General features: G+C 39.1%; 4 protein-coding genes across 14 annotated transcripts; 3 read left to right on the top strand and 1 right to left on the bottom strand.

Moving 5' to 3' along the window:
* The first annotated feature begins 259 nt into the window (after positions 1 to 259).
* anxa6 (annexin A6) lies at positions 260 to 17,437 on the top strand. 3 transcript variants are annotated; one of them, XM_061724989.1, is made up of 25 exons: positions 260 to 392; positions 1,346 to 1,400; positions 5,727 to 5,811; positions 5,993 to 6,087; positions 6,186 to 6,299; positions 6,395 to 6,485; positions 6,580 to 6,659; positions 6,757 to 6,813; positions 7,394 to 7,487; positions 8,617 to 8,712; positions 8,809 to 8,867; positions 8,981 to 9,103; positions 9,199 to 9,257; positions 9,589 to 9,667; positions 10,348 to 10,429; positions 10,518 to 10,612; positions 10,769 to 10,882; positions 13,182 to 13,272; positions 13,377 to 13,456; positions 13,697 to 13,750; positions 13,869 to 13,962; positions 14,087 to 14,182; positions 14,316 to 14,374; positions 14,554 to 14,676; positions 16,979 to 17,437. In XM_061724989.1, exons 2-25 carry the CDS (start codon positions 1,398 to 1,400, stop codon positions 17,036 to 17,038), a joined length of 1,983 nt encoding a protein of 660 aa, XP_061580973.1. In that variant the 5' UTR covers positions 260 to 392; positions 1,346 to 1,397; the 3' UTR covers positions 17,039 to 17,437. The 3 variants fall into 3 exon arrangements, with proteins under 3 accessions (XP_061580973.1, XP_061580971.1, XP_061580972.1); XM_061724987.1 differs by having other exon boundaries at positions 14,554 to 14,691; XM_061724988.1 differs by lacking the exon at positions 260 to 392 and adding an exon at positions 427 to 542 and having other exon boundaries at positions 14,554 to 14,691.
* Positions 17,438 to 18,614: 1,177 nt separating this feature from the next.
* Positions 18,615 to 36,679, top strand: tnip1 (TNFAIP3 interacting protein 1). 8 transcript variants are annotated; one of them, XM_061724977.1, is made up of 18 exons: positions 18,615 to 18,710; positions 26,121 to 26,303; positions 26,713 to 26,877; positions 26,966 to 27,048; positions 27,227 to 27,286; positions 27,996 to 28,205; positions 29,240 to 29,334; positions 29,775 to 29,934; positions 30,155 to 30,247; positions 30,373 to 30,438; positions 31,746 to 31,877; positions 31,986 to 32,114; positions 32,198 to 32,332; positions 32,750 to 32,875; positions 33,054 to 33,137; positions 33,602 to 33,841; positions 34,635 to 34,719; positions 35,048 to 36,679. In XM_061724977.1, the coding sequence occupies exons 2-18, from the start codon at positions 26,156 to 26,158 to the stop codon at positions 35,128 to 35,130; spliced, it is 2,094 nt and encodes a 697-aa protein (XP_061580961.1). In that variant the 5' UTR covers positions 18,615 to 18,710; positions 26,121 to 26,155; the 3' UTR covers positions 35,131 to 36,679. The 8 variants fall into 8 exon arrangements, with proteins under 8 accessions (XP_061580961.1, XP_061580963.1, XP_061580966.1 ...); XM_061724979.1 differs by lacking the exon at positions 18,615 to 18,710 and adding an exon at positions 24,716 to 24,820 and having other exon boundaries at positions 26,713 to 26,856; XM_061724982.1 differs by lacking the exon at positions 18,615 to 18,710 and adding an exon at positions 24,716 to 24,820 and having other exon boundaries at positions 33,692 to 33,841.
* Positions 36,680 to 36,818: 139 nt separating this feature from the next.
* gpx3 (glutathione peroxidase 3) lies at positions 36,819 to 41,089 on the bottom strand. Its single transcript, XM_061724983.1, has 5 exons — positions 40,956 to 41,089; positions 38,366 to 38,516; positions 38,141 to 38,258; positions 37,524 to 37,623; positions 36,819 to 37,319 (listed from the first exon to the last, which is right to left on the bottom strand). The coding sequence occupies exons 1-5, from the start codon at positions 41,025 to 41,027 to the stop codon at positions 37,104 to 37,106; spliced, it is 657 nt and encodes a 218-aa protein (XP_061580967.1). The 5' UTR covers positions 41,028 to 41,089; the 3' UTR covers positions 36,819 to 37,103.
* Positions 41,090 to 45,586: 4,497 nt separating this feature from the next.
* On the top strand, positions 45,587 to 57,121 carry dctn4 (dynactin 4). 2 transcript variants are annotated; one of them, XM_061724972.1, is made up of 14 exons: positions 45,587 to 45,736; positions 46,583 to 46,653; positions 46,744 to 46,922; positions 47,099 to 47,142; positions 48,249 to 48,356; positions 50,703 to 50,723; positions 51,177 to 51,250; positions 52,623 to 52,735; positions 52,817 to 52,926; positions 53,031 to 53,104; positions 53,931 to 53,985; positions 54,171 to 54,278; positions 55,293 to 55,390; positions 55,476 to 57,121. In XM_061724972.1, exons 1-14 carry the CDS (start codon positions 45,602 to 45,604, stop codon positions 55,693 to 55,695), a joined length of 1,410 nt encoding a protein of 469 aa, XP_061580956.1. In that variant the 5' UTR covers positions 45,587 to 45,601; the 3' UTR covers positions 55,696 to 57,121. The 2 variants fall into 2 exon arrangements, with proteins under 2 accessions (XP_061580956.1, XP_061580957.1); XM_061724973.1 differs by lacking the exon at positions 50,703 to 50,723.
* The last annotated feature ends 1,362 nt before the right edge of the window (positions 57,122 to 58,483 follow it).

Below are 58,483 nucleotides of genomic sequence, written 5' to 3'. Positions count from 1 at the left end.
TGGTGCATCACTACTAAATACTACTGCATTGTTCCAAAATTATTAATTCTGTCTCAAATTATTCTAGGGGGGGACAGCTTTACTAATGGGGGGGACTTGTGCCCCCCGGGATTTTCGCCCCTGCACACACACACGCACACGCACACACACACACACACACACACGCACACACACACACACACACACACACACACACACACACACACACACACACACACACACACACACACACACACACACACACACACACACTCGGGGCTGCAGTTGCTGCGTCAGAGGACACGTCAGGAGCGCTCTGAAGCGACCGGGAGGAGACAGACTCACCGCTTTTTCAGCTTTAGGAGGCAGCGGCACCGCTATCCAGGAGCGACGCCACTTCCTGCACAAACAAGGTGAGCCGCTTACAGCTGTTTGAGGGGATTTCTGCCCGCTTATCGCCAGTTTAACACCAGTCCCTCTGAGAACCGCCGCTGCGCCACGAATCCACGGGAGAAGTTGGCTGATAACGTCATTAGTCAACGCGTCTGACTCGCTGCAGAGAGGTGGGCAGTGATGAGAAAAAACAACTTGTCATTTTAATATGAAACAAGAAAAAAAAAGGCTTAGCCTTAAGTTTGACTTCAAACACAGTTTTATGTTCTTTTAAGGTTCAGAGAAAAGTTTCATCCAGAAAAAAAGGTTATAAAAACAAGATTTGGAGCCTGAGTGCATTGTGCAATGTGGGGTACAGGGAAGGGTGTGGCTCTCTTTATATATAGAGAGACCCCCAGACCTTGATTGTGTCATTAAGTTAAAATGCGCATGCTATTTTAGGAAAGCCTGACAGCTGTCTTAAGCAAACAGTGCAGCACTGAAAACCAGGAGGACTTTTTTTCCTTTTAACACTTGCAGAGAAATTTCATGAAGCTTTACATATGTCAATAATTTTATAAAAATATATAAACTAATTTCTAATTAATTGCTTTCTTTTTTTAAACTAAAAATTCAAAATTTTAACTAGTAAAAGGGTTTGCATGTGGGTCCCTTAAAGCTTAACTTATACAAATGCCAGTCTTATAGGTTAGTGTTTGACTGTATGGAAAATGTGACCAGCAGCCTGAATGAATGTAAATTCCAAACAGCAGTGAGTCATTACTGTTGAATGAGAGAGTGGGTCTTTTAAAAAATGGTCTCCCTGTTCCCTTTTTTTTTTTTTTTGGTCCTGGGCTGCGGTGCTTTCTCCTAGGGTTGCAGGAGGTATCAAACTGTTTTTACTGGCCTGCACGTTTGAGGTCAGTAGCCCCAGCAGGGCCGGGATGTTCTGCAGTGCTCATACTAACTCAGCATTTCTGTTTCTCTCTTTTAGCCTGAATTTATTGATTTCTGGGCGGTGTTGATAAAGAAGACCAGGTATAAATATGGTAAGTGGACAAAACCCTCTCTTCACCTTGCGCTATGTGGGTATCATCTGAGCCAAAGCAAACAGAACAAAAGGTCTAGTGTTGTTTGCCATTGAATGCACAAGCGGGGTCATCTGTTCCCACCCAGCTGTATGCGAGCCCTCCACATCATCAAAGCCAGCAGTGTAGGGTGTCACTGCTACCTGCACATCCAATAGACCTGTCTGACAGCATCTTTTAACTCAATTATCTGTAGAGTCATTGTACGCATGTGATAGACACCCAACTTTATAATATGAGCTTAAAGTATATCCCCTCTCTTTTGATCCTTATTTGCAACAAATCTCATACTAATGATGAAATGTTTCTCAAAGCTGTAGACATGGCAACAGAAACAACAAAATTCACTCTGGGAGGAAGGAAGGATTAGAAATTTAGTTAACTTCAAATCTACATTAGAGTTCAACATAATCATGGGGAATGTGATTAGTTTCGTTATAAGCTGGTCGCCTGGGCCTTGTATTTGTGGCCTTGTTGCTATGTGGGTGAAGCTCTCCAGCTGTCCTGCAGATTGATGGTCGTTGTGACGAAGACGACCAGAGCGAGCATGTGCAGAGGAGAGTACTTTCTGGCAGACAGCCTTAATGCAGTGGGAATCTCTACAGCTGCAGTTACAGCTGCAACATTGTTCAGTTTCCCCCCATGAAGGAGCTTATATTGACAAAACACACTGAGGCAATATTTCAAGATCCAGGACTATCTTGAATGCAAGGAGTGGGAACAGTTCTTAGCATGCATATAGTTTGCGCTCTGATGTTCTTCATTGTGTTTGAGCAGTGACAGGTGGTCTATGTGCAACCCGACTCTTGCCATGCCTACATGTCCACTCTCCCACCACGATGCATGTGAATGAAACGTACACGGCCAGCAGGCATCAGGCTTTCATGTGCAAGTGGTCAGCTGCTGCAACGGCAGACTTGACTGCCCCTGCTGTCCCAGTGTCCCATCACTACCCCGGTTTACTGCTAATGCCGTGGAGCAAGGAAATGTCACGCTACAGCTCAGAAATGTATTCCTAAATCACTGAGTCTGTTACGTTTGGCTCCATTTATTATTTTGTCTATCTACGATGTGTGAGATGAGGAAAAAAAAAGGCAGCCTTCAAGTTAGGTTAACGTGATATTTTGAAGGACCAAACATGATGCCTAATCATTCAGGGGCCTTTTTCTTTTTGTCTGTGTGTGTGTGTGTGTGTGTGTGTGCGTGTGTGTGTGTGTGTGTGTGTGTGTGTGTGTGTGTGTGTGTGTGTGTGTGTGTGTGTGTGTGTGTGTGTGTGTGTGTGTGTGTATCAGGAGTGAACCAGCAGCCTTGCAGGAAGAAGTTGTGTCTTTTAACTGTTGCCACAGATGCCATGTTAACCTTGTCAGTGCTGGTAATTTAATATTATTTTATCACAATAGTTACATAACACTGAATCTAAAGTACGTGGACATGCCATGTGAAATATCCTGAAATAGTGTTTTGCTGTGAATTCAAAGTCATGTTTCGCGTTGTTACAAAAGCAATCGCAAGTTGATAAATTGAGTTTAGAATGAAATAAATGCAGTTTCTCATTTTGGTTCGGTTCACCATGAATAGATTTACTGTTCCTAAATTCTTCACGAGTTGCAGAGAGTTAGGCCTTGACTTTTGTAACATGGAACTGGTAACTAGATGTTTGGCGTGCTGTTTTCTCATGCTGATTCAGAGGCTGATTCAGTATTTCTTTCATTGAATCTGTAAGACAAAGTCCTCCAAATCAAATCAAATTCCTCATTTGTTTGGTGACAAACCTGGTGAATAAAGTTGATTCTGATTTCAAAACCATTTACTGTGAACTTTGAATACTATATACTTGTGATTGATTAAGCCGAGGTCTCTGCCATTTCAGTGATACTGATATACAGTGTAATTTGGCTACTATAATGGTAAATAATGCAATTTCAAGTTGATAATTGTGTGTATCATTAATATTTCACGTTTCATTTCCAAAATAAGTACAATTTAAATCAGTAACATTTACTATTCATTAGACTTTTCTGAGGTGGAGGGGGGTGTTGGAGGCTGGTTATTTTGTTAGATGACTTTGGGACTAGTTAATAGTCATGTCAATCCTCAAATAGTGTAGAAATAGCGATATTACAATTGTCACACATATTTGATCTCAGCTAATTGATGAAAACATTTATAGTGAGTTCACACATTAGACATCTACTGTCTCTGTTTTATTGTGCCTGCAGTTGAATACAACCTCATATGTAAACGAAGCAGCTGAACCCAGGGTTGCGCTTATGTTCTACAACTCACGTAAGATCACAAAATAACTAGTTTTGTTTTTGGTCTCTGTCTTGAGCTGAACTAGTCTTGGTTTTGTCTTGGTCTTGTCTTGGTCTTGACACTCTCTGGTCTTGGTAGTGTCTTGATCTCGGTTTAGGCGGTCTTGACTACAAGTCTAGTTGTTAGTATGTCTGTGTCACATTGATAGAAACTGTGGTACAGCACAATTTTACACAGTTCATGGGCACAACTAGAAACTGGTCATGTGACCATTGCTAGTGGTTTTGCCATTAGTGGTGCATCATAGGATATAGTATGCAAGTTATTTTTTCAAGGTGCATGGTAGCGTGCACTGCAGAGTGGTCAGATGACCAGCTTAGCATAGTCGTTTTTACTGCGGCGTAGTGTTTACTACTGCTGCCTGACCAGTATACAGTTCATTAGTTTATGTCGGTATGCGGTTTCGGAAACAGCCGCTGGTTCGTTGCACAGTGGAAGTGGCACACCATCCGAGCATTTTTCACGTACTGCAGGTTCCGCAATTGTCAACATCTGCATATTATTCACTACATTTTGGAGAAACCAGGACACACAAGAATGGCTATTGTTTTACTCATCTGAATATTTTGTATTTACTTGTTAATTAGCCGTGAAACTCAAAAAAGCCTGATTATGCTAAGAAGCAATGAGGGGTATGGGCAGGTTTTCTGTTGGCAAATGAAAGCTGATCCTCTTTGGAGCATGAGTGAGCTCTTAGACAGTTGTTAGATATGGTGCATTCTTGAAGCAGCATTGCTAGCATGCCTAAAAGCAAAAATATTCCAGCACAATTAAGTTGCGTTGTACGACGGAGTATTAGGGCCAAACTAAGACAAAAAAAATTTGGAAATTACGAGAATAAAGTCATAATATAATGAGAATAAAGTCGTAAAATTACGAGAATAAAGTCGTAATGTTGTGAGAATAAAGTCGTAATAGAATAAAGTCGTAATATTATGAGAATAAAGTCGTAATATTACGAGAATAAAGTCGTAAAATTACGAGAATAAAGTCGTAACATTACGAGAATAAAGTCGTAATGTTGCGAGAATAAAGTCGTAATATTATGAGAATAAAGTCGTAATATTATGAGAATAAAGTCGTAATATTACGAGAATAAAGTCGTAAAATTCCGAGAATAAAGTTGTGACATTACGAGAATAAAGTCGTAATGAATAAAGTGGTAATTTATGAGAATAAAGTCATAATATTATGAAAATAAAGTGGTAATTTATGAGAACTCTAACAGGAAGAGCAGTCTTCTCCCTGTGTTAAAATGAAGAATATTGAGCATCTTGTGAAGTTATATTTATATATTTATAATATATTACAACTTTATTCTCGTAATATTACGACTTTATTCTCGTAATATTATGACTTTATTCTCATAATTTTACGACTTTATTCTCATTACATTATGACTTTATTCTCGTAATTCCCTTTTTTTGTTTTTTTGTTTGGCCCTAATACTCCGTCGTAGCGTTGGGAGTAATCAGGAATTTGAAAACTTTTTCTGCATATTCCATCCATCCATCCATTGTCTATACCCGCTTTATCCCTTGCGGGGTCACGGGGGTCTGCTGGAGCCTATCCCAGCTCATTTCAGGTGAGTGGCGGGGGTTACACCCTGGACAGGTCACCAGTCCATCACAGGGCCACAAGTCCATTTCCATACATTTTCTGCATATTATTTTTCCTTTTTTATTTCTCCTCAACTTCTCCTCTGCAAGGATTGCCGCTGCCATAACTTCTAGACGAAAATTGTCTCACTTAGTTGCATGTTTACCTCTGCTAAATATTACCATAGAAGGTTATATAATGACAACAGAGACTAATGGGAATGTGAACGTGTGCACATCAGCTGTATGCACACACAATGTCCACACACAGTTACAGACTCAAAGAGGAGTGTGGAATTTAACCCTGCACAGTTCATTTCTTGATCACCCCATTCAAAATGTGTGAAACGTACTCTATTTACTGTGTTTGCAGGTGTTCAGAGGCACAGTATCCGATGCTCCGGACTTTGATCCCACCGCTGATGCTGAGGCGCTTTACAATGCTATGAAAGGCTTAGGTAAGTGCTGAAATCCTCTAGGGTTCTTCGCCGTTGAAGCTTAAAGCCCCGTTTTTGTTTTCTTTCTCTCTTCTATTCAGCTGAGCTGTCCTCAAAGCAGTCATGACTGCTGCAGTCTGAAATGATTGTTTGGTCTGTTTCTAAAATGTGGGTAATAGCTGAAACACTTGGTGTTCCTCAGGTAGTGACAAAGAGACTATATTGGACCTGATCTGCTCTCGATCCAATGCACAAAGACAGGAAATGATTACAGCATACAAAAGCAGTTTTGGGAAGGTAAAGAGTTATTTTTAAATATCAGAAACCTATTAAAAGTGCTTTTTTATTACCACTAAACTATTTTGGAAATGTGTAACACAATGCTGTTTCATCAGGACCTGATTGAAGATCTGAAATATGAGCTCACAGGAAAATTTGAGCGTCTCATCGTCAGTCTGATGAGAACGCCAGCCTACCATGATGCAAAGGAAATCCATGATGCAGTCAAAGTAAGACATTTTCCTCCCAGTCAGAGTCCCCCCCTCCAGTCATACTGATCTAAGCTGTAGCTGCTTCACATTTAACTTCACGCATCTGTTTGAAGGGTGCTGGAACAAATGAGAGATGCCTGATTGAGGTCCTGGCATCTAGAAACAACAAACAGATGCACGACATGGTGGCAGCTTACAAGGATGGTAAAAAGTGTTCACCGAGATGTCTTATTATTAAGTCGGAAGATTATTTGTTAGCTCATGGATACATTATACAGTGATGTGTGTGTGATTTCAGCCTATGGCGGAGACATTGAGGAGGATGTAATCGCAGACACCTCCGGTCACTTTAAGAAGATGCTGATTGTTCTACTTCAGGTCAGTTCACTGTGGAGATGACGTGTGCGTTTAATCACCCACATGGTGCCCGCTTTGGCCACGTGCACGTAAACACTGACTGGTTTGATTGTTCCAGGGGACCAGAGATGAGTCAGGAGTGGTGGATGCAGACCTGGTGGAGCAGGATGCACAAGTGAGATTTGAAATGTTTTATTTCATTGGATGGGGCTTTTTGGGATTTTTTATTCAGCCTCTTTGAACGTTTATGAGTACAGTCACAATTTAGTGTTTGTTAAATTGGCAATGCAGTCTCTGATTCTTTGCTCCGACCTCAAAGCAACTTAGTCCCAACAGCAGACCTGCTTCCATGGTAACCCATCCGGGTTTATGACACGTTTTTTAGGGAAGTACTTGTGTATGAAAAGCTACATCAAGTAGCTACATCAAACACAACTATGCTCACTTTGTACATGAAATGTAAGAACATTTTTTTTTCCATTTCAGTTGATGGGTGAAGATGTTATCTTTATCCATAGGTCAGACCACATGATGTGCTACAATGTATGATCACAAGCATTTTTACAAGTAGATAATAATCATCTCATTATTAATGAATGAAATCAGTTATTTCCCCTAGCTGCTTTTACGAGAAAAGTATTACTCTCATCATACTAATAACATGACATAACATAGTATAACAATCAACAGAGGACATTTTCCCACATTAAGGACTTTTGCTGTGGTGTAACCTGTATTTTCTGACCTGTGCGTAGGACCTGTACGCAGCGGGAGAGGAGCAGTGGGGAACCGATGAGGCCAAATTCATCATGATCCTGGGAAACCGCAGTGTGACCCACCTCCGCATGGGTGAGCTCAGTTCCCAGCGAGCGACGCATCACAGGGAGGCATCCGAGACATTCCTACCGTGACTTCAGGTCACGGCTGTTAAGGGCGCCTTAAAAGCAGTTGTCAGTGTGGCAGTGAGGAAGCTCTTCACAGTAGCCCTCCTCTGCTAATGTGTGCTCTTTACTGAGCTTTAGAGGGGGACAGAGAGCTTAACTGCTGTTGAAGCTGCCCTGAAACTACTCATTGTACCCTCAGCATCCCCATTAGGGCTGGGGATCGATTCAAATGTCAAGAATCGATTCGATTCCGATTCTTAAGATTCAGAATCGATTATCAAGATTTGATTCGATCCGATTCGATTCCGATATTGATTTGGGTTAGTGTTATTAAAACAGTTTTTCGAGCTGTTGCATGAATTATATGACTGTAGTTATGCAAAATATTACTACTAGTATTATATTGAGATTCAACAGCAAGTATTGGCAGCTGATGATGCTGTAAGGACCAATCAGCTCCCAGAATGCTGATAGAACTGCTTTCAGAAACATCGTGGGTCAGAATTATCAAACAGATCCAGGGCAGCAAACAGAGACGGATGAAATCGGTTTTATTTTTTCCCACATTCCGTTTTTATTTGTTCTATTTTCTGTGTATTTTGGTTTTTAATTTTTGAGAATTTGGTTTTTAGCATTTTTTGCAAATGTAACCCCAAGACAGTATATAAAGTAATGAAATATAGACAATTTATGCAATTATAACTGAACACTTTAATGTTTTCATACCTTTAAACATATTTAAAGGCAAACACATGGCACCAGTTATTCTCATGTCCAACAAAACATTCCTTTTTTGGGGATAAACAAAAAAATAACCAAAAGTTGTAATGTAATGATGAAAAAAAATACATAAATAAATAAAAGAAAATAACCCCCCCCCCAAAAAAAAATAAATACAAAAAAAATCGATCTTTAGACATATGAATCAATTTTTAGGAATTAATATGAGAATCGATTTAGAATTGGGAAATCATTTTTTTCAACACAGGCCTAATCCCCATGCACCATACAAACCAAAAATTTACTAGAATTATGGCTCATAAGGATTCGTAACATTACACAATATTGTCTGGTATTTTCTTCTTTTTTTCTAGTTTTTGATGCATATGAGAAGGTTGCAGAAGTGTCCATTGAGGACAGCATTAAGAGTGAACTGTCGGGAGACTTTGAGAGGCTGATGCTGGCTGTTGGTAAGAAATACACCAGAAGACTTACCATTGACTGCCACTTAGGAACTAAGAGGTTGATTGATTAACTCAGCGCGTCCTTCTGCTGTGTTGTCACAGTCCAGTGCATAAGGAGCGTTCCCATGTTCTTTGCTAAGCGCCTCTACAAGTCAATGAAGGTAAACACAAGTAGTCATTTGATCTGTTTTCATGTTTTCTGTACACAAACATGCCTCACCGGGAAAACCAATGTGACTAATTCATCCAAATGATTGCAATCCCAACTATCCAGGGACTTGGAACAGCTGATAACACTTTGATCCGGATCATGATTTGTCGCTCTGAAATTGACATGTTGGACATCCGAGAGTGTTTCCGTCTCGGATACGAAAAGTCCCTTCACCACATGATACAGGTTAGAAAAGAAAACCCCAACTTGTTTTATTTATTTATTCGCAGATTAAGCATGTGTTACAATGTCCCTTTGTTTGTTTTATGTGTGTAATTCAGGATGATACATCAGGAGATTACAAGAGGACTCTGCTTAAGCTGTGTGGGGGCGATGACGAGTAAGTTAAAAATATGCCTGCAGTTAACAGCAGCAACCAGTTGGGGGGGGTAAAGCACCACTTTTCAGCAGTTCATGTTCTGAGTTTGTAGTATGTTGAGCTTCTATAGTTTTATTTTAAATACCTGTAATGGTTTTGTTTTCTTGGTAGCGGTGAACAGGCGAAGGAAAACTTGTCAGTGAAGATTAAATGTTAATGTCGCCTCAAAGTAAAGCAACCCAGTGCAATAAAGAGTTTATTTCATATCATATTTCTCTTTTTAGAAGTGCAGCCATGCTTGAAGTTTTGGCTTTGCTGAGTGTGCTGTGTTGTGTCCAACTGATCATTACAGCTTAGCTGGAGAGTTCTTCCCTGAAGCTGCTCAGATAGCCTACAAGATGTGGGAATTAAGTGCCATGACCAAAGTGCAGGTTTGGGTCTCATCCGCTCCCAAATTAGATGTGTCATTGCATGCTTGACTTGGCAGTGTCTGGCAACTCACTTACCTGCTGGCCCCACGGTGATCTTCTTCGGGCAGAGCCACCAGACTGCGCTGGTAACATTGCCATGTCTGCACACTGAAGGCTTTGTCTAACTTTGGATCTGATCAGAATGCTGCTCCCTGAAATACAAGCAGTTTTTGTTGCACTGCGCCCTCCAGACCTCCATTTGGAGAGCCCTGTAACACGGAGTTTGAATGCCAGAAAGGTCTCAGCATTGTTGTCAACAAAAGGCTGTGTCACTAACGCTTCATAAAACTGAGCTGTTTCTCAGCCTACCAACCTTTTCATCGTTGGTGTTGTCACCAATTCTAACTTCGTGAGGGCAGCCGCCCCCTCAAATGTCAAGAGATTATTATCATAAAGCTTGTTTCAGTTGTTATCAGCGAAATACTATTTGAACAACAAATCATTATGTGAAAATTTCCGTGTTGCATGCTGTGCAGACCTTTTTGCTATGAGCTTCTAAATCTAGTGTTTTCATGGAATGATTATTAACTGTATGAACAACCGCCTCGCTTCACTTGTTTACATCATGTTGATGCCATGTTTGGGTATCAACTGTCATTGTTCCAATTTTTTATGTTTTTTTGTATTTTGCGCGGCCTCAGTTGAGACCTACAGTGCGGCCCGCATCTGATTTTGACCCTGCAGCTGATGCACAAGCCCTGAGGAAAGCAATGAAGGGATTTGGTACGCACTTTTTAAAACCCGTTTATACAGCTTATGTCAGTGTACAACAACATTTTTATATATGTTATTTGCTTTTTCCTGTCCACAGGAACAGATGAAGATGCAATCATTGACATCATCGCACAGAGGAGCAACGATCAGAGGCAAGAGATCCGGCAGACTTTCAAATCTCTGCTGGGACGGGTGAGAGAAGCAAATGGCTGCAGATAGATAGAATAGGGATACATTTAAGTATATACATCTTTGCTGTTTGTCACAACTACCACTGTATTTAGTTTAGCTCAAAAGTACATTCGATAGCAGCTATCTAACCCGTCATTGTGTTTGATTGGCTCCTAGGATCTGATGAAGGACCTGAAGTCTGAACTGTCAAAGAACTTGGAGAGGCTGATCATTGCACTCATGTTGACGCCAGCCGAATTTAATGCCAAAATGATGAAAAAGGCAATGGAGGTAACAATTACAAACAATTATGGTTTGAGTTTCCTGTATATGAAACTTTGATGCCTTTCGGTGCACAAAATACATTTAAAGTATTCCTACATTACAGACAGGATTCTTTAATCTATCCCTCAGTTAATACCTACTGTTCCTACTGAACCAATTATTCTAATTTACAGGTTTATTATTTTATTTGTTACAATATGTGTGCAGGCTTTCTTTTTTAGGGGACATTATGCTGTATTTTCTGAGGTTTTGTAGTTGTTCCATCGTGTCTTGAATGCGCCGTCACTTTAAATTCTTAGCTCAGTGGGTCCCCCTATAGGCCTGGAGGTGAAGGCTCTTTTATAACGCTGTCAGACAATTATCTTCGATAATCCGCTTTCTTGGTCGCTCTTGTTTTTTTGTCATTACCCTTTTGGTTTCTTAAGGTTGATACATCATCTTAGTCTGAGAACTGTTGTGTGATTGGTCAGAGTTGTGTAGAGGGTGTGGTCAATACAGAGGAGCAGAAACGTGATTCGCGATTGCCGAGATGCGCAGAAGTACGTACAGCAACGCGAATACTAACAAATCTTCCTCCTCCTCCACTTCAAACATGTTGTTCTCCTCTTTTATCAACTCAGAATGTGTCATTTCTGTCATTGTTGCTGCTGCTGCTGCTTTGTTGTTTCTGCCAATTTACATGTTGCTGATCTGCTTATCATGGAGTTATACTAGAGTTTTTTGGTGAAATTGCTTTCAAATATTAGATGTTGCGGGTTGTCTTAGGCATCTTTTTCAGAGCTGTGGTCTGTTCCAGGCATGAACATGTCTGCCGCTTCTCATTGTTGCTGTGCCAAATCTTTAAACCTAAGCTGACCGCACCAGAAGTGTATTTAACTTTAGCAGCGGGAAGCGTACACAAATCAACGAAGCGCCTGGCGAAGTGTAGCAGCACTTAAATCGCACACACTGCTCTGTATCTACTGTACACACACAACACTTGCCACACATCCTTACTTTTAAATAACAAGTAGCATGAAGTAGTGTTTGTCTCTGAGTTAGTGATACGTGACGTCTCAAAGTGAACAAGAAATGATTGTAGCTCAATCCTGCCAGCCCGTCACTTATCTGTTGCCCTGACGCATCTTGACTCGTACAGTAATGTTTGTAACTCTGCGGATTCATACACTTTTAGTGATAAATAGATATATATTTTCACCATTCATGTGACTCGCTTATTTTTCTAGCATCTGGCAATCCTGTGGGTGAGGTGCACCTGCTGGTGCTGCAGTGGGAGGGATTGTCCAGAAGGAACTTTGCTCTTGTTCTTGCTACCTCGAGAACAAGAACAAATGGCTCTGTTCTTGAGGAGTATATAACAACCTTATCTCCGTGAACTAGCTTCATCTCATACCCATTGTTGGCCATCGTTGTTGATGTGTGACACGGTACCTTAAAATTATTCACAGATCTTGCAAAAGACTCATGCGAGTCCAAAGTTACTCTCACTGGTTTTGGGAGACTGCAAAAGTTTGAAGACATTTCTCTGTAAAATATTCCTTTAAGGGGCTGTTGATATATAGATATTGATATTCTAAGATGGAAAACAAACTCCTTGGTGTCACTTTAAGGCCCCCCTTAAAGGAAGGTCTTGTCTGCTGATCATTTTATTGATTGCAAGACAGCTTATCTTTCTTTGCATACAAATCCTCTGTTTATTTTTGATCTTTCTATGTAAAAGGAGGCGCTTCACAGTTCAGGAGCAGTTTTTTTGCATTCATTAAAAGCGGTAAAGTGGGAAAACCTCAGTCAGCATGTTATGGCTTCTTTTAAAGTTTTTTTTTTCCCGATCATGGGTTGAGATTAAAATATGAAACCGTGGCATTAAAATGTCATGATGCTCAGAAAGTATTCGGTAATCAAATCACTTTATTTAAAAACATTTTTTTAAATATTTTTATTGAGTGTATTCACTTATTCGGGGTGTTTTTCATCCTGAATACTGTACAAAGATAAAACTTTAGAGGGGCAAAAACTGTAAAACAACTGTTTTTTTTTTGTCATTTTATAAAATTTGATTAATTTCATAATTTGCATGCAGTAAAAGCAGGGATGAAGACATAAACTCAATAGATGACACAAAAAGTTAACTGAACTGGGATCAGGTCTGTTCAGGTGGTGTCATTAGCATCCAAACAGCAAAGCGTGGCTGCTGTCAGTATTTATTAGCAGGAGTAGGTACATCACTTCTCTACTTGAAGTGTAGTGTTGGTCTTTCTGCAGGGAATTCATAATTTTACACAGTGAATTCTCTCTATTTTAACAGGGAGCGGGCACAGATGAACACGCCCTGATCGAGATCCTGGTCACCAGGAGCAACGAGGAAATACATGCCATGAACGCTGCCTATCAGCAGGGTGAGTGTTGGATTCAAAAATAAGGATTCAAAATCCCTATTTCCTTTTTTTCTTTTTAATTGTGAAAACGTTTTGCTGCACATACTGTGCGTTGTTAATCACAGCCTACAAGACGTCTCTGGAGGAAGCCATCCAGTCAGACACATCAGGCCACTTCTGTCGCATCCTGGTTTCTCTCGTGCAGGTAAGTTACTGTCATTATGAGAACTTAGAGCGTGCATAATTTCCACGCCCACTCAATGTTTGCAGTCTGGTTCGTGACAGATGAGAACATCATTTTATCACCTATTCATATTTCTCTCAGTATGTCACAACATACTTTTTTATGGAATACAACATCATGCTTGTGGTTAAACACTGATCTGCAATAGGTCAAAGTTAAGTTTCTTAGAACTCACATTTCTCCTTTCTTTGCTGTGATCAGGGTGCGAGAGAGGAGGGCCCAGTAGATGTGGAAAGGTCAAATTCGGATGCGCAGGTGATACAGCTGAAGAAGCATTAATGAATTGTGAATTGTAAGACTGCACTATGTTTGAATATGAAGTGGAAGAATACATTTAAATGCTTGTTCCTGTTGTTATTCTTTGACTTATCAGGAACTTGCCGATGCATGCAATGCAGAGTCTGATGACATGGAGATGAAATTTATGAGTATCCTGTGCACCAGGAGCTTCTCCCATCTTAGGAGAGGTAGACGTCAAAACACATCCATCACAAATGTACTTGAAGTATAAATCCGTCTGTATGTCCACTTTATTCCAACAGCAACATAGCCAATCACTTTCTTTCCTTTTTTTTAATACTTGTGAGACAGTGTTTCAGGAGTTTGTCAGATGCTCAAATAAAGACATTGAACAAATCATAAAGAAGGAAATGTCAGGCGATGTGAAAAATGCCTTCTATGCAATAGGTAAGAGGAGTCTTGGAGCACATGCATGATGATATTTTGCTTTCAGTTTTTCACATTTGGCTCTGCTGACTCCTATTCTGTGATTGACTCTCAGCTCTGACTTTCTCTTTTTTCTCTCTTTTTTTACTATCAGTTCGCAGTGTGAAGAACCAGCCTTCTTACTTTGCAGACCGTCTGTACAAAGCGATGAAAGTACGTATTTACTCATAGTGTTTGAGGTTTTTGCAGGTTTGTGCATTTACGCTGTACGATTATACTACAGCACATCATCAGTTATCTGTGTGCCAAAGACAAGAAGTGACGAGCTCAAACATTCGCAGCTACCGTATCAAAACCTGAATAAGTAAAGTAAGCGCCAATCTGATCTGCAGGGTCTTGGGACAGATGACAGAGCTCTCATCCGCATCATGGTGTCTCGTAGTGAGACTGACCTTTTCAACATTCGCAAAGAGTTCAAGGAAACGCAAGACGCGTCCCTCCATGAATTCATCCAGGTAGAAACTATGATCGTAAGTCTCAGCCTTCGCTTACTAACACGCGCTTGCTTTGTTTTGTTCACATCTGGCTGCTGTGTCTGTGGACTTTTTTGTCTCATTTACCTTTGTCTTGCTCTGTGTGAGCATGCACATCTTTTATCTGCTGCTGCTGTGGTGGGGTACGGTAATCTATAGCTTCCTGCGGTGGACTGCGGCTCTGTGGCTGCTGCACAGCTGTTAAGGAATTTCCCTAACCTAGCTTCCTCTTTATATACGCTGTGTGATTGGCTGGGGGCTGCAGGGACAGGAAGTTCCTCAAAACAGTTCTATAATAACTTACAGATGAAATCACCGTGACACCAATACATGCTAGCGAGCAGGATGCCCTGGATTTGCTTTGGCAGAAATATTATCAGATTACGCAACAGAAAGTATTGCAATATAGTGTTTATTCTCAAGTTTGTAGATAATGAAAAAACATTTGTCACATAATTAATTTTAAAAATGTTGTAGTCATTTTTTCTTTGTAAGACAGAACTTTAAATAGGATGTTTTAATGTAGGTTAGTGTTGACATAAGTTTCCTATGTTGTGATCCGTCAGTAATTTTACTATTTTTTCATGCTAAATATGTGCTTTTGAGGTTGGTTAAAGATGACAGCCTCTTCGTCAAAGTTAATGTTCCCCTGAGGGTTTTCTTCTTCTCATTTTATGGTGATAAAGACATAAACAACACACCACTTGAGTCCAGGAATTGCAAAGAAAAAATAGGGCACGTCAAGAAAACACACAAAATAAAACTGATTAGTTGAGTAATACTCTCACTCACTCTCCCTGAAATGGGTCAGACATAATAATTAGTGGAAAAACCCAGCTGTTTTGGGGCAAAATCTGTGATTAAGCCGATCAAAGATTAAAGACACCAGATCTGTGTCCAATTATAAGTTTAATGGGAGACCACACTGTCTCCAACTAAACTAAATCTACTACTGCCGCAGCTTAAGATCTTTGAGGTTTAGAGTATCGGATTTTGTGCTTTCACAGCCACAGAGCTTGTGAGGTCTGTGACTGTTTCAAACAAGACCAAATCACACCAATTAGTTTCTTCTCATTGTTCTCGTTGTGCTTCCCCCAGTAGCTCGTAAGCTTCTCTTCTTTTCACCGGTTCCTCTCAGTACAGGAAGGTTAGCTGCAGATCCCCAGAACACAGGTAGTCAGGACGGATTCTCCCAGTCTTTATACATTTCAGAGACTCTACATGGTGCTTTACTGATTCAAAATAAAGATTACCAGCTAAAGCATTGATCGATTTTGGTAGAAAAAAATTTGGTAGACTTGTTAAAAAAATACACATCAGCAATAATACCAACTGGATGGGTAACTTTTACTTTTGCATGTTGATGACAGATAAGCTTGGATTTTGGGGTGCTAGCAGGTAGAGTTCTTTATTTTTTTTTGCCTTGGAGTCATTATCAACCACTAAGCTTCTGCACACCAGCATGCTGAGAGACATCATATATACCGTACTGTACATATATATATATATATATATATATATATATATATATATATATATATATATAATATATAAATGTGTGTGTGTGTGTGTGTGTGTGTGTGTGCGCGTATAGTTTGCAGTTAAGTGCCTCTGCCTAAAGTTTAGTGACTAGCTGAGTAAGGAAATAATTTGTTTTAAACAGGTGTAGTGGTGTGTCATGGGATGTTTTTATTCTTAGGAAATGTATTGTTTCTCTGAAAAAGTTAAAAGAAAAACACAGCACACCACGGCAAAATGCATCCTGAGAGCTATATGTGGCCCCTCAGACCATCTCATACCAGCTCACCTGAAGGAAAAGCGATTGAGCAGCAACATTTATTTTAAAGATATGCTTTTTGTTGAGGATTCTTGGGTGATTACATATAAAACACTGCTAAATTACACATCCTTGTTTCCTGTCACTTCTGCTAAGCTAAGCTAGCATTCTTCAAATTTAGCATCCGTCTAGAGAGGGGTAAAAAAAAAAGGGATGATTTTGAAAAAGAGGAAGTATTCCTGTAAAAGCATGATGTGATAAATACCAATAATGATGATTATTATAGAGGTTTAGAGGTCATTGTCTACGAGCGTCAGCAGATATAAAGGGTAATTCCACGTTATTGTTGCTGGTTAATTTTATTCTTTTTTTTGCTGTTTTGCTGGTTTGCAACCTGGAAGTAAACATCGCTTTCCTGTTTTAGTTCATTGATGATCAATTATTTGATGTGCATTTGAGCATTTCCCTCTAACTCATACTTGTTCTCTGTTTTCGATGCACGCTCAGGGTGATACCTCAGGAGACTACCGTAAAACCCTGCTGATTCTCTGCGGAGGAGAAGATTAAACCTTTCACATCTCTGCAGATTTATTCACAGACTTAAGTGACCACAAGATAAGCCTGTTCACAGAGTCAAAACAGTGGGGGTGTGTGTTTGCATCCGTTGCCAGTGTTCTTCTGCAGCTCTTCAGCCAAACCAAGTCACTACTACTACCCCAGTGTTGACCTCTCAGTCTTGCAAGCCACTTCTCTCCTTTTATGTCTAATTGCCAGGATCATGTCTGTTTTTTTTTTTGTTTTTTTTTACATAAAGATGTTAATTTTATTCTTGAAGTGGGCTTCACAGGTACAGCCATGCAGCGTAGTAAATGTTAAAGCAGTGCCTTCACCTTCCTGCACGTCCAAAGAGTACTGTAATTTCTAAGGTATCAAATTTACCTGAAATAAACAAATACAACGAGAAAACTTTAGTCCTCTCTTTTTTTTTTTAGATTCAGTGTAATCTCAAACAGATCAACAAAGCGTGCTTTCTCCTCCTGCAGCATTTTGCTTTACAGTTTTTGTTCTGGGTGGCAATCCAGAGATGAGCTGTGCTGGTACTGGCTGCACCACTGGGCTGAGCAAAATAGGAACTAGAATTTTTAACATCAGGAAACTCCCACTCCACTTCAGAACTTCTTCTGCTTAACAGATTCAAAAATACCCCGATGTTGTAGTTGCTCATAAGAATGATAACGGAATAATGATGTACTCTCAGGAGCTGATAGAGGTAATGAATTAAAAAAAATCAAGATTACATAAACTGCAATTCCTGTTGGTTGGTTGGGTATAAGCACTGCAGAGATACAACATGACTGAGCAGAACATGTGTTTAACATACTTTAACTCACTTTCTATGCCGTGGTAAAATTCATTGCATGTGTCTCATTAGCACTTGTATGTAAGTGCAAGACAGCTGTCTTCGCTCTTGTTAGAGCCTCATTTGGCTGCGTTTGAGTGCAGCTGCTGTCAGGACATTTCAAGTTAAAAGGGGAAAGAAAAAAAAAGACGTATGTGGCGAGGAAATCCCCTCCAGCACGCCAAAGTCCAAGGCAGCCAGTACTCGAGTCTGCAGCAGCCAGTGACTTTGGTTTTAATGGCACACCCAACCTGAAATAGCTCCATTTGATGATAATTACAAGAGATTGAGAGATAACTACAATAGCACTATCAACATCATACAATGTTTTGAATTTCCCTTTTGATAACAGGGGGGATTTTTTTTCTTTTTCTTTTCACTGTAGCAATGCTCAGCTTGGTTGTACCGGTAGTTTAACTATTTCAAAGTCCTCTTAGAGACTCATTGGTGCCACTTTATGTTTACATGACTGTATGACATGATGTGATCATGCAAACAGGCCATGCACTGCACTAAACCATCTGTAGGCCCATTGTGCTGTGCAGTGTGTGCTATATTTTGTACTCTTTGTACCATTTATGTTTTATTCATGTACAACCAACATGGGGCTGCGAGCTACTGTCCAAAATGATTTAAATGTACACAGTTCTCTTTTCATGTGCTGTATAACTCAGTGAAGGGAGGCCACACAATTGGATACACACCAGGTTCTGTTCAGGCTGAGCCTGTAGTATCAGGCCATTTTACTGGGGAATTCCCTAAGTCTCACAGTGAAATTGCTTCCTCCTTATTCACCAGTTTCCTTAAAAAGTGCCTCTCGGACACAAGCTAAATGTGTGGGTGAGTAGTTGTTTATTTGTTTTAACATTTTAGCCTATACATATCAATGCTTGTACTTCCTATTATCTATGGCATGCATTACTTCTTTGTTTTTCTTCTCATGGATGACTGCATTCACATTGTTATTGCACTTTACATTGTTACTGAGAGAGTTACCGTTTCCCTCTCTTAGTAACATATACCGAGAAAAGTAATATAGTTAAAATATTTATTTTAAGGTCTCACTGTCTTAAAACTATTGTGACCTCCTACATTCTGTGGCCTCTACAAACCACTTATCACATTTTATTTTATTATGCTTTCTTATTCCTAATATAATTGTATTTTAAATATGGGGATTTTTTTTAAAGCACCACAAGGGTGCTCTTAGAAGAGCTACATCACAATTACAAATATGCACTGAGATACTTGGCCGTCTGGCATGCTGGTGTCCTGGATTTGATAAATTTGCTGTTAAATGTGATATAATTCGCCTCATACAGTATAAACAGAAGACAGAAACAGACAGAAATGTCTGGGTGCCACTGTCTGTCTCTGCCCATTTTCTAGATCCTGGATGTATTTATTTCAAGCCTGATTATTATAGAGGCTCAGTTGCTGCAATATTCCTGATATAAACCTCCGGGAAGACAGTTGAAGTCAGTGCTTGCCAAACAAAGGGGCATTTTGTATTAAGTCGCATAGAGCTAATGACTATCAGCTGCTAATTTCTGCTGCTTGGAGATGGGAAAACCGGATTGTTCCTGCGCATCAGCAGGGTGAGGTGCAAACTCTTGTGACACAGTGGGGCTTCAGACTGGTGGTTATTCTTTCTTATGTGTCATCCGCTCACTCTACTGCCTTTTTCTCAATCAGGAAAATGCTTTAAAGTGTGTTGAACAGGAGGCATGAGGCTAAAACACTGTGTGCAGTTTGTTACCAAGTGGGACTTAATGATGGGTGACATTTCCTGTATCCTCGGGCTTTTTGTTTTTTGTTCTGTGCTGGCAGGCTCAGAGTCATCACCCTGTTTATTGTTTTAGCACATCACAGCAGCCTCATGAGGAAATACTATGCACCAATAGATACTGAAAAGGTTTTTGGTTGCCGGCTCAGGACTAAGGAAAAAACATCTTTGCATGTGAGCCACATGAGATGCGTGCTTGCTTTTTCCTGTAGCCATCAAATGGCTCTCCGGGGAGACACATTCACACGATTTGCCAGCAATTTCTGACCAACAGGATACATGCAGTGCAGCTGTGTGTGTTTCTGTACGTGACTGACTGGTTGAAACACAAGGCCTAAGCAGTTTCAGATTATCTTTTAACTATCAAAGGGTTTTTTTTTTAATATCAGATGTGTGATTTATAAGCACAAGTCTATTGCAGTCTATTGCAGACTCCAGCCGTCACAGTCTGTCAGCCATTTGCTTTTGTCTTGTTGCGTAGTAAGAGGTAAAATCACAAGTGGCAAAGACACAATTGAGTGGTGGAAAAGTTAGGCTTCAAAATTTTTTTTTATGAAACCATTTAAAGATGATGACATTTTTAAAATCAGAAGCAATTACCAAACTATAATACCAGCAAAAGTGGTGCACGGGAAGAACTAACTGCAGCTGCTTAGAGGGATCATAAAAGGCTTCAGATTGCGTTGGCTTTATCTTTAACAATGTGATGTATACTATAAATATATTTGAAAATGCTTTGTTTCCTGTGTTCATTTGATAAGTTTTGAGAGACAATAAGAATTTAAAGACAGTTCAGTTCGCTAAGGCATATCTTATTTCATGTGATTCACATTTCATTTTAAAGCATAGAAAACATGCAGCATATACGGTATATATATATATATATATATATATATATATATATATATATATATATATATATATATATATATATATATATATATATATATATATATATATATGTTTGTTGTTTTTTTTGGTATAAATTAACCAAAATTTAACCAAATTTCTTACTATGAATTATGTCAACCACAGTTTCGGGAACTATGTCAAACATAATTTATACTTAATAAAGCACTGTGTAAAAGTCCCATAAATCTGACTGACTAAAAATGGACTGTGTTTATATTTTTCCACTCAGAGTTATGTAGCAGTGGTAGTGATACGTGTTTATTTCTGTCATGCCAGTGTTGGATGATTTTATCTTGAGAATTCTTAGAACAGATTAACATTGTGTGACTGACTTTTTGATAAGACTTGGTTATAAACACTTTTTTTTTTCAATTTAGTTGAATCAAAACCATGTAACACATATTATGGGTAGTTTTAATGAAATTCAATTAAATTCAATTTTATTTATATAGCGTCTATTACAACAGAAGTTGTCTCTAGGCGCTTTCCAGAGACCCAGAACATAAAATATGGGTTACTAAGTTTTTTCTGAGGAAAAGTCATTTCGATATATCACTTTATTTTGGATTAATTTAGCAATTCATTAAAGGTGGTTGACAATTGTCTTTTTTATTATGTGTATGTTTTTTATGTCATGTCTAGTCAGGTGAATCAGGATGAAAGAGCCTGTGTTAACAAATATAATGTGGACAATTATAAAATCTTCATCATAATTACGAAAATGCCACCATCAGTAGACTAAACTGATGAACCAGTTGACATTTTTACCATCACCTGTGGATTTGTCTCAGTGATGTTTGGACTGATAAGTTGGGCAATATGGAAAACAATTTATTGCCTGTGAACCCAAGATGTTTCAAATTTTGTTTTGTCCGGTTAATTTTTCAATACACATGTAATTTCTTCATTTTTATGCCGGCGGCACATTCCAAAAAGCTTTTACCGCTTGGTAATGTTTCTCACAATACTTACTTACCATGGTGTTAGAGACGCCAGGATGTGGTATTTCAATATTTCAGGTGTTATTTCCCCCCTGTTCTTCCTGCAAACATGTCTGAAGGTGTGCAGCATTTGGGAGTGGGTTTTTTTTCAGATTTTTTCACACGTTCTCACAAAGGCCAGTCCAGTACTCTTTTCTTCCACAACCATGTGCACAGTATATGATGCCAAATCATTACACTTGCTTTAGGACTCATTTTTGATGGAAGTCTTGCTGGTTCTTTTCGCCTTATTTTCTCTGTTATCTGGATTAGTGATTTCCCAGATACGAGCCAAGAGATGTCAACACTACCATAACACAAAAGATTTGTTTGGTCCCACCATAAAGATTTAAGTGGCATTTCTGGGTGTAGATCGGTATTGCACGGCTTAACAAATATTTCCTACAGCAATCCCTTGACCATATTCATTGATATCTCAGTTAATAATGAACACCCTGTTCTTGATGTAATACTGTCTGAGGGGCTGTAGATCATGGTCGCAGATCTTAGTTATGTACCATTGGCCTTCAAACACTAAAATTCCTCTAGATTTCTTGAATTATTTGATGATTTATGCACTGTAAAATGATAAATATTAAAATCATTTTCAGCCTCTCTTGGTGACACATTGTTTTTCAACATGTCAATTATTTTAATACACTTTTTTTTAAATTCTAAATGTTGAAGTCCTGAAGTGCAGGAATAGATTCATACTAACAAAGTCAATTTAAATGTGACTTCTGTTGTTCATTTTAATTTTTTCAGACTGAATGACACTATTAATTCCTAAAAAACAATGTTTAAAAGTAATAAAGACAATAAACCTTTTTGCTTCCTCTTAATTTTACATTTCCTAGCTCTCTTGCCAAAAAAAGAGAAAAAATAACCATGTTAACTTGAATGACGACAATTTGTGCAATTTGATCTAGTCTCTAGTGTTCTCTTGGTTCAAAGGAAATGGGTGATGCAATAACAGAAACCCCCAACAGCCCCTTCTTTGACTTTATCAATGAGAAAACTAATGTAATTCACAGAAAATGGTCGTGTTCATCGTTGAACTTAAGAGGGTGGGTGGTGTAGGGGTACAATGTTTTATTTAAGCAGTTTTAATTCAAGAGACAATTTAGACTTACTTTTTTTTTAGCAGAGGTTTCAGTCCCAGGTATCACAGTATCATCTCAGCCTTTTTGTTATTGGTTCATATTTATAGAAATATTTAAATGTACATCATGGACACGAGACAAGTGATACGTGCTAGGCCGGATTCTCCATATACTGAACCGGCGAGCGCCCAGAGACACCAGCCAATGAGGAGGCACCAAATCAAATGACTAACTGGACCATATATGTCATATTTTGTTATTTTCTCTATATATTTGCTGGAAGAGGAGCAAACAGGTACAGCGGTAACCAAAAAATACATGAAAATAATAATAATAATAAAATAAAAAGAAATGTGTTTGAGTGAGTGCCTTAACAACTTAACAACTTTAAATCTAACAGCCTACACATGCTATTTTATTAATGTGCTGTTCCCTACCTTCACATCAGCTCATTCAGTAGGCCTGTTTTTTTTTTGTTAACAATTTTTTATTCATTTTATGCCAACTTAAAAAAAAAGGCAGACAGTCACAGGCACAGCTCTATACATTTTGTTGTAGTAGCATGTCCACTATACATTAGAAAAGAACAAACGCAAAAAAACAGGTGCAAAAATGTATTACAACAGTTAGAACAAAACAAAAACATTTCATATACTGTACATATTCATGCTTGTCTGTCTCCTCCTTGACCCACATACACGCTCTCACACAAACACATATTCACATCCACACGCACACCCTCGCATACACATCCCAATAGGTAGGCCTGTTTGACCATTTAGTCATATGCTGTAATAAGTTGGTTGCTTGTCTTACATTTATTTGCAGTGTTGAGCATGTACTTCAGCAATACGTGCATGTAAATCTATGGTCTTTATCAGACCCGGATGAACTCAGGGTGGTGCCCCAGGGTGGCCACACTATAAGTGCCCCCCTCCCCCCACATTTTACAGTAAAAAAAGGGAAATTTACTATAAAAAGAAAATTACATTTACAAAAAAATCATTCATTCCATCTGCCACAATCATTCTGAACACTATTAAATAGATCATTGCACTTTTAACAGACACTAGTCATGTCTGTTCTAACTTATTTACTGTTTTTTTTCTTTTTAATGTATTTTTAATGTATTTATTCGTTTTCTATTGTAATGTGTCTTCATGGGAATGTGTGAATGTGGTTGTGAGCCCTGTCAAAGAGGAATTTCTGTCACCATTGGGACAGACAATAAAGTATTCTAATCTCATCTAATCTAAAAAAAAACTATGGTTATAAAGACCATAGATTTACATGAACGTATTGCTGAAGTACATGCTCAACACTCATACTACAAATACATGTAAGACAACTATATAATCCGGCCTAGTGTACATGATGGACACGAGACAAGTGATATACGTAGCTGAAAGTTTTCAATATGTATTTGTAAAGGCTGATACCTGCCAAAAATTGATTAAAGGCCAAATACAATTAATGAAAGGTTGTTTCTACCTAAATATGATTTGATCTCATTCTTGAGCTTCGTAATATAAACACTAGAGCTCACATGATTGCTTTTAACTCTTTTAAAGGACCATTACAACACAAAATATGCATTTTCACCTGCCAAACATTGATTGAAGGCCAAATACAATTAATGAAAGATTGTTTCTACCTAAATATGATTTGATCTCATTCTTGAGCTTCATAATATAAACACTAGAGCTCACATGATTGCTTTGAACTCTTTTAAAGGACCATTACAACACAAAATAGGCATTTTCACCTGCCAAAAATTGATTGAAGGCCAAATACAGTTAAAGAAAAGTTGTTTCTACCTAAATATGACTTGATCTCATTCTTGAGCTTCATAATCTGAAAATCTGACGTTTTATTGCTATCGCTCAACGGGCTGCTGTGCTTTAAGGCTTTTTGCCAGAATGTTTACATTACAGACGCTTCTCTCGCGTTAACGCCCCCTTCGAGACAGAGCCCCGCTCTGATTGGTCCACCGTGCTGGCCCAAATGAGAGCCGTGCTCTGATTGGTGCGTTCCAGCGGACCAATCAGCGCCGTCTACATCAAACAGTGCGAGGTGGAATTTCCCAGGTTACGGCGGAGACTCGGCAGACCACTTCCGCAGTACATGTCTGTCTGAGCAGCGAGACGAGAGGCCACTGCCAGCTACCAGGTACCCAGGCAAGCGAGCCAACGACACCTCTTTTGTTTTCGTTTTTTTTTCTTTTTTAACCGTCTAAACTCACCGTTACGACCGTGTCGCTTTTGAGTGTTTTAGTCGTCGTGGACTTGACGGCTCCTTGTTGTTCCGCCGACAGCTAATGGGAGATGTTGCTACCAATTTGCATGACAACAGCGAAAACTATCACTAGCCATTCTGCTGCCTGTGAAGGTGGCTATCACCAGCTGGATGGATGGGGCTGGATTTAACTCTAGTCTGGTTTTATTTTAGTCGAATCCATGTTGCTTTAAATATTTGCCCCTCTCTGCTTTTGTCTGCCCCCCCCCTCTCCGGATATGATGGTTGTAGTTGTCATATTTAGTCGTCACCAACGCGAGCACTCTTGTGCCATATGTGTCACTATAGAGAGAAGCATCACTGTGATGCTGCTGCATTCTGTCATCTCACAGTGGTGCGATAATAATTGAATTTCCTTTGTCTTTTGTCAAGTGTCAGTGTAGACAACATACAAGGCAAGGCAAGGCAAATTTATTTATATAGCACAATTCAACACAAGGTAATTCAAAGTGCTTTACATTGACATTAAAAGCGGAAAGACATAATTAGACAGTAAATAATTCGACATAATTAGACAGTAAATAACAAATATGATTGAATAAGATGATAAGAAAAGAAGTAAAATAATAAAAAGCACAAACTGTTAAAAATAAGGGCAGTAGAATACAGCAGGTAAGTTTAATTTAGGAGTACGCTTGAGTAAACAGTAATGTTTTTAACCCTGATTTAAAGGAGCTGACAGTTGGAGCAGACCTCAGGTCTACAGGAAGTTTGTTCCACCGGTGAGGAGCAGAATAACTGAACGCTGCCTCACCTTGCTTGGTTCTGGTTCTTGGGACACACAACAAACCAGATCCAGATGAACCTCAGGGGTCTGGGAGCTTCATAGGAACTAACAGATCAACCATGTATTTTGGTCCAAGACCATTCAGGTCTTTGTAGACAAGCAGTAAGATTTTAAACTCTATCCTTTGACTAACTGGAAGCCAGTGTAGTGATTTCATGACCGGTGTAATGACTGTCTTGACTGGGGGATATTTGATGTTTTCCATATCTTGCTACACAATAACAATACCAGAGCATTTAAAAGCTGTTCATCCTCAGACTGTACAAGCAATGCAACAAACACAAATGGTTGATTTTAAAAGTCTTGTTAGTGTTACTCATGCACCTTCGTTATGTTTCTGTCAATAGCCTACATAACAGTTTTTTTTTTTTTTACCTCTTTCCACAGTTCAGAGGATCATGTGTAGGAAGTGAGCAAGAGCAATGGAAGGTAAAGGACCATATCGCATCTACGATCCAGGTGGGAGCGAAGTCAAAGGCAGAGATGAGGCCGTAGGGGGGAGCAGCTATCGACAGCTGCTGGAGGAGAACAGCATGCTGAGGGAGAGGATGAAGGGACTTAAGAGCTTGGGTAGGTTCCAGACGAGAACGTGGCCATCTGATGGCAACACGACCTGTTCTTAGTTGCCCTCAGTTGACAGTCATAAGATAATGAAATGAGACACTACATCTTTTGTGTTTCATTTGTAGGAAATGTGCTATTACATATTCTTTTACAGTTTGTATGAACACATAGCAGCCAAACTTAACAAATGCAGCAAGTATAGTAGCATGCAGTAAAACAGGATTATCTCTGACCATCTTTTGAAAAGCTTCGTTACCAGTGGTATTACCAAAACAATGACGTCTTCAAATAATTTCTTGCTGAAGATCATGTCCGAATTGTTCTATTGATGGTTGAGTTTCTTGGGGGAAAAAAAGAACCTAGATAAAGCGATATTTCAGCTGAAAGAGCTAACTAAGATCTCTAAAACTTGCAGGCGATTTGCTGGAAGAGTCTCAATCAGAGGCATCTCGACTGCGGCAGCGAGTTGAGGAGCTGGTGAGAGACAATGAAGCCTTAAAGTCCTCCAGCTTTGCAGCCAGTTTGTGTGCAGGAGGGCCTGTTCCAACTGAGACGCAAAGTAAGCCCCACAGACTAGATGGTAATTAGACATTAAATTAATTTCTTAAGACCGCAATATTATTCTACTATACTTGAACTTCTTTTAACCTTGAGCTGGTTTGTTTCAGGCAAACTCTGTTTACACACCACTGCAGAGAAGGAGGAACAATCAAGCTGTTTAGGAAAGACACTTCAGCCTGAGAAGCCCACTGTAAGTAATATGATGATTGTAGAATTGTATGTAAAACTGCCCATTAAAATGATAAGGGAGTTCATCTGGCACAGAGAGAGCTTTCTTACATTTTTTAATAATTTTTTTATTACATGTTTTTGACATTGTAATAGATTCTGCCCGTGAAACATTGTTTCCGAACTTTGTTTTATTACAGGAGGCGTTATCTGAATTTGAGCGGGTCAAAACGGAGAGAAAAAATTCTGATGCTTTGATTGTACGTACCAAAAGTTAACTATCACAAAAGTTCAAATTTGGTATGAATTTTACCATTTGCTCCAAAAGGTTTATATGATTATAGGATGACAGCAATTTTGATTTGAGCTGTTTATGGATTATTGTAATTTTGTGTGATTTATTGAGGCCAAATTTAGTTTTTATGGCCGTTTCCTCAACATTGTGAATCCATCTTTGGTGTGTTGACTCACCAACAAACTCAATACTGGTAGCTCCAGCTTGAGTCAGCCATGGGAAAGTCCAGGATTATTACTAAACAGAAATACTCAGTTGATTCATTTACACTACACCCCTGGGAAATGTGTTAGCAGGTACACTTGCCATAATATTTTAGGGGCATACATTTGTCAGAATAATGTTACTGACTAATCTATCCCACATTTGGGGCTCCAGGCACTTCTAAAAATAATATATTCTTACTGAATTGGCATAGCAAACTCTGTCATGATGGACTCAAGTGCTCATGTTAATTAATGTGCGTTGTCCCTTTTTTAAATAAATGAAATGAAAATGAAATGTACTTACTTTAAACAGGGAAAACTGGTTTAACTCTTTAGGGTAATAAGCTGCTCCTCTCTGTAGAAATAGCTGTGCTATGACTCTTACAGAGTGTTATGTTTGTTTATATGCTTATGTAGTTAGTCACTTTGAGAGCATGACTGACTTTTTACCTATGTGGGTTTCTCCAGGCCGGGTCCGTGGCAGGAGCAGTCCCCCTCATTCCCCAGGAGAATAATGAGCTTGCAAGTCAGCTGAAGAGACTAGAGAGTTCATTCAGTATATTTGCTGAGGAGTCCAACCCAAACCAGCTGTTAGCTCACCTTGGTCGCATGGCTGTGGAGTTTCACCATCTTTCCACAAAAGTCCAAAAGAATGAACAAAGGACCTCCCTCTTACAGGTATGTTGGACTTCAGATACAGATATCCTTAAAAAAAAAACAGATGACGAATCCTTGTCACATTGCTTTGATCGAAATCATGTTTCATGTCTGTGTTTTTATTTTTTTGTTGAGACACGAGTTTTGCTTTCAGAAGGACTTTAACAACAACTAGAAATTTGTGTGTATGTATTTGATTGATTAGATCTGTTTATACGTTTTAGTATATTCAGTACTATTCAGATGTTTTTATGTAGCAAATGGTGGTTAGCTTGAAACTACCAACAAGAGCACAGCTTGTGTGGACATAACATGTAATACAAAAACTGCTTAATCACTGCAGCAATAAGTTTGTGTTTTAAGCAGTCATGTGAACCGAAGTTGATGATTAGCCAACATTAAATATATGTATGCCTACACTGCATTTTAAAGATGGATGGATAGATAGATAGATAGATAGATAGATAGATAGATAGATAGATAGATACAGTACAGACCAAAAGTTTGGACGGAACTTCTCATTCAAACAAGTGGGGAAGTGTGTCCAAATTAAGTCTGTACTGTGTTTGTGTATATGTGTGTATGTATGTGTATATATATTTATATGTGTGTGTGTGTGCGAGAGATAGACTTTTTTTTTTTTACTTCACAAACTTATATAACACGATGATGTACTGTGTAGAGGAAGTACTATTACACCTTAACAAGTTACATAAAATGATAATCCTACTCGGGGAACTGGATCTGAACTGAGTAACACAACCCGGATGATTCTTTGGAGCTACTTTGAATATTTCCCTTTCACATGTGATAAAATGTTTTGAAAATTGATGTCCAGTCATGGGAGGAATATGTGACATAAAGGGCTGTATGGCAGAAAAGCACATGACATTTCCATATGAATTCTGCTTGTACACCTGCATACCAAACACAATTACATTATAGCATTGAGTTAAAGGTTGTTGCTTCTGCACAAAAATGCCTGTGTTACAGTATAAAATGATGGTCATTGTGATGATGATGTGTCTCATTTTGTTTGTTTTTTGGTCTTTTAGACTCTCTGTGAGCAGCTCAGACAGGAGAACAATGAGCTTCGAAAGAAAATGGAAGAAGATCATCATATCAGGAATAGAGACTTGGAACAGCTGAGGTAACATTTTTCTTTCTCTTTTAGTTTGGCTCACATTTTGTTTTATTATGTGTTTCGTTGACTGAACAGAAAGTGTATTCCTATCAGGGTCAAAAATCACATTACATCACTGAATGTAATACACAGTACTGCTGTTTCAACCCCTATTCTAATGATGTTTTTGACCCACGCAAAGTAGCAACAATCAACTTTGTATCACTGTTTTGATTGCAAAACAGTGATACTCTTTGTATTTCATGATGGGAGATGATAGTTGAACATGCTTTCATTACTGATATGGGTGGGGTGGGGGGTTATTCCAGTACTTTCTGTTTTGGCGCCCAGTGTATAATGTAGGTTCTTCCCAAATGACATCCTGAAGCTGAAGCAAACTATCAATCATCTTTGTACAGGGGACCAAGTTCACGAATATTATCATTTTCACTTTCTTACTGATTTAGACAGGAGAATCATAAGCTCAAGGAACTGGTCACAGGAGGACCGACAGTGGCATCAACTGTGCCACCGTCTGATACCGAGACTCCGGAGGCCAAAGATGAGCCGGTAAAGGAAGAATCTGCCACTGTCCGACTGAAGATGGAGGCCACCACGCCGCAGAAGGTACTTTACATTAGATTACAGTACATACCAGATATTTTTCTTGATGAAAAATACATTTATTTATTTTATTATTTTTATATATTCATATTACATTTTAGAAATCTGCTCAATAAAATGTTTACCAGTTGATTTGTGACTTGACTTCCTCACTTGTGCTCATGTGATGTGTGTAATGGAGGATTGTTGTGGATTTAGGAATATTTTGTCTCCCGCCCCCCAGAGTGGAAAAGCAGCAGAGAAAACCCCAACCAAAGCATGTGACACAGAAGTGTATGAAAAGAAGATCAGGCTTTTGGAGAAGCAGAGAAAGGATGTGAGTCTTTGCTTACTTTTTTTGTTGTAGTTACTGCTCATCCTCTTTTGCCATAGGGGAAAGTCTCTGCATTTGTTTCCTATATGTTCAGTGTTGTTTGTTTCACTTTCTGGCACCGCTTACAGGTTCTGGAGGTGAACAAGCAGTGGGACATTCAGTGGAACTCCATGAAGTCACAGTTTGAGCAAAAGGTACAGTAATGACTTTGCAGCTATAATGAACAGTGTGGGAAGACTTCTCCGTGCCATTGATTGTTTTTGTTGTTTTTTTTAAGCTGTTCCAGAGCACAAAAAACTTTATTTGTAAAGACTTAATTTTAAAAAGTTTCTTTTATCTGTTTGTTTATAGAAATGCTGCTTTTTGTTTTAAAACTGTCCTACATGCATTCCTCGCTATTTAAGTAAAGCAGAGATAAACCTATTTTTTAATTTGATAATTTGACATGGATGTATGTTTAAATTTCAGTCAGAAAATAAGTACTTCTTCATAAAAGCATTTCTGCTCATTACAAGTAATGTATGTACCGATAAAAGCAAGAACTTAACATGTTGCTAAGTTTTAACCCCAACTGCAGTTAAATTTAGTGACTTGGTAACTTAATTGTCAGATATGACTAGAATACCTGTGTTCCTTTTTTTTTTTTTTATTCCTCTCACTGCTGCTATATATAATGACACATATTTTAAATGATACCTTAGTTTTGTTTCTGTATTGTTTTATTTTTCCAAAACATTTGTGAACTAATGCATTTCGCCAGTGAAACATCTTTTTTTTTCTTTTTTAACCATTTAAAATTAACTTGTTTTCAAATTGGCAAAACAAGTGGAGAAGTTATCTTTTAAAGAGTGCAGGACTGAAGTCCGCGTGCATCACTTGGCAATGGCGCAGCTGTATGCGTGTCCTGTTTTTTTTTGTTTGTTTTCACTGTGCTTGTCCAGTGGAAAAGGTGCAATCTTGCAATAGCTCCCTATCTTAGCACACTTACCACAAGGCTGTCAAGGCCTTCAGCAAGAATTCCCCTCACCTCTCTGGTACCCGCTTGACTTCCTGCTGTGGTGCAGTCAGAGGGCAGCAACGACACTCGGATATACACACTCTCATACTCGTATTCACACACCTGCATTTATGCACACCCACAACTTCGAACATGCCTGCATTCACACTTTAAGACAGGGACACCAAGCAGGGCTGGGTTTTAACCACACAACCCTAGATGTATCCATTTGCGTCACAAAGTTCGTTCATATTTCATACAAAAACAGAAATGCATGTTCGCATATGTGTCCTCATTTCTATGACATAGTTTGTCATTGTCGTAATATGCATTTCTTACGTTGTATTTGACCACATACACCGGGTGATGATTATCTTTACGGATAGTTTTCAATCTCTTAGTCTCATGTTTTTTCTTTTTTTCCTTCTATGTGGAAATTGCACATTACATCTGTCACTTGCAGACTCCGTGATGTTTGAATCAGCTTGAATGTTTATCCCTTAGATCACAGACCTCAGACAACGACTGGCTGAGTCCCAAAAGACTGTGCTTGAGCTGGAGGCTGAGCGAGAGCAGAGGCAGCGTGACTACGACAAGAAGCTGCTGCTGGCTAAGTCCAAGATTGAAAATGTACAGGTGAGAATCTAAGCACACATGGTTTAAGAAACTCAGTTTAGAGGAAAGAAAAGGGTTTAAGCGTTCCTGAAGAGAAGCCTTTTAACATTTTGGGTGTTTATGACCCAGGGGGAGAAGGAGTGTTTAAACTCTGAGACGGCTGAGCTGAAGCAGAAGGTTCGCTACCTGCAGGATCAGCTCCTGCCCCTGAGCAAACAGAGAGAGTACCAGGAGAAGGAGATCCAACGCCTCAACAGGGTGGGTGTCAAAGAGGATTTTTTTTTTTTTTTAAGTTCAGTTGCTTTTCTCTCTGTATAATATTTCCTTCTATCTTACTTCAGGCCTTGGAAGAAGCCTTAAACCTTCACTCTCCTTCATCCACACAACAACCTCCTGGCCAGGGCAACTTTGCAGATGCAGCCAATAACCTCAAAAAACAGGAACTACTCACTCAAATAGCTGTACTAAAAGAACAGGTAGGGCATGTAACAAGACACATGCACACTCATAAACTGGACTTAGTCCCGATTTTATTGAAACCCAAATAGAAGTAATATTGTTGCAGTATATCTATTAAAAAAATTAAACTTTTCCTGATAATAATAACAATGATAATGGTGGTAAACTTTAAAAAAAAGGCCATAACAGTAAATCATTGTGCAAAGCTCTTTCAGTCGCCAGAACTGACTTTTTCTGACTGGCACTTATTTCAGCAGTGACTCAAAACACTTGTTTATTTTAAGTGTTGTAAATTATCTTCCAAAACTCTTGTAACGTTCTTTAACAATCAGCTCTTCTAGTTCTAAACAGTTGTGCTGCTTGCATACATATAATTTCTTACAGCTTGACAAGTTAAACATATTTTCCTTAATTGTGTTGTCATGGTAATTTAGGTAAAAATCTTTGAGGAGGATTTTAGAAAAGAAAGGAGTGACAGAGAGCGGATGAATGAAGAGAAAGAAGATTTGAGGCGGCAAGTTGAGAGACTCCAGGGTCAGATTACCAATTTGACTAATCAGGTAAGTTTTGTTTTCATACAGTTTTGTCCAAAATGTATAATCAGGTCAGATATCAGATTTGTATAATGCAATAAATAGCCACCAAGGGATGATAATAGCTAAATAGGACTAATGTGATAGATATTTATGAAATATATATATATATATATATTTATAATTTTTTTTTGTGTTTGTTTAGCTTCATCAGGCACAAAACGAGTGTCAGAGAGAACGCACAGAGAGATGTAAGCTGGAGAGACTCCAGATGCAGCATCACAAACAGGTACTGGCTACAGCTCATGTCTGATATTGCAGTTCTATTAAAATGGTTATTAGGTGTGGTGCCATCAGACTGTAGGCTGACGTGTGTGTCTGTGTTCATTCTGGCCATCTGTCAAAGTACGTTCGATCAGGAACAAGAAAGTATCTGTTCACAGTCTTCAGATGTGTCATGGAGAAGCTTACAAGTAGAGGAAAAGCTTGCCGTCTACTGCCCCCTTGTGGCAGAATAGTTGTAGTTGCTTGGAAGACGAGCTAGGCGGCTACAGATTTTATTTGACAAGGCTGAAACCAAAATAAGCTTTACTCCAGTTATTAATATTGCATTGCATTCAAGAGCAGCGGGTGGGATGTGTAAACTCCTCAGCAGGGCTGAGGGTCTGTGGTGGCCCATGCCAAGACAAGGCTGCTGAGAGTAGCAGCCGCGCACTGACTGGGGATCACATGTGTACTTGTGATCCGTCGTAGGGGCAGCAGCAGAAAAGGCGTACATCAGACCCCACGTCAGGCTCAGTGAACGGCCCGCTGAGCCCCCCCTACTGTGGTCCCTTTGTGCAGGTGGGAACGCAGGGTCTTGAGGGTTGGCCCATACACTTTGCTCCACGGATGCCCAATGCAGCAGGCGCCACAGCTGCTGCAGCAGCAGCAGCAGCGGCGGCGGCAGCAGCAGCACCCCCCCCTGCTCGAGACTTCCAGCCCGTTACTCCGGTAAGGAGTGTTTCTCTTTCACTGAGGAAAAAAAGACTTAAACTTAAACTCTACCTTCTTATTTTCTCATAGCAGCTTACGTTTATTCAGCCATAATTGTTGGGCTTTCAGCAAAGACGAGAGTTGCTGTCTGTAATCAGAGGTGGCAAAAGTATTCACATTCATTACTCAGGTAGAAGTATAGATACTAGAGTTTAAAAATACTCCTGTAGAAGTTGAAATATCAACTCAAGTTTTTTACTCAAGTAAAAGTATAAAAGTACTGGTTTCAAAACTACTTAAAGTATAAAAGTAAAAGTAATGTAAGGGGGGAAAAAGCCATTAAGGACAAAAGCCATTGAAAATGAATGCATCTTAGTATAATGTAAATATATTAAAGAGCCATGTGTACTATTGAGCATTAACATGTGTTTCAGAGAGCAGACGCGTACAAACCAATAGGGTGTCGGAATGGTATTATGTTTATACTTCTCATCCAACCACAACCAAATTCACTCTATCCGGATGGCGCAATTTAACTGGATAGTTTTTTTTTTTTAAAGGCCGAAATGAAATGGAGTAACGAGGCTGTTTTTAAAATGTAAGGAGTAAAAAGAACAGATAATTGCGTGAAAATGTAAGGAGTAAAAGTAAAAAGTAAGTAAAAATAATTACTCCAGTGAAGTATAGATAACCAAAATTTCTACTTGAGTAAGGTAATGAAGTATTTGTACTTCGTTACTTGACACCTCTGTCTGTAATGATGAACAACATTTAGGGATTTGGATTTAAAGGGTGCAATCTCTTTGATCAGGGTTTTCCTTGGCAGATGTCATTCCCTCAACCCCGAGGGTCCAGAGCAGTAGGAGAGAGTTCAAGACCACCACCAGAGAATGCAGGTAAGTTGCAGCCAGCCAAGAACAACACTGTTTTCTTACATATTCTTATAGATCATATTTATGTACACTGCTTGACTGCTCCAAGACTTAATTGCTGTATTGTTTCCTGGATTATAAACTGTATCAAATTCCAAAGCCAATATAACTAAACCAGTCTTATTCTTTTATGCAAATCACCACTAATCTCTACTTTTAATTTTTTTCCAACATCAAATGACTGCAAAATGTATGCCATGATCCAACAAATCGCATAACCATTTATGTTGTGACTACATAATGACCAGTTTTCAACTTCTTATTTATTTAGTGCTTTTAATTGTTTGTCCAGATCAGCCAGCAGCAACAGCGGCGCCAGCAGCGACAGTGTTTGGAAAAAGGGAGAGACAGAACATAGACCCTGGAAAGCACTAAAGCATCACCAAACCCACCTAAAGGAGTCTGGGTAGTAGCATGAAACCAATTTGTTTTTGAGTTGATACGGTGTGATTGATCTATAATTTTCCTACTGAACTGTAGATATCCTATTGTAATGTTGTTTATACTTGCGTTTTATAAGGCTATTTGTGAAACACTTCACTATTCTGAATATAGTCATGAAATATTATTTTAGTTTTTTTTTTATTGGGAACTTAAGTCATTTGTTAAATAGGTTGGAATAATTAACATTGCTCTTTTATTTTATTTCATCCAGAAAATACACCTTTTGTGATTTGTTTCTCTGCAAGGATGTAACAACCTACTACTTAGTTTGTTACTTGTAGAGTAACAGCAAGCCATTCCCCAATAAGACTGAGACAATATATACTCATTCCAACAATGAGTAATTATATAGATACACTGAATCATAGACTATAAAAATGTGAATGTTAATTGATTTGCAAGGATTTCTACAGTGCCATTGATGTTATAGAACTGTCCAATATGTGTAACTGTTCAAAAGTGGTTGTTGAATTACAAAAATTTTGAGAAATGAATTTTAATGGTATCATACCAAAAACATGATTGTGATTACTGATAATTTATTTATAACCTGCTGTTTTGATAGTTGCATTGACTAAGTGTAAATCATTGTCTTTAGTAATGCTGTTCTTTCTATGTTGTTAGTGTAATCCCAATATATTGTAGCTATTGACATTGTATGTTTGTATCAGACACAGTACACGATTCACAGTACATACACAAACCTTTTTTTTTTTCCTCATTATGATGGACCTAATCTCATTAAACAACACTTCTACTTGGTTTGACCACTCATTCTGATATTTACCCTCCTCTTGAATCCTGTTCCTTTAGCCTCAACATGCAGGAACTAGAGGTTTCTGCAGCAAAGTCTTGGGGCGGCAGTGCTGACTACTTTCTTCTTTACACCCGTTTTGCCACAAACTTAGAGTTGAAATTATTGCAACCGTTTGGGAGTTGTGCAGCTGCTTCTCAGAAAAAGAGAACAACTCTTCTGGATGTCCAGCTGTGATTTCTGCCCACTTCGATAAACAACCGTTCATGCCATGTGAAATCAACCTGATAAAAATTCAGTGACACAAAAAGTCCGGCTCCACGCCTTGAGATTGTGTCACCATTTTAAAACTGTAAATGCAGTCTCAGAAATCAAGACTTGCCTGTTTTTAACCAAACACCATTTATGATTTTTATGATATTGTGTACTTCAAGTAGTCAGATGAAGGGCTTTGAAATGTGTGGATGACATTTGGATACTGCTAAGTTTTATTTATAGTCAAAAAGTACCGAGGAACACAATCCCGATGGGTGAGCGCTGAGATGAGATAATTCCAGACTTGCACTTTGAAAGGTTTGCTGTAACTACTGGCAGTTGAATTTTCCTGGTTTTTAGTCTTTTTATTTGCCCCCGCCCCACCCCCCCTTTTTTTTGCCATAGGCAAAAAGCACATGTGAGACTTTTGTATTTGACTGGCTTAATAAATCTATTCTAAATGTCTTGTTATTATGTTATCTTCCTTATTCATGTCTTTTTTTTTTATTAGAAGGGTCAAATTTCAGTTAATTTTGTTATCATTTCCATTTTCCAACCCTTGAACAAGCTCTTTTAAGCTCCAGTTTAAAGAAAAGTCCACACAGCAGTGTGCCTTTCCCATGATTTATTAACAGATTGTGATGGTTAGCAGGTCCTGGGATGAGAAGATGACATGGTGGTGGGGGGTTGAAGGGCAGCCTGAATGCACCGAAAGGCTGACCTGAACCCCGGACTCCAAGGAGACACCGCAGACTTACTGTTTTCAAGCCTCCTCTTCATTCAACATGCCACCTTCCAGTTTCAGAAACTGCCACATCACACTATTATTTGCTACCAAAAGAAATCTACTGCGCGCTTGCTACGGACAGGGACAGCATTGCACAATCATATTCAATTAAAAGGATCCTGTGTACAACTGGAGCAGGTAATTTCGGATGTCGGCTCGGACTGTGGACACGTTGATGCCTGGGTGCCACCTCATCACCGGCTTCCCGTGCGGTCCCACCAGGAACTTCTCAAAGTTCCACTTGATGTCGCCGACCTTAAGCGGTTCCCAGAACAATCTGCCGTTAACATTGCCAAAGTCGTCCCCGACTGGAGGACAGGCGCTCTGCACGGCAGAAAGCACAGTTCAAGTGAACTAAAGATGTGCAACACATCGGTTTAGTCGAGTTAGTAAAACAGTTTCTGCTGCACTTGATGTGGCTGTTTTTATTAGTTCTCAAGAAGTTTAAAATAAACCAAGAGTGTACATAAGCAGCCAGAATACAAGTTCTTAAATAAAACACACATTCAAATACAGACCAGAACTCACTTTCAGGAATGTGAAAACCTCCTGCTCATCTTTTCCATTCACGTCACCTTTCTCAAATATCAGGAAGTTTGGAAGAAATCCGTTGCCTGGTCTGACGTGTCTGGAATTTAAGAAGAGAGCATCTTATCAGCGGACGTGCCACAGAGCACTTTGCAGCTCTGCAGCTGCCCCATATTCACTGCAAGCTGACAGACCACACCGTCTTACTGCAAAGGCTTTGCTATGGAACCGTAAAGCCAGGGTGTGTTTTTTAGGAAAAAAAATCCACTATGAGAAACTTGTACTGCTGAAAGATGTCCCCCTGGATAAATGAAGCTTTGTTGACTGACAGGATTACCCAAAAGCTGGAAATTCCTCTGTGCATCCAGCGTCAAAGTTTCCTCTGTTGCAGCAGTCAGTCACCACTGATCTTCTTACCAGAGGCTCACATTTAGGAAAATATAATGTTTTCACATTTTCTCTAGGCTTCCAGAACCTATGAAGTTCCTTTAATGCTGAGTTTTGGAGTAACAATATTCTCCCTGTACTGCATGTATGTGCAGCTTTCTTTCTTTTTAAATCAATCAAACAGCTGTTATCTAAAAAGTGTTTTGCACTGAAAGCCAAATATTTCTCACTTTAAGGCTGGCAGGATTTCATGTCTGTCCCCCGGTTCCTGTTTCCCAAATTGGTTGGAGGGAAAAGCAAGAATAGTGAACCCAAGAGGTTTCATCTCCTCGTGTAGTGCATTCAGTTCTGACAAAAGAACAGAAGAAAAAAACCAAGCAGAGGCTGTGAATCGTGGTTGTTTTCCATATTGCAACATACAAGAAAAAAAAGAACCCTGCGTGACGGTCTCTTACCCACATACTGTTCGGTGTATTTTCAGTACGTAGCTACATTGACGAACAGCACATGCTTGCCAATGAAGTCACTAAGGTTCACGGTGCAGCTCCCATTTAGAGTCCTGGCGTGGTATTTGTAGATGTTGCCATCCACGGATGAGTCACACATCTGGGTGTACACAAACAAAAGGTCAGACCAGGTTATGTGTGTTCATGCTGGCTCAAAACCAACAGAGTAACCATCTCTACAAATGTTTGGTTTTGAGTGACACATTTGTAGTATTTCTGCCACCTGCTGCCTTTAAAAGCACATGTATAATACATATTCAAAACATTATCAATCAATTTAGATCCCTGTAACAAATGCATTATTAACTTGATGATAAATATAAAAAAAAAAAGATCATGTGTGCGGAGAGTTCAAATTTCCAGTAAACTAAAGCTAATCCATTTCCAGGGATACATGCCTAACTTTTACTGGCACCGGCTTTGTCATATATGATGTTTATCCAAAATGTCACAAGAACGATCTTTGCAGACTTATAACTAACAAAAGCCTTAAAATAAGACACAACAGCTCCTGCTGGAACATAAACTCAATTGCAATTTTTAGCTCTGCCCAATTTATCAAGTATGTGAAAATCATTAAACATGTTCACTCAGGCACAACAAAGACATGCATGAATTCTCTGTCATTTTATAGAAAAGCCATCTGAGGAAAAACCCTGACGGTCAAATGAACATTTAATCCGCCATCTGTTCCGTCTTCAGAGCAAACGTCAGCAGCTTCTTAAAATCAATGAAGCACGTTTTATCCAAAAACAAGCATCATCAGGGACATCTAGAGAGCTCTCTCCCTTCTTCCCCTTCATACTTCCGTTGTTATGAAGGCCTAACTACTCATGGCATCTGCATAACTTCTAAACAAGGTCCATGTCAAACGAGAACTTTGCTCTTGCAGCATCGGGGTCACTTCAACAAAGTAAAGCTCACGGCCAAAATCAGAGATTGCAAATTAAACACTGAAAAATGATGTCACCATGACTTGTGATTGACAAATGACACCAATGGTTACTGCAGTTAATAGAGGTGGAAACTAATGGACAACGGAGTAATCTATATAATGTATGTCAGGGATATTCAATTGGCGGCCCGTGGGCCACATGCGGCCCGCCAGGAGCTTTTATGTGGCCCCTGGTCATATTTAAAAAAAGGGGGTGTTTGTTGAAATTTTTTTTGTAATTTTTTTTTTTTTTTATAACTGGCTACTATGGACTTAAATGGTTGTGCTCAACGCTTAATATAATATTCAAATAAGGACATCTTGGTGGAAAGTGGTGCTTTGTCATTATGGCGTGTTTTATTAAAAGTAGGTCAATATCAATTTCATTAAGTTTGCACAATGCATGGTTTCAAAATGAACTTGCATTCAAAATAATATTTCTTTATCTGAATATTATATTTAACATTCACAATTACTAAATCTGGAGACAATTAATACATAATTCATATGTAAACTAGATATATTCAAATGTATAATACAAATGTATTATATTTACATAAGTCTTCGTCTTTGAGTGCAAAATACATTTTGAAAACCCCCACATTTTCAAATTGTGCGGCCCTCTCCATACAGTCCTTTTGCAGATGTGGCCCCCGGCCGAATATAGTTGAATACCCCTGATGTATGTGATTCACTATCACAGTCCATATACACCACTTGTAGTGATTCAAATAATTTATTTGGAAATATTTTCATTGTCATTAAGTCTTGACTCAGAACTGTTAATATAATGTTGTCCAAATCTTCAAATTCTTAGTTAAAATGAATAAAATAAATAAATAATAATATAATTGAAGCCAGTAATATCTATGTATTATTTTTTTTATTTTTTTTTAAAGAAAGAAAATTCAATAAAGGAGTGGTGACCTTAATTTCCACGGCCTGGAAAAAGCTTTCCCACTTGTTTTTGCACGAGGAACATTCCTGAAAAAACAACAACAACAACAACAACAAAAAACAACCCCCCCCCCCCCCCCCAAAAAAAAAAACAAAACAAAAACAAACAGCATGTCAGCCAAAAGAGATCAGACAGCCGTTCAGATGTTAGAAAAGGTTACGTAAACGCCACGCACAACTGTCCTCGACGCGGAAAACCGCTTTTAATGGAAATGTTTACAGATCCTTTTGGGCTTTTCTGTTTATTACATTTACATATTACATTACATTTATTAAATGGAGATAGTTTTGTTTCAGCTTCCGTCTTTCCCGTCAAACATACGTGTAATAACAGCTTAACAATCTTCTTTTCCATCTTGATTGCGCAACAACGCAGCACAGGTGCACATAATAAAGGCTGATTTATGGTTCCGCGTTACACCAACGCAGAGCCTACGCCGTAAGGTATGGCGACGCGCAACGTACGTTGCGCGTCGCCGTAATCCTACGGCGTAGGCTCTGCGTCGATTTAACGCGGAACCATAATTAGGGCTTTATAATGGGGAGGAAAAAGGGATGTCGTGACGTCAGCCGTTCACATTAGTCCCCCCTGCCAGAAAGGAGCCATATATATCGTGTGTGTGTATGTGTGTGTGTATCAACAGGTACCTGGGTGAAGGCGTCTCCGGCGGCGCAGGGTCGCAGCAGGGCGAGCAGCAGCAGCGGGATGAGCGGCCACATCACGCCGTCCTTCCCCAGCTCTCTCTGGAGACCTGGCAGCTCTTCCCTCGGGATAAATGAGCCCCGCTGGCGGGGGGTGGAGGTGCAGGAGGTGCAGGGAGGTGCAGGGAGGGAGGGCTGCACAGCTGCCCGAGATGTCGCCATCTGCCGACCACACACCAACTGCAGCCTATCTATGAACGGATGCATGCATGGACACATGCAATGTCTTTACTCCTGCAAATTGGTTAAAAAGGCAAAAGGCAAAGGCAAATGTATTTATTAAGCACATTTCACATGACGAGCATGGACTCAATGTGCTCAAATACATTAACAAACAAACAAACAAACACAATTACAGGTTTACAATAACAGAAACAGACAAAAGTATGTCAAGAGAAAAACAACAATAACAACCATAATTCCATTTTAACAAAAGTGCGATCACTCAGCCAACCATGTAGAGTTTACTCAAACGCCTGTGCAAAAAGGTACGTTTTTAGTCTGCTTTTGAAAGAGGGCACTGTTGGAGCAGACCTTAGTTCCTCCAGAGAGTGTAGTAGTGACTGAACGCACCATGAGCAGATCTAGTGTGAATTCTAGGTGTGATGAGAAGACTCTTATTTGATGATCTAAGGGATCTGTCCGGTATGTATTCGGTGAGCATGTCAACCATGTAGGAGGGAGCTAAGCCATTCATAGATTTAAAAACAATAAGAAGTACTTTAAAATCTACTCTTTGTTTAACAGGGAGCCAGTGAAGAGAGGATAAAACAGGAGTGATGTGTTCATACCTCTTGGTTTTTGTTTATGTAACACTTGCTTTGTTAGTCCTGCAAAAAGTGCATTGCAATATTCTAATCTACTGGAGATAAAAAGCATGAACCAACTTTTCAGAGTCTGATTGTGACAGAAAGCATCTTACTTTAGATATATTTCTAAGATGACAGAAGGCAGTCCTGGAGACATTAGACAAGGGTACTGGAAAGCCAATCTGAACAGGCAAAAGTATGAACAGCTGACATATGTGTGCGCATGCTGGCTGCTTAACCTGCTGTAAAATAAAACCTGCTGAAGAAGAATGGAAATATTAACTTCAATAAATAAAATAAATGCATGGAGAGTTTAAAAGCAAAGCGACATAATAACCCAGGTTTCCTGAATACAGTATCATAATTTCTCCCGAACCACATTGGGTTATTTATTCATGGCTCATTCCTCTTCTCTGGAATCAGCCGTTGCCATGGTGAGCTTGTATTTGGCCATATGCCCCGTGGGTGGCTGACAGGCCTCTTTGCATGCTTGTCAGAGCAATTACTTTATCTTACAATGTTCAGCTCAGAGCTGCAGTTTTCTACAATTAAACATGCAAAACTGTGAGAAAGATATCCTTAGACTGAATGTGTTTTATGTTAAGATTAATGTTAAATAACTGACTACTATAACAATGAAAATAACATGCAGTGGGTAACTCACAGGACACTGAAAAATGCTTCAAATATAACCCTGTCGCTGATAAAGAAAGAAAACTGTAACATATCCTGAACTCACATATTTGATGGACTCATACAGTATGTATTAAAGCCCTTTCCAAAAAGGGTTTTAAGTGTTGTGAAGTGCAACACAATGCACCCGAGCGAGTCAAACCCTTCTGTGATGTCGGCCAAAGGTTTCATAAGAACATTTTGGAGCTCTGGATAGTCAGCCACAGACTGTAAAGTTTCTGCACAAATTGTCTGTGATATCACCTGTAGGCTTTCTGAAGTTCTGGATTTGAAGCCTCTTTTTCCTTGAACTGCTTTGCAACATGACATAAATGAGAGGAAGGAATAGACCAAGGAAGCAGAACATGCCTTGTGTCAAAGTTTGCCTATGACTACCTGCTCATTCAGCCAATACATGCCAGGAAGTTGCAGAGCTGCTGGTGAATGTTTGCAGCAGAAAATCTAATTTCAGATGTCATTTCAGAGGCAAAGTCAAAGTGATCCCTGTGTTTATCAAACACTAGGTAATGATTTCTTCTCTAAGCTTTGTAGGATGATGACTGATGAGGGATCTATTGGCTGAGCCGACTTTAAATAAAGCAATAATAGAATAAAGGTATTGCTTTATATAAATTCACCTGACGTGGTACAAAAATGGACTCACTTTTGGAGCCGCATCGCAGTTGTCATTTGAGGAAGTCCACATGTAGGGACTACTGCGTTGGATTCATATCTCAAAACTGGATGTTGGCCCTTGAATGAAACTCAAAGTTAAATTTGCAATATTTTAAATTGTTTGACATCTACTCAATAGCCTCAAGTTCAAAGGGAGGTGAGCCACAGCTTTGTGTCACACCGCTGTAATTATCAGTCAGATGAAAAATAATCTCTGAATGTTACAACATCTACAGCACATAATACTGAGAAAATATTCAGGCAAAATTGAAAAATACCAATATATAAACAAATGGGCAAGATGAGAAACCACAGTTAGACGTCTTCAAACCATCAGGTGAGAAACTGTCATGCCACCATAGTCACTCAACCTAGATACATATGTCTGTTATTGCTCCTGAAACTGTCTTATGGAAAGAAGGAACATGTTAATCTGTGTGGACAGAAAGACGAAATGAGGCGATGTTTCAGCTGCTTTTGGGAAAAATGAATGTAGCATTTTACTTGATAAATAAGAAGATAATAAATACTGTCCAAAATAAAAATTGCAAAAAAATATATGGAAGAGCATCAGTGCCTATAGCATACGTTACTTGCATATATCATATGTAGAGGTGTCGATCAATGCAAAGACATATTGATATTTTGGAGAAACATATATAATAGAATAGACTAGACTAGACTAGAATAGAATAGAATAGAATAGAATAGAATAGAATAGAATAGACTAGGCTAGACTAGACGGGAATAGACTAGACTAGGCTAGAATAGACTAGACTAGACTAGAATAGAATAGACTTTGTAGAATAGAATAGACCAGACTAGACTAGAATAGACTAGAATAGACTCGACTAGAATAGACTTTGTAGAATAGAATAGAATAGACCAGACTAGAATAGACTAGACTAGACTAGAATAGACTAGAATAGAATAGAATAGACTAGACTAGAATAGAATAGACTAGAATAGAATAGAATAGACTAGACCAGACTAGAATAGACTAGACTAGACTAGACTAGAATAGACTAGAATAGACTAGACTAGAATAGAATAGACTAGAATAGACTAGAATAGACTAGACTAGAATAGAATAGACTAGAATAGAATAGAATAGACTAGACCAGACTAGAATAGACTAGACTAGACTAGACTAGAATAGACTAGAATAGACTAGACTAGAATAGAATAGACTAGAATAGACTAGAATAGACTAGACTAGAATAGAATAGACTAGAATAGACTAGAATAGACTAGACTAGACTAGAATAGAATAGACTAGACTAGACTAGAATAGACTAGACTAGAATAGAATAGACTCGACTAGAATAGAATAGAATAGACTAGAATAGACTCGACTAGACTAGAATAGAATAGACTAGACTAGACTAGAATAGACTAGACTAGAATAGAATAGACTCGACTAGAATAGAATAGAATAGACTAGAGTAGAATAGACTTTGTAGAATAGAATAGACTAGACTAGACTAGAATAGACTAGATTAGAATAGAATAGACTAGACTAGACTAGAATAGAATAGACTAGAATAGACTCGACTAGAATAGACTAGTCTAGATTAGAATAGAATAGAATAAAATAGAATAGAATAGAATAGACAAGACAAGACAAGACTAGAATAGAATAGAATAAGCTTTATTGGCCAAGAATGAACATGCCAGACAGGGAATTTGTTTTCGTTTTTTTTCGCTCACTGGACCCAGATTTAAATAGTTACAAACAGTAATAGAAAAATGGCTTTTATTTATGTTTTTATTTTTTTTATTTTTTAATATTTTTATCCCGTTTTTTTCCCCATTTTATTTTATCACCCAGTGCTCCTACCTAACAGTCCTGGGCATTGCCATCCTCTACCAACCCCGGGAGGGCCCTGCACTGAGCTCAGGTCACCCCTCAGGTTAAGGAGGAAAAATGGCTTTTATTAACATATATACAATTTAAAAGTGAAAGGTGCAGCAGTATGAGGTGGTTATTGAATGGTGCATTGTAACAGCATATGATTATTATTATTATTATTGCACAGTGATTGGTAACTCTGACACTATGAGTGATGAGAGTTCATCAGAGCAACAGTTTGGGGGAAGAAACTGTCTCTAAAGTCTGGAGGTTTTGGCGTACAGTGCTCTGTAGCGCCGTCCAGAGGGCAGGAGTTCAAACACATATAAGTGGTTATTGCAGTCCAAATTGCAAAATATGTGTTGTATCATTAACAAGAGATACGATAACAACCACTACTAAAATGATGAAGTCCTGTGTTAAGCATTCCGGGCTAGATTCGAGGGGCTCATGGCGTCTTTATAAATGGTGGATCTTGTCATTTCAATATTCGCCACCAGAGGGCGCTGATGGGCGCTCCGTGTCTCTGGTGACGTCACAACTGTCGGCGTAGTCAGTTAGCCTCTGCTAGCCCTCGGAGGGAGATGGCGTCCCTCCTGCAGCCGGACAGAGTTGTCTATCTGGTCCACGGGGAGAAGAGTATCCAAGCGCCCTTGTCTCAGTTATACTTCTGCCGCTACTGCAGTGAGCTACGATCGCTGGAATGTGTGTCTCACGAGGTACGTTGGTCTTTTGTCTCAGTACGACAAGGCAACAGTTAGCCGCTGTGTTATTAGCGGATTTGCAGGTCGGTATGACAGGTGGGCGGGGCTTGTCCAGTCGTCCTGCGCGTTGTATGGTTAAGCGCCCTGTCAATCATGTGGCCATCCAGCAATCCTCCAATCTGATTGGCTGTTGGGATACAGCTTCCTGCTGGAGTCGGGTTAATGGGGGAGAAAGCTTCATAGCTGATGCTATAATTTTAGCACGATGTATGAGCTTGCAGCTCGAATAAAGATATGTGGGAAATGTTTATTAATTGAAATATTTATTTTAATATTAACCAAGTCTGTCTAAGGTCCTTGATGTCTAATTTATTTAGCCTAGAATGTATTTAGGGTAACATTTAGGTACACCACGCCCAAAATGAATTGTCTAAATGTTCTTATAAAACAATGTCTGTGCGTCCTCCCTTCTTTTCCAAATAAATGATCGACAATGATCAATGATCTAAACTATTAACCTTAACTCCTGGACCAAAAACAACATTTTTGCTGCATGGCATTATATTCAATTCAATTCAATTAAATTCATACTTTATTAAAGACACATCTTGAGAAGAGGTCCATAGTACCATTTAAAAAAAAAAAAAAATATATATATATATATATATATATATACATATAACATACACGATATAAAAGACAACAGCCTATGATATAAAAGATATAAAAACCACAATACAGAAGACTAAAAAACAACAGTGACACAAAAAGAGAACAGTGTCAGGCGCAAGTGTACAGTGTAATTATAAACAAACCAAAGGCTCAGATTAAGCTTGTCGCTTCTCTGTTTCTGGTAACCAGGTGGACTCACATTACTGTCCAAGCTGTCTGGAGAACATGCCGTCTGCAGAGGCTAAGCTTAAAAAGAACAGGTGAGGTTCCTTCAGACTTTCTATTTATCATATATCCGTATGCCATTGTTTTAATGTCTGTTTTTTAATTCTCTCTGTGCTCTGCTGTAGGTGTGCAAACTGCTTTGACTGCCCATGTTGCATGCACACACTCTCTACTCGGGCCACTAACATCCCAGCACCTTTGCCTGATGATCCCACCAAGACAGCCATGAAGAAAGCTTACTATCTTGCCTGTGGCTTCTGTCGCTGGACATCAAGGGATGTGGGAATGGCTGACAAATCAGTTGGTAGGTGGTGATTTAATTTAGATTCACTATTTTAGGACTTTTAAATTGTGTTATATTAGTATCAAAGCTCTGGAGTTCTGTAACAGTGTTGGCTCATGAATACCCTTGTTTAGAGTTTTATTAGTTGTTAATGACTGTCTTGAGTCTGATGTATTTGTTGTTTTTGTTCACTGCAGCTAGTGGTGGATGGCAGGAGCCAGAGAACCCTCATGCTCAGCGGGTATGTTTTTCCCTTGTGGTCATTTGAATCCTCACAAGCTGCTCACATGTTTTCTGATCATGCACTTTTGAATAGCTGTGTCTGAATCTGTTACATCTACACATATAAAGCCCAAGGCAAAAGCAAACTATGTGACTCCACAGTTGCTTATGCAACACATTTGGCACAAACATCCAATTATCAATGTCCTACTTCTCTGACTGACTCAGTGGGTTCAGCCCAATTAATGCTAATACCACTGACTACTGAAGTTGCACTGCTTATTGGTCTTGAAAAGTAGTTTGTGTCACCTCACTTTCGATAACGAATTCCCTGCAGATGAGGTGAGGACACACACACACACACACACACACACACACACACACACACACACACACACACACACACACACACACACACACACACACACACACACACACACACACACACACACACACCTGCAGAGATCTCTCTCCATGTCTGGAATAGAAATGAGCTTTTCTGCCTCATTGCCAAAGTTCAGGTGGATTTAATTGTACAAGTTCTTCATTTATTTATTTATTTATTAAGAAAGAGAGGGGTTAAAAGATCAACATGAGTAAAAATATAAACAGAAGTTATTTCACAGATTATTAGTCCTTGCACATTATAACTCAAGTAAGAGCTGTAAAAGCTTGATAACTTTTATGGGAGACTAAAAGCTAAAGATATTAATATAAAATTAGGAGAAACATTGACGATTTAACTTGACGTGCCTTCTCTTAAACACACTCACTGTAAACTGATGTAAGGTCAGAAAAATCGAAACAAAAAAAAAACATTACCACCCAGATTCTGGTGTATTTTCCTGCACATTCCTCTTTCAGAAAAGGGCAGCAAGAGTAATGAATCTTGACTATCTGCATTGTCTTCATGCTCCTAGCTGCCTTCATGTCACCAATGTCCTTTGTTGCTGATGTTCCCTGGGAGATTTTTCTTAACATGGTGCTGCAAATGGATGACTCGTGATCTTTTATTGCTTCCAATTTTAAGTTTTTTTTTTACCTAACAATTTGTATACTGGTAGCATGGCTGATCAAAACACAGCAGACCTGTGTGTGGATAATTGGTGTTTTGTTTTTTTACAGATCAACAAGCTGATAGAGTACTACCAGCAGCTGGCCTACCGAGAGAAGCAGGAGAGAGACAGGAAAAAGCTGGCCCGGAGACGACAGTGCATGCCCCATGCATTCTCGGTACTTTCCTCACTCTAAGCCAAATATTTTCACTGACCCTTCTCTGAAATGTCACACTTCTTTCTTTAACCTTTTTAAACGGTAAACTGCTGAATCTGTCATTTTTTGGTGATCCAAGATAAACAATTATTTTTTACTTACACCTGATTCTCAGTAATGTTTCCAAAGGTTTAGTTGAAAGTCTGTGCAACCGACTCTTGGCTCATCTTTAGCCAAAGCAGGAGAGATTGATTGGATCAATCAGTTGCTTTGCTTGATTTTGAGTGAAAGATTGATACCATGTCCAGACATAAATTCTGCTTTTGAAATTATATGTTGGAACATTTTAAAGGGCTCTTCATTGTGTTTCCAACCAACTGCAGATGTCAGCATTTCAATGTCTTACAGATGTTGTATTTTGAACGTGACACAAGTCATTCTGTGTTCAGACTACATGCCTGATGTTTCACCAGACTCAGCCTACACTCATCTGTGTAGTCTTTCTCCTGGTGAATCAAACTGTTTTGCTGATGAAAATCAGCAGTTTCTCTCCTGCAGACTGGAAACTTTAGAGCATTGATGCATGCTTTCACAGTGAATCACAGTGTTCTGCGAACTGAACATAGTCTATTTCCTCCACTAATAGGCTGCTGTAGTTAGTTGGCGCTGAATAAATCCATTGAGTCTCTACCTGCTTGTTCAAAGTGACATAAATAGTAGCGCAGGCCTCGGTTTCGCCATTACTGCTGATGTTTGGGGGTGTCACAACCTCTGAAGCTACTGTAGTTGACAATCCGGTTGTATCTCTTCTTCCTACTCCCCAATGTGGTTTGGGAGATCTAACTGTAGCAGAATGTAACGCTATACTTTTTTTTGCCTCTGTGCCATCCACACCACACAGTGGGTCGGGATATCAGCACTAGAACAAATTAACTGTGCGAATGGTGCTAGCGTCTCACTCATCAGGTCCTCCCCTGCCAAATCCTCCAAAATATAGAGCTTATTAGAGTTTTCACTGGAGTGTGTAAAGCAGGGGTGTCAAACTAATTTTGCTTGGCGGGCCGGATTTGACCATTTTTTTCTCGCGTGCCTCACTCTCAAAATAACAAAACGGTGCGAAACATTTTTTTTCAAATTCTTCTTTTTTTTTTTTTTTTTTTTTTATACTATTGTTATCTAATCCAATATCAGTTTAGTTAATTTTAAAGGAAATATGCACTTTGTTTACACTCTAATTATGTAAAATATATTTCTTCAGGATCTTTTCTTGAAATTTCTCGTTTTTTTTCAAATTATGTAAGATACTTTTAATATCATTTTACAAAGATAAACAGAAACAAGTATGTTTTTTTTTATATTTTGCTTTTTTATAGGAAATTTAATTAAAAGCAAAATCTTTCTTATTACATCCGAGATTGTTTCTTTGTGATTTAGAGATTTTTCCAGTACAATTAAGTGTATTTATTTTTAAGAATTGGCGCGGATATTTACGCCAGTGTGCCGAAAAAGTTCGCTCTTCTCTTTTAACTGTTTTACTTTGTCACTATCCTCGTATTCAAAACTGAAATTGTCTGAATAAATATCTTCTATCATCTTTTTCAGCAGTGATATTTTTAATATAAAAAATATATAATAGTAGTCAGTTAATAAAAATAAACGACCGTCTACAAAGAAATAAAATCGGCAAATGCATTCTAGAAAGCAGAAAAAAATCAAACTGCTCTCTTTGTGGAATAACGATGGATTTGTAGAAGAAATATATTATCGGATATGCTGCGATTCATGGCAATTATTTATGCCTTCCTTTTTAGTAAATTAACATTTCGTTTTTTTGCGTTGGAAACTTCTCGCGGGCCGCATGAAAATCTCTCTTGGGCCACATGCGGCCCGCGGGCCGCACATTTGACACCCCTGGTGTAAAGTATCGGCGAGCCTCACGAGCAAATTCTGTAACATTTCATCACCAGTGACGTAGCGAGTGCTGCTGAAGAGCAGATTAATCGTTGATGAGGCTATTTGACTGAGGCTGTAATGTGAAACTCAGGCATAAAATCTTTATCTTATTTTAAATTAGGCTGTGGACATGGTCTTAATGTTTCTCAAGCTTGTTCATGCCTGCTGATTTCTGCTTGTACAGTAATTAACACTCGTTAATGCAAATCTGTCCTTCCTGTAATGCACCTGAATCATTAAAAATGTAATGCTCTGCGTAATTTTCCCACCATGCATCAGGATGCATTTCTGTTGCTGTTGCATGTCCTCAAATGGCACTAATGTTTTGCTAATTTGTTTCGGTTTCACCTTGTTCTTTATTCTCTCCTTTTTTCTTTGCTTCTGCACTCTGATATTTTGGTTTTTACCCCCCAGCAACACACTATTCATGTGGTGGTGAGTTGTATTTTTCAACACTTGGGTAGTCTCATCTTATCTTTAGCACTGTCTTCCCTTTTCTTGTCTGACATGTTTCTGAGCGACGCCACAGCTCACACGAATGTCTCTGTGTGTAAATGAGGCTGACGTCCACACAAGCCGAACTTTAATGTTGAAGGAAATCAATAAAACACATCGTGTTTAACCTGAATGCCCTATGTCCCGTGTTATGGTAGACTCCCGTTTTTCAAATATGACATTATTTGATTTTAGTTTTTTAGCTGCCAGATGGCATTTATCTCCATTTTTGTTCTTAAAAGTTGTCATAAATTTCTTTTTTGTTTCTTGGCCATGCTTGTATTGTCAGGGTATAAAAATAGCTGTAGATCCATTTCATAAATCCTTGTGAGTCTCCTTTAGTTCACGCTTGGCAGTCTGTCTGATCATTTTTCTTCCCCTAAATTCACCCAGGAAAAATATGGTCTTGGAACCAGACTGCAGAGGCAGAGGGCTGGAGCTCCAGTGTCAAGTCTGGCTGGCCTTTCGTAAGTTATCCTTTTCCATATACTGAAATGACTAATCGTTGACTCCTTATGTGGAGCATTTTGAGCTTTGTAAAAACTTCAGACTTCAAGGAGAGCTCAGCCACTGGATGCTGTGTGCTTGCACGTCGCCGATGACTTAGAGGAATAAATATTCCAGCAGCCAGCAGCCCGATTAATCTCAAGGTGATTTAAAATCAATTAGCAGAGCCGTTGATTTTTGCTTCTGATTCATTGGTAATCCATCACACTTAACAGTTCGTCACCCTCTTTTCTTTTTTTTTTCCCTTCCCTTGTTGCAGAATCATTTTGTGGCATATTGCAGGAAGCATTTTTAAATCTCTAAATCGGACAGCTTTCAAAGACCTGCTTTAACATCTTGAAATGAATTATTGGCTGACAAAAGGGTTGGCGTTAACAGATGTCATCAGATGCAGGAGATGAATCTAGGAGCTCAGTCTGGATGAGCAGTCAGCAAGAGTCTTTTTTTCAGTCTGTATCTATAGTTATGAGGTCTCTATACGTCATATAGTGTTGTTAGCCACCTAGGGCTGTTCGATTAATCGATTTTAAATCGTAATCGCGATTATGTAATTAGAACGATGTGAAAACGTGAAAATCGTAAAATCGATTTTTCACTTTTTTTTTTTTTTTTTTTTTTTTTTTACCTTGTCTGCACACATATTAATGATTGATACCATATTAATGATTGATGGAAATACCTCCCAATACCTGCGACAAGTGCCCCATCGGAGAGGCTCTTTAGTGTAGGAGGGGGCGTTGTAACATGCCACCGGGCATCCCTCAAGCCAGATGCGGTAGACCGGCTCGTGTTCCTTGCAAAAAACTTGCAAATGTGAACAGCAAATGTAATGACTGACATTACACACTTCTACCTCCTTCATGGGTTGCATTATTATTTAGCATGCAAAGACCCAGTTTAGTTTAATTAGAAAATGTCTTGTTTTATTTAATTGGAAATATAACTTACTGTATGTTTGCAAGTGCTGATTTGCTGATTTTTTTTTTTCCAGAGATAAAACTTTATATTTTATTATATTTTTTAAAACTTTTTTTCAACTTATTTTACAGAGTTTTGCACTTTATTCATTCATTTTTGGTTTAATAAGAGCAAAGTTTGCACTTAAAGCCCAATGGGGCAAATGTTCAATAAAAAAACAGCATATTTGAAATCATTTCTTTGCCTTTTGTCAATTCACAAAATAATCGTAATCGAAAATCGGATTTTGAGAGAAAAAAATCGAGATTTTATTTTTGGGCAAAATCGAACAGCCCTATTAGCCACCGCTTCTGAGAAACAGCATATTTAAAGAGTATCTGCATACATTTAAGCATTGCTTGTGTAATCAACTAGCCTTAAAGAGGGAGAGGACCAGAAGGAGATCAGCATCGAGCCGGCCCAGGCCCTTGATGAAGTGGAGCCGCTGCCTGAGGACTGCTACACCAGACCCATCAGTTTACCCGAAGGTACAGATCTGACCAGAAATAACACTCATTACTCCTCTGATGGCGGTTGAGTTGAATCTCGAGTCTCTTGTGCTCCGTCAGTGACCACACTGCGGCAGAGGCTTCTGCAGCCAGACTTCCAGCCTGCGGGGGCGTCCCAGCTCCATCCTCGACACAAACACCTTCTGATGAAGCGCTCGCTGCGCTGCAGGGTCAGTACAGACTTGGGCTTTTATTGCTCTGTATCATACACTCTTTTTTTTTTGCTGATCACATTCAGATAACTGTGATCCTTCTCTTTTATGACCCCCTTCAGAAATGTGAGCACAACCTGAGCAAGCCAGAGTTTAATCCAACTTCAATCAAGTTCAAAATACAGCTGGTGGCTGTGTGAGTATTGAGCACGGGAGCGTTTGCTGAATATAAATCATCCCTAAGTGGACTGTAGATTAGTTTGATGAAAGTCCAGACTCCAGACAGCATCCAGTTAGTCACATTTTGTGGTCTTTTGACATTGTAGCTACATTTTTCAACAGGGGCACCATTGTGTCCTTTGAAATATGCCTCTCATTTTTTTTTAATCGTCATTTCATGTCTAATGAAACATCTGGCGGGAGCAACAATTTGTCTGTGTGCGTTGGGGCGCAAATCTCGAGTGAGCCAGAACAGAGAGAATAAATGCAAACCTCTCGTCACCATACCAACGCTGTGTGGGGTTTTTTTTCTACCTGTCTCCAGAGAGCAACCAGCTTACTGTTGCTGTCATTTCTCAGGGAAACTCAGAGACTTTGAACTTGAAAGTTTTCAAGACTAAAAAGCTCATTTAGACCCTTCTCCGTAACTAAAGCCCCACGTCTGATGAGGATAAGATGTGGGATCAGCAGGTAATCTTGGTTTTAAAATGAAAAAGACCTAATCCTGAGGTAAAGATACTGCGATGAAAGGAACGCTGTATATTTCATCCGCATTAGCCAGAAAATGAGTTTCCTGACTCCGCCAGAAAATACGAGCTTGAAACACTAAAGGGTAAAGTTCAACGTCACAGTGGTTCATTAACTCTGGGGGGAAGATGCTGTGACGAAGCAGTCAGCTGCAGGAATTAACTAATGAATAATATTCAGCACTTTCAGCTGCATTCATTTATTCACTCTAATTGTAATTTATTTTCTTTTTTTTTTCTTGAAAACCTCTGATCCTCTGCTTATTCCTCCTACAGGAGTTATATCCCCGAAGTGAGAATTATGTCTATACCAAATCTCCGGTTCATGAAGGTCAGTGTGTGTGTTGGTTTCTTTATTTTCTTTCTGTTCATATATTTTATCAAGCATTTAGAAACTCTTTGGAGCTTAAGTTTGACAATAGAGTTAACAATTTAGATGCTAAAGATAGACGAGAGTAAATTAACAAGTGAAGGTGATATCAGAAGTTGAGCGTTTCCCTCCATCTGTGTACGTAGGAGAGTCAGGTGCTGCTAACCCTGACCAACCCGGTGGAGAACATCACCCACGTCACGTTGGCTGCCTGTGAGGACGAAGATCCTGATGAGGTCAACAGCACTGCCAAGGTACTTGTCTGCAGTCTCAGCAGAGACCGAACCCGGAACCAAAAAACGGTTGTCATGACATTTAAGCGGCATCTGACAGCTTTTTCAGAACCGCCACCAATGAACTTAGTGCAAAACACAGCAAATTATAACTATTTCAGTTCAATGTGAAATATCAGTGTAGTGAGGTGATTAATGTATATGATTAATCTATAGTTGTTGACACACACGTTATTACCAAACAGTAGGGCTGGGCGATATGGACCAAAAGTCATATTTCGATATTTTCTAGCTGAATGGCGATACTCGATATATCTCGATATTTTTTCTGTGCCATAATTGGGGTTTCCCCCAAAGCATTATAGCATAGCATCTCTGTTAGCTTAATTTTTTTCTGAGGCAAACCCTTAAAAAAACAGTTAGTTTTAATACAAAGCCTCGTGCCAAATGTCACACAGGTACCTTTATTAAGAGAGGTCTGCACAATATCAAAATGTATAAAACAAATGAAATAAAAATAAACTGCCTGCATATATAGAATAAAAATGCTTCTTGAATAAAATAAAACAAATATCCCTTTCCTGCATAACAATTAAATTAAAATACACTGTGCAATTAATACAATGTAGACAGTAACAGGCAGACTTTTCCACTGAGGTTGACAGTTGTGCAAATAACAAAACATTTGTGCAAATCTCAAATAAAACATTCAAGTCAATTTGTCACAAAATAAGCTATATCAAAATCATAAAAAAAAATTAAATTTTTTATTTTTTACTTTTTTAAATCGATATAAACGATATTGTCTCGTACCATATCGCGTTTGAAAATATATCGATATATATTAAAATCTTGATATATCGCCCAGCTCTACCAAACACTTGTAACTACTTCTTCTTAAATAGTATCACCTTAGATCTTTCATGTTTTTTTGTTTTTTTCCTCTGAGAGTGGTCATTTGTTGAATTGGAAAATATTTAAATCTCACTGGCCTGTCACATGAAAGTCACGACATAGTTCAACTGTTCCTGTCAGGTTATTGTTCCCAGCAAGGAGCTGGTCTTGGCAGGGAAAGATGCTGCTGCAGAGTATGACGAACTGGCTGAACCTCAAGACTTCCAGGATGATCCAGAGTAAGTCATCATACAGCCTCGTACACTCGCACAGAAGTACTAACGCGCGGCGACCCTTTTAACGTTATCTCTGCCCTTTCTGCAGCGTTGTTGCCTTCAGGAAATCCAACAAGATTGGTTTCTTCATCAAAGTCATCCCTCAGAAAGAAGCGGTCGCTGATGTCACCGTTTCATTTAAGATCCGACACGACTTCCGCAACCTGGCAGCTCCCATCCGGCCGAACGAGGAGGGGGCGGACACTGCCGGCGAACCCATTTGGCTGAGCCACCACGTGGAGCTGCGGCTGGGGCCGCTCGCTCCCTGAACACAAACACTAGCGTCGGGCTCCTGGAACTAGTTTCTTTAAACTACAAAGTTAATTTCATCTAAACCTGATTTCTGATTCAGCTCATTGATGAGACGTGACCGCTTGGCTTTGTGGTTTTATTTTTAACTAAAATTACCTGGGCAGACACGTTGTGAAAACTTGCGATAGCTTTTCTTTGCTGCTGGCTTCATAGAGCGACATGAAACCACGTCCGACTGCAGACTAACTGATGCACGCTTCGAGTTTAACTTCAGTTTGTGATTCTTTGTTAGTTTCTGCTGCAGCCGAGATGTGACGTCATATCTGCCACTACAGCTTCCTATATTCCAACCATCAGTAAGCAGCTGTTTTATTGTGCATTTACTTACAGGAAAAAGCATCCTTATATATCCGTGTATAGTTATTGAAACAGTGAAGTTTAGTTCTGTTTAAAAATTCCTCATATTTCTCGTTGCAGCAGTTAAGCACTGTTGTACTTTAAATCACCACGACATCTAAATCTCTTTCTCTCTACTATTGATACAGATTTTGTTTAATGCAGTGTAATACATGTGAAGTATTTTGTGGTTTATTTGTCTTTACTATATGTTGAAAATAGCTCTACACAGATAAAACAGGTGAAAACTGTTGAGACCAAGCGAGTGAAATCAGCGAGTAGAATCAGAAATCAGAATTGAGAACAATCTTGTCGCAGCACACACTGCACCTCTAGTTTACGTATCCTCGACGGCATCCTTCTCTGCAGACAATAGTGTTGTATTAACTTGCATGCTTTAAGACTTAGAGAAGGGTGCACATTAGACGGTGTCATCTTCATTCAGCGATTCTCTACGGTTGACAAAAAGATTGGTCCTGGGTGAAAAATGACACCTGCACAAACAGCTGCTCAGATCCCTGCTGTGCTGTGAGAAAATCATACAGAGACATGTAAACTGCTACTGGGGTTTATTAACAGTCTGCCAACAAGGACGTCATAGTGCATTCATTGTGATTCACTTCTGTTTTTGTTTTGTTTTGTTTTCCTCTCATCTGACTGTCGGTGAGCTCTGCAGGATTGTTCGACTGTGAGCAGGGATCGCTCAGTCCACGGAGCCTGACCATGAATCTGACAGTTTAGAAAGGGGTTGTCTCAGCTGATCCTAGGCAGACTCTATAATAATGTCTGACATCAGACAGATGTTAAACAATGCTTATAAATAACATACAAGTACATGAACGCTATGATATTTATCTACTGTTTTGTCTGATTCGAAAAAAAAAGTACCCTTTTTTTGTGGACACCGCTGTCCACTGTGTGGGTGTGTGCTGTAATCTGACTTTTTCTTCCCCCTCTTCACTGTGTACACTTCATAAGGAAAAAAAAAACAGCTCTTCATCAGTTTATCTTCAGTACTGGCTAATAAAATAATGCAACACTCTGGAAGGCATCTTGGATTTTTGTTGTTGGTTGAAGTGACTTTTGTGAAACTAAATTTCTTTTCCCTTTTTTTTTTTAATTGCTACTGAAAAAGAATAATCTTTGTATTAAAGAACCAATAAAAATTAATAGGCAGGGTAAATTAAGACTATGAACTTTGGTAAAGCTCCTTGTTTTTGCATTGTTTTTTCAGTCGTTAATCTGGGTGAGTTTTTTTTCCTATTTATTTCCTCCACAGGGTGGCGCTAGATGCAAACATTTCAGATGGCAGCGTTCAGGAAAAGAGCCCAGAAAAGACATAAATGTATCAAGATCCAGCCCTCAGTGTTCAGATTTTCGTCTTTTCCAGACAAGCGTGTCTCAGTAATCCAAGCAAGGCTGTGCACGTTCTCTCCGGTTCTGCAGGACGTGAGTCACGGGGATGAAATGTCTGCTTTTCAACATTAGGACCAGACCAGTAGGGGAGTTTGTGCTCCAGAAAATCTGATTTCACATTCCACATTTATTTATTTAGAGCTGTTCAGGGATGGTTTTTACAGATGTGGCAGCGCCGTCCCTCTGAAGAGTCAGATCAGATGGATGTGCTGCAGGTGTTCTGCAGCTCCACAGCGAGGCCCTCTTGCTGTGTAAACAGACCCACTCCATTTCAGTAATAAAGCCATGATTTTCTTTTATCTGCGGCAGATATAAACAGGCCAGGAAAGTGGCTTGTGTGAGAGCTATAAATCACCACTGAAGATGAGGTAATAAAGTGTGCATGGGGTGAGTCCATACCACTGAAACAACCCAGACTGGCTCATCAAATGCAGCTGATGAAAGCAAGTAGCAGACTCTCAGGGAGCAGCAGTGCTGTACTCGACGTGACTTCCAGCACTGCTGCTCCACCGCTGAGGAATATTTTATTTAGGAAGATGCTTCGCATGATAGATGTGTTTTGATAATCAAGGCTGTAATTTCATTTAGCTTGACAGAAAGGTCTAATAAAAATCCTAACTGAATTGTTTGTTGCATCTGCTGATTTTTGCAGAAGCCTTGGGCTGTGTGATGAGCGGGACTTTGAAAAATCCCCTAAAACCCATCTGGAAGACAAATTCCTGGATTCCTGCAGTCATCATGATATTTTCCTGGATCAAGATGAGAGAGGGATTTCACACACAACATTGCAGCGCTCTCATTTGCAGAGACACATGGTGTAAACAGCACAAAAACGAGGCCTTTCCCTATGTTATGGGATAAGAGTGGGGTTTTTTTCCTCCTCCTTTTTTGAATTTGGTTAGACACAAACATCATCATTTCACATCCCTAACATGTTTCGCGTCTCGAAAAGACCAACGTCTTTATTTATAATGACAGCCAGCCAGGATAGGA

This window comes from Cololabis saira, chromosome 7 (genome assembly GCF_033807715.1).
Source record: "Cololabis saira isolate AMF1-May2022 chromosome 7, fColSai1.1, whole genome shotgun sequence".
NCBI lineage: Eukaryota > Metazoa > Chordata > Actinopteri > Beloniformes > Belonidae > Cololabis > Cololabis saira.
The sequence above is the reverse complement of the archived record's forward strand: the minus strand, read 5'-3'. Positions and strand labels throughout refer to the sequence as shown.

What these genes read in the sequence shown, in the direction of transcription:
- tnip1 (XM_061724977.1), top strand. Translation starts at nt 26,156, where the DNA reads ATGGAAGGTAAAGGACCATATCGCATCTACGATCCAGGTGGGAGCGAA. An exon ending in GAAGGGACTTAAGAGCTTGG is followed by an intron (nt 26,304 to 26,712) that starts GTAGGTTCCAGA and finishes TAAAACTTGCAG; the next exon opens with GCGATTTGCTGGAAGAGTCT. An exon ending in ACTTCCAGCCCGTTACTCCG is followed by an intron (nt 33,842 to 34,634) that starts GTAAGGAGTGTT and finishes CTCTTTGATCAG; the next exon opens with GGTTTTCCTTGGCAGATGTC.
- dctn4 (XM_061724972.1), top strand. Translation starts at nt 45,602, where the DNA reads ATGGCGTCCCTCCTGCAGCCGGACAGAGTTGTCTATCTGGTCCACGGG. An exon ending in GCATGCCCCATGCATTCTCG is followed by an intron (nt 48,357 to 50,702) that starts GTACTTTCCTCA and finishes TTTACCCCCCAG; the next exon opens with CAACACACTATTCATGTGGT. An exon ending in TCAAGTCTGGCTGGCCTTTC is followed by an intron (nt 51,251 to 52,622) that starts GTAAGTTATCCT and finishes GTAATCAACTAG; the next exon opens with CCTTAAAGAGGGAGAGGACC.
- anxa6 (XM_061724987.1), top strand. An exon ending in TGCTGATTGTTCTACTTCAG is followed by an intron (nt 6,660 to 6,756) that starts GTCAGTTCACTG and finishes TGATTGTTCCAG; the next exon opens with GGGACCAGAGATGAGTCAGG. An exon ending in CTTCTCCCATCTTAGGAGAG is followed by an intron (nt 13,963 to 14,086) that starts GTAGACGTCAAA and finishes CTTGTGAGACAG; the next exon opens with TGTTTCAGGAGTTTGTCAGA.